At 55.0% G+C, this 67433-nt stretch overlaps 3 protein-coding genes across 8 annotated transcripts in view; 2 read left to right on the forward strand and 1 right to left on the reverse strand.

Moving 5' to 3' along the window:
• Positions 1-886: 886 nt before the first annotated feature.
• NHERF2 (NHERF family PDZ scaffold protein 2) lies at positions 887-37439 on the forward strand. 2 transcript variants are annotated; one of them, XM_086622009.1, is made up of 8 exons: positions 887-1096; positions 5349-5606; positions 8380-8382; positions 26936-27112; positions 29792-29945; positions 32188-32231; positions 32715-32777; positions 34941-37439. In XM_086622009.1, the coding sequence occupies exons 1-8, from the start codon at positions 887-889 to the stop codon at positions 35097-35099; spliced, it is 1068 nt and encodes a 355-aa protein (XP_086478135.1). In that variant the 3' UTR covers positions 35100-37439. The 2 variants fall into 2 exon arrangements, with proteins under 2 accessions (XP_086478135.1, XP_086478134.1); XM_086622008.1 differs by lacking the exon at positions 8380-8382.
• Positions 37440-38409: 970 nt separating this feature from the next.
• NTHL1 (nth like DNA glycosylase 1) lies at positions 38410-45085 on the reverse strand. Its single transcript, XM_086622331.1, has 6 exons — positions 45010-45085; positions 44214-44446; positions 41981-42151; positions 41275-41434; positions 39486-39591; positions 38410-38811 (listed from the first exon to the last, which is right to left on the reverse strand). Exons 1-6 carry the CDS (start codon positions 45083-45085, stop codon positions 38688-38690), a joined length of 870 nt encoding a protein of 289 aa, XP_086478457.1. The 3' UTR covers positions 38410-38687.
• Positions 45086-46410: 1325 nt separating this feature from the next.
• Positions 46411-67433, forward strand: part of TSC2 (TSC complex subunit 2) — a 33883-nt gene continuing 12860 nt past the window's right edge. Inside the window, exons 1-29 of one of the 5 annotated variants that reach the window (XM_086622556.1) lie at positions 46411-46462; positions 47166-47330; positions 48198-48284; positions 48927-49037; positions 49874-50018; positions 50153-50270; positions 50787-50835; positions 51254-51379; positions 51706-51779; positions 52118-52244; positions 52908-53051; positions 53278-53415; positions 53635-53738; positions 54521-54602; positions 55518-55673; positions 56004-56117; positions 56667-56789; positions 57080-57186; positions 57807-57960; positions 58701-58823; positions 59139-59273; positions 59847-60036; positions 60479-60572; positions 61390-61492; positions 61698-61792; positions 64286-64417; positions 66193-66357; positions 66975-67127; positions 67307-67419. In XM_086622556.1, coding sequence (XP_086478682.1) covers positions 47193-47330; positions 48198-48284; positions 48927-49037; positions 49874-50018; positions 50153-50270; positions 50787-50835; positions 51254-51379; positions 51706-51779; positions 52118-52244; positions 52908-53051; positions 53278-53415; positions 53635-53738; positions 54521-54602; positions 55518-55673; positions 56004-56117; positions 56667-56789; positions 57080-57186; positions 57807-57960; positions 58701-58823; positions 59139-59273; positions 59847-60036; positions 60479-60572; positions 61390-61492; positions 61698-61792; positions 64286-64417; positions 66193-66357; positions 66975-67127; positions 67307-67419 — 3400 coding nt within the window. In that variant the 5' untranslated portion in view covers positions 46411-46462; positions 47166-47192. Of the gene's footprint in view, positions 46463-47165; positions 47331-48197; positions 48285-48926; positions 49038-49873; positions 50019-50152; positions 50271-50786; positions 50836-51253; positions 51380-51705; positions 51780-52117; positions 52245-52907; positions 53052-53277; positions 53416-53634; positions 53739-54520; positions 54603-55517; positions 55674-56003; positions 56118-56666; positions 56790-57079; positions 57187-57806; positions 57961-58700; positions 58824-59138; positions 59274-59846; positions 60037-60478; positions 60573-61371; positions 61493-61697; positions 61793-64285; positions 64418-66192; positions 66358-66974; positions 67128-67306; positions 67420-67433 lie in introns of all 5 variants that reach the window. The other 4 variants (XM_086622552.1, XM_086622553.1, XM_086622554.1 and 1 more) reach the window with 4 other exon arrangements.

The following is a 67433-nucleotide window of genomic DNA, read 5'->3' on the forward strand; positions in this document are numbered from 1 at the left end:
TGCTGGGCTGCATCCTCCTCCTCACTCCGGACCAGGGGGTCCCAGCACACCCCACCACTCCAGGATGAACTCTGGATGAGCAGCATCTGCTCTAGGCCCCGCACCCCATTGCCTCTCCTTCTCGGGGTGGTCCTCGCCGGTGTCCCTGAGAGCTGCTGCGCTGCCCCATGGATGGGCCTTGGCCCGGGCACCCCTTCCCGGAGGGGAGTGGGGCTGGGGGGGGTCTGGCCCGCAGATGCAGGGGGGAACCCAGCTCGGCGGCTTTGTGTCCGCAGCGGTACCCAGGCTGGCCTGGAGGCTGGCGGGCTCCGGGGCTGCCCGCTGCCCTGGCCCGGGGGGCTCCGGGGCTGCCTCCAGCCCGGGGGCTCTATGCTGCACCGGGGGCCCGCGGCAGCCAGCGCCGAGCCCGCAGAGCTCCGGGCGGCTCCGATCCGTGAGCTCGGGAGGCCGCGATCAGCCCCCGGGCATCCCCGCTCCATCGGCCCCGGGGCTCCATCGGCTCCGTCCGCCCGGTGCCAGTCCCGGTACCGGCGTCAGTGCCCGTCCCGGTGCCCACCCCGGTGCCGGTGCCGGTGCCAGTCCCGGTCACGGCTCCGCCCGCCCCGTCCCTCGGCCGTCCCCGTCCCGCGCTGCGGCTCCGCCCCGGCTCCTCCCGGCCCGTCCCCATCGCCGCCCCCGGCGCCGCGGGGCAGCGCGCAGAATGGCCGCGCTGCGCCGCGCTCCGGCTCCGGCCCCGGCCCCAGCGCCGGCCCCGGCGGCGGCCCCGGCCCGCCCCTCCGCGCCCGCCCCGGGCCGCGCATAAAAGGGGCCCCGCGGCCGCCCGCCCCCGCCCGCCGCTCCGCTCCGCGCCGCTCCGCTCCGTTCCGCGCCGCCGGGCGCCCCGGCCATGGCCAAGGACCAGCTGAAGCCGCGGCTGTGCCGCATGCTGAAGGGGGAGAGCGGCTACGGCTTCCACCTGCACGGCGAGAAGGGCAAGAGCGGGCAGTTCATCCGGAAAGTGGAGCCCGGCTCGCCGGCCGAGGCGGCGGGGCTGCGCGCCGGGGACCGCGTCGTCGAGGTGAACGGGCTCAACGTGGAGCAGGAGACGCACCATCAGGTGTGGGCAGGGGGCGGGCAGCTGGCGGGGGCACCCCCCGGCCGAGCACCCCGGCTCTGAGCCTCCCTACCGGCTTCTCTCTGCCCGGCTGCAGCCTCCCCGGGGTGCGCTGGAGGGGTGGTTTTCTCCTGAAATATCTGTGCCGGAGCATCCTTGGCCTGGCCGGTGCTGCTGGTCGCTAGGGTGGGATGGGTGTCCCCTGAAATCTTAGGCCTGGGCTGCAGGGGGGCTTTGTCTGGCTGGGACAGCGAGTTCCCACGAGAGCAGCTGCGTGGTGTGGTCTGCCTCACTGCTGGGGAAAGGGTGTTGTAACCGTGTGAAGGTGGGAGAGCCGAAGGTGTTTCGGCATGGGCAGGGCACCGCCGCGTTATGCAATCTGTGGTGGAAAGGAATTGGGGAGACCCGGGCTCTATTTCTGGCTCTGCTGGGTGTTTTCTTGGCCGCTTTGGGCGAGCTGCTCCTGCTTATGAAGCCCAGAGTGTATAAAGATGCCTTAAAATCTACTGATAAAGCCCTGCAGATGTTCAGCAGTTTGGCTGGCTTCAGTGAGATAGGGCTTGTAGGGGAATAATGGCTGTTGTGAGCCCCTGGCTCGGGGGGGGGGATCCAAGGGTGCTATTTCTGAGCTCTGGAACAGAAGCCCCACGCTTCAGGCCGTGTCATTTTCTGCTTATAAAACTGAAATTCGTGTTTGTTAAACAGTTTAGTACAAAAAAAAACAAACAACCAAGCAATGAGATTCGAGCTGCTCCTGTCCCACTGGAGACATGGAGCCTGGCAGGGGCACGGTGCCAAACGTGCCCGTTTGCCTAATGGCTCGCGGGGCTCTGCAGGGTTTAGTGCTTTAGTAACTTAAAACATATGGCTGGCCCCTCTGCCAGCGCTTTACCGGGGCAGAGCAGGGTCGTGCCTTGTGTAGCTTGCAGACCCAGAGGTGTTTTGGGGGATGTGGGTTCCCAGGCTTCGTGGGCAAGTGTGGGTGTTGCTGTGCTTGAGGTGAGGCTGAGCCTTCCAGGGCATCATGGCAAGCCCAGGTGGCTCCACTGAAGCCTCCTGGACTCCCCTCCATGGGCTTGGTGGTTTTCCATGGCTAACTGAGCCTGTTTGGATGATCCGAGCCAGCTGTGTAGAAGTTAATGTTTGTCTTGAATGTGATTTCAAAACCCTAGAAGGAGGATCCACATCTGTGATCTGGCTGGGCAGAACGGAGGGCTGCCTTCCTGTAAGGAGCTGCGCGGAGTTGGAAGCCATCAGAACTCCCTGCTGAAACTGGGATGCTGGGGATGGGTGATTGCAGAGCTGAGGCAGCCAGCTGCGTCTCTGAAACGCGCGGGGGGTTTTCCAGTAGGTCAAGCGAAATGGGAGAAATTTTCCTGTCTTCCATTTTCTGCTGGTGGAGGCAGGATTCAGCCCTGCTGCAGAGCAGTGAATGGGACAGAGTGTCCCACCCGGGGTGTCGTGGAGCTCGCAGCCGTGCGTGACATCGGTGTGTGTGAGTGGGGTGGGCAGGAGCAGCCCTGCCCCAGGACACCCTCTGGCATCACCCTCTTACCTCAAAACAACAAGAACCCCTTTCCCCCCCAACAAAATACCCGGCACTGCTGGACTGTGGGGAGGACGATGCCGTGGTGGGTCGGATGCTGGGTGCTGCCGATGGTTAGAGGAGCTGGTTCACCGTGGCCTCTCCTCCTTGTGCTGTTGAGGTCCCAACCTTGAATAAGTAACTCTTCTCCGTGTGCCTCTGGAGCTGCGGTGGGACGGAGCACGCAGCGAACAAGGCCTTGCTGTTTGGGTGTAACTGTGTTTCGAGCTGAGGCTGGCGGCATTTGGGTCTTTGTTCTCTGTTTTTTCCTGGCCTTACCCAAGGAGCGAAGGCAGAACGTGTTCTCAGGGCGTTGCATGTCTTGGATGCAAAATTGCATCCTGGCTCCTCGGTTTCTCGCCCAGGCTGGTGGAATGGTGGGCTCCTGCCCTCCCACTGCGCCTGAAGAGCGGAAAGCTAGGTCCTTGCTGAGGCTGGCAGCGTGGTGCATGGACAGTGGCATCTCTTTCGGAGTGGAAGGGATGAACTGAGCTGTTCCCAGTGGCACCGTGAGTCTCCTTCCTGGGCAGCTGTTGTTTGGCAAGGGTGGAAGGATCTGGGCCGGCTCTGCTGGGCTGGTGCTGGTGTAGCCACAGTTGAAAGTCTGTTTGGGTGGAGTCACGGAAATCATGCGACTGGGACCGGTGCTGAGAAGGTCCCAAGGTGCCGGATGCGCAGGAGAGGCTTTGTCGGCTCCAGAAGAGCTGCAGACTCGAGGCTGTGGCCATGGCTCGGAAGCGGGTATGGTGCCAGGCTCTGCCTGCGTCGGGCAGGACCTCGCCATGTGCCTGGCTGCTGCTTTGCCTTCCTCCTCGCCGCGCTGTCCCCAGAGCGATATGCTGCCTGGGGAGTTGGTCGCAGAAAGCCCCTTCTGCTCATCCCTGCTGATGGGGAGGGGGCGAGGGGCTGCTGTGTGCCCGCTTGCCATCCCTGCCTGGCTCAGCCCCTGGCACGCGGGGCTCGGGAACGCTTGCTCCATCACTGCTTTCGCTGCGGTTGCTGAGCTGAGCCCCAGCACCATTCCCCGCTGGCCAGGGGGCAGCTCACCCACCCCACCCTGCCCTGCCAGCCCCGTGGCAGGTCGGGGCGCTTCTGTGGTCCCTCTGCGTTTCGTTGTGGTCTGTGTGTTGGCCGCTGCTCCCAGGTGCCCTCTGGGAGAAGTGGCCTCTCACAGGCACTGCCTCGCCGGTACCGGCAGCGCCGTCTGATGTCGCATGTAAATAGAGCTGAAAGGCAGCAGATGGATTTTTCTGGGGCTTGATGGAACAGCACCCTTCAGGGTGGTTACGGATGGGAGCCCTGGGCACGCTGCCGCCCGCCGCGGCGCGGGGAGACGGAGGCTGCAGCAGATGAGTTGGTTCAGGACAAGCAGCCTTGTCTGCAGCCTATAAATTTCTTGCTGCTTGTTGTTTGCAGATACCAGCTCTGTGGACCTTGAATGTTGCTTGCAGGGAGTAAATAAATGCTGGCTAATTGCGCGTTGGGCTCGTTTGTCGCCTATAACCTTGGTGGTTGCAGTGTGGCTGGCTGGTGTGACCTAGATGAGTGCAGGAGCCCTGTAAGAAAGCCCAGCACGCCTAGGGGGGGTCACAGCTCTGTGGTCCTCAGGGCCACCCCATGGCTGGGGCTGGCTGCTAGGCAGCATTGCCAGTGGTACCACCTCTTCTCCTCCTTGGGATGAAGGCCTGTGTGGGCAGGCGGTGGCCCAGCAGAGCCAGCCCTCTGCAGCTGTTGGCAGGGAGTCCAGAGGTGCTTTGCCTGTACCCCACTCCTGTGCGTGTCAGCCCACCCTCGTGTGATTTACCCCCGTGCCCGGCTGGGATCGGCTCCTCCTGGCTCTCCCCACCGCGCTGACACTGCAGAGTCCTTTCAGAGTCTCTGCCAGTCACCGATCCCCGCGAAGGAGCCGGGCAGCGGCAGGACAATGGTCCCCATTCAGTGCTGCCTGGAGCTGGATCCCAGCAGGGACGGGCCCATCTCCCGCTCCCGGCACTGGGTTCCCTTATCTCTGCTGGCCCCTGGCACGGAGTGGGGCTGGACGCGCAGATTGGGTTGTTTCCTGCATAAATCCACCTGGGGTGGGGGCTAGCTGGGGCACCGGGGCGGTGGGGACAGCACCCAGCAAAGGCAGCCCAGCCACTGAATGTGTGCATGGGTGCTCAGTGCCACCCTGCACACCCCAGCTCCCACCCTGCCCTGGTTATGGGGGGGAAGAAGCCCTAGATGAGGGTGTGCAGGACTGCTAGCTTGGTGGGATGGATTGTGCTGTCCCTCTAAGGGACAAAACCAAGCAGCAGAGTTTCTGATGCTTGGGGGGATGATGAAGCAGCCTCTGTGAAAGGTCCTGTTGGAGCAGCGGGTGGTCCTGGGAGTGGTCTGTGAGCTGCCCTGGGCAGAGCTGCCAAGTGGGTTGTGGGGCATGGAGTGGAAAGAGCCATCACCATCGTCACCTGGGGCTGCAGGCAACTGGCACTCCATCCTGGGGGTCCCCCAAAGCTGTGCTCTGCCCTTCTTCCCCCTCACCGATGGCTGGAAGTGACAGCAAACGTGCACCCTGCAGCAGGACTGAAGCTGCAGGAGACTGGGAGGGAGGTGATGATCCTCGGATCCAGCTCCTGCTGCAACTGGGAGGTCCTCGGGCTTCTGCTCAGTTGTTCTTCTCCTTTCCAGGTCGTGCAGCGCATCAAAGCCGTGGAGTCAGAGACGCGCTTGCTCGTGGTGGACAAGGAGACGGACGAGTATCTGTGCAGCCTGCGCCTGACGTGCACGGAGGAGATGGTGCACAGCGGGATCCTGCTCAACTCCAGCATCTCGCCCACCAAGTCGGTGGGCAGCGACAACGGGGAGGTGTGGAAGCCGCAGCTGGACCTGAGCGGGGGCAGCCTCCAGCGGCACTCGCACAGCTTCTCCTCGCACGGCAGCAGGAAGGTGAGGGCAGAGCCGGGCAACGCGCGGGGCTCCTGGGCACGGAGCTGGGGAGTGGGTGCAGCCACCCTGCTGGTGGGAGCACCTCCATCTGCAAGCACGGCTTGCTTCCCATCGGGAAAAAACCTGTACGTGGCTGTTGGCTTTGGGGACCCCGCTGTGTCCCAGAGCAGCGGGTGAGCTGCTCCTTGGCCGTGTTTGCTTTTGCTTGAAGCAGCATCTGCTGGTGGGGGCTGTGCTGCCTCTGCCCTCCTGAGCCCCGGGGGCTGCTGAGGGGCTGGGACAGAGGGGGCTGGTGGGGGGACGTCAGCGTCGTGACCCCGCGGTGCCTTGGCTGGGCTCGGTGTCCCAGCCTGGGTCTGGCCAGGCTGCAGGGACCGGGGACGCGGTGAAGCTGGAGCTCATGAATGAGCTTCTCTCTCCTCCATTATTTGCAGGAGGGAGGGAACATCTGGGGCGAATGTGTTCTCAGCTTTTTGCTTAAATAGGAAGGAAATTAGCTCTTTTTCAAGTGGCCTGAGTCTGGACTGTGATTCTGCAGTAAGTGCCTTTTATTGGTAAACTCCTTTCCAAAAAGGAAAGAATTTGGGGTGGAAAACGTCCAATTTCCATGGCTGCCGTGCTGCTGGGGCCAGGCTGGCGGAGACGGCGCAGCCTTGCGCGTGGCAGATAGCGGGGTTCGGTCCTGGCACTGCCCTCGCTCGGGGCATGAACGCGGTGTGGGCATCGCGTGGCTGAGCCAGTGATTCCTGTCACCTCTCTGCAGCCATCTGTCCCCTTCCCTTCCATGTCCCCACCCTGCAGCCCCCCCGTGTGTGCTGGTCTGTGCCACTGGGCAGGGAGTGCTGGTGCTCAGCCGCCTCCTCCACTGCGGAGCTGCCACGGGCACCCTCCTCCTTCATCTCTTCCTCCTCCTCCCTGGGGATCTCGCAGGGGCTGCAGTGCCTGCTCAGCCTCTACCCCCTTGGAGGTGGGATGGTGGCCAGATACCAGCCCAGAGGTGACTGGGGGGAAGTGGGTGGGAAAGTGGGGGAAGCTCCGTGTCCTCAGGAGCCCCCACGGAGAAACAGCTGAAGGAATTCCCCCGCGCAGATAAGAGCTGGTGCTGGTACGAGGCAGGAGGCACGAGCATCTCCGGCGATAAGGAGGGGGTCTCGCCTCCGCTCCTCCCCTCCCGAGGTGTTTGGCATCTTGCTGAGAAGGAACCCCATCCCCAGGGTGGCAGGGGCAGGGTTGGAGGCAGTGTTTTGATATTTATTTTTTTTTTTTACTTATTGCATGATTCGAAGCTGTTTGAAGGTCTGTGTGATGATGATGGGTGCATTTCTCCTGGAGGCCAGTGCCATGGGGGGGCTGGTCGTCCCTGGCTTGGCCGGTGGGAGCGGAGCCGTTCCCTGGGGAGGGGCGTCTGGGCATGGCTGGGGGCGGCTTTCCAAGCTGGGGATTTCCTATCCTGTCTCTGATTCGTTTTCTGGGTGCGATCCAACAGCGTGAGCTGACGGGAAGTCAGCCGAGGGGAACAGGACGGTCCTTTCCGGCCTTTGGGTTTTGGCTTCTCCAAGGAGAGGGTGGGACGGGCAGAGCCGGGCAGGGCTGGGGTGCGACGGGGAGAAGTGCCCACGTTGCCCCTCGGAGGGGCTGGAGGGGCTTGGCTGGGGGCTTCACCTGGGGCAGCGTGGCTGTGACATTTGGAGCTTGCTGTGCCAGAGCTGGTGTTTGGCACAAAGGGAACAGTCTGGGGGCGATGCCCACTGCATGGGGTTGGGGCAGGGGGTGCTGAGTGGGCAGCGCTGAGCGTGTTGGGTGTTTGCAGAAGCTCAGGTCAGCGGCTGGTTTGCTCCGTGGGCGGCAGTTCTTTGAAGGGCTGGGTGCTGCAGGCTCTCCTGGCCAAGGTCGCTTCTCCGTCCCGGTGCCGTTGGTGACCCTGGAGCGGCAGGACTCACATCCTGCTCCCGTGCCTTGTAGTCCTGCTTGCTTCAAGGGGGCAAGACCTGCTCCAGGCTCTTGGTCTGGGTGATGTGGCCCTCCTGCTATGTCCCAAACCAGCTGGAGGTCAGGGGAGCAATGGGGAGCCCCAGTTCCTGCAGTGCTCAGCCTCCAGCGCCGTGTCCCTGCATGGGACAGCTCTGGCCTGGCCCTCATCCTGCAGATCACAGGCACTGGGACCGTGGGGGTGTGTGGCTCCTGAGCACTGGGGGTGCTGTTTGGGATGTTTCTGTCCCTGCAGTGGGGCTGTGGCAGCTGGGGTCCAGTCGGAGGTTTGTCTCCAGCCAGATTTGGGTTTTTTGCGTAGCTTCCCTGGAGGCGTTTAGTGAAGGAGGAAAGGCAGCTCCCTTCCCCCTGCGGACCTGTGGCCCCATCCTGCCCTGGTGGGAACTGGTGCCGATGCTCTGGGCTGCTCCCAGGGAGCGGCATTTTTTTTCAGCAGCATTTGTTTACGGAAAGGCTGCAGTTCTCCTTGATTTGGGGCCGGTTGTTCAGTGCAGCCTGAAGCAACGAGCAACTGAAACAAAGAGGAGAGAAATCTGGCACCAGGGTGGGCAGCAGCACGGGGAGAGTGCAGCAGGCAGGAGGGGCACGTCTCTGCCAGCCTCCCCCACGCTGCTCCAGTCTTATTTAGCAAGAGGAGTGACCCCTGCGAAGAGCTGCCCTGGGTATGGGGGACAACGTGACCCCCTGGCACAGACCTGGTGTCCAGGACCTTGTGCTCCAGGAACCGAGGTAATGCCATGAATAATTCAGCACGTATTTAAAATCAGGCTGCCAGCTCCCAGAGCAGGTCGGCAGGGCTAGCTGCCAGCAGCTGTGCCCGTCCCCGCGCTGCCATCCCTGCCACCCTGGGGACCCATGTCCTGTGTGGCTGCGGTGGCACACGGGCAGCAGGGTCTGCCTTGCCCCATCCCGCAGCGCTGTGCCAGAGGGGTGGGTTTGTGTGCTGCCTGCCCGCTGGGAGGGGACGCAGCAGGGCACGTGTGCCCATGCCATGCTATCCCAAAACACGCTGTTGTGGCTGGCTGCTATTTTCTGCTTTTCCCTGGGGCTCTGGCTCTGCCCTGCCCGGCACCCAGCATCAGTTCCCAGGGCTTTGGGTGGTAGCAGGCAGGGGGGGTCCTGGCATGGCAGGGGCTGTGCTGGGTGCTTGGTGTGGAGCTGCTTTTATTGCAAAGGTGCCTTTGGGACAGCGGCGTGAGCCGGCGGTGGCTGTTAATTAAACGCCTGGGCTAACGGCGTGTAACAGGCAGGCGTGCTGCGGGGCTGAGCTGGCGCTGAGCGGTGCTGCTGGGCACTCGCCTGGATGCTGCCAGCGCTTGCGGTGTGCCGGCAGCGTGGCCTGGGGCTGGCAGTGGCTGCAGCTCGGCTGCCCTCGCTCCTGCGCAGTGGGAGGGATGTGCTGTCACCGGGACCCTCGGTCCGGCCACGAAGGGTTCCAGAGCCACGTCAGCACTGTCCTCGCTGCCCTCTCCAGGTGTGTTTGTAGCAGAAACAGTAAAGCCACCGAGGCACGTTGGGGGTGATGCGGTTCCTCTGCATCGCTGCTCCGGTCACACCAAAGCACAGCTGAGGGGGGTGGGTGTGCAAAGGGACCTTTGCCACCAGTGTTTATCTTTTGGAGAACAAACCCACGTCTTGTAGCTGCTGGATCCAAGCAGCCTGTTGGGTCCGGGAGTTCTAATGTTGGGGAATTAGTGGTGGGTTGTTAATTGGCCCCTGCTTGGGGAGGGATGGCATCACCTTAGTGTTGCTGCTGGCAAGAGCTGCCAACAGCAGAAGGGCTGTCCTTCCGCGACATGGGGGGATAGCGGCTGGCTCTGTCGCGACAGCGAGCGGCCGTCGAGCCTCCTGCGTGCCGCCGGCCCGCGCTCCAGCGCAGCTCGTGCCTGGGCACAGACGTGCTGTTTGCTGGAGGAGGGTGGACGAGCGCCCGGGTGCCTGTCGGGACCCGCAGGTGTGGGGCCAGCGCTGACATCGGGGCAGTAAATGTTTACACTTCTGTTTGGGTCAGGAATAAGAATTTCTTCTATTGCGAATAAAACTCTGTGTTGCAACATCTTCAGCCGTCGGCTTTCTGCCGGAGCGCTGGGAGGGGAGGAACTCGGGACAGATGTTTTTGGTCAACTTTGCCAAGTTGTTTGAGGCCCAAAATTTAGGGCTTGTAGAATAACCACAAAGATGTAATAAAACCTAACATGAGCAGAAATGTCTGCAGTAATTATGCGATTAAAAAAAAAAAAACAACCTGAAAAATAAGTGCATGGTTTAAATTAAAGCACTTCCCTACAGCATCCTGCGCTCCCGGGCCCCGTGGCAGGCTCAGACCTGCAGGGAGAGGATGATGGGGGGAGGACAGCAGAGCTCATCCCCAGTGCCATCTGGGTGAGGTTCCTGCTCTGCAGGCAGAGGCTTGGGGAAACCTTCCAGAGCGGAGCCGAGGAGCTGTGGCCGTGTCCCTGCAGCGCTCCCTGCCCTTCCCACAGCAGCTGTTTTTGTGGATGCTGCCAGCTCGTGCCAGGACTGGAAGGGCGAAGCCGACGGGAAGCCCTGTGTGCCCCGTCGGGGCAGGCGTGCATCGCCGTGCGTGCTCTGGTTTTTTCTCTGCTTAAAAAACACTTTGCAAAGCCATTGCTGCACCCGCAGCGTGGAGCCGCACCAGGGCTGCCAGGAGCTCCCGGTGCCACTCTGCCGTGCCCGGCTGAGGACTTGGGGTGGGAGCGCAGCTTCCCACGTCCCTGCTGGGAAGGGTGAGGGAGGATGCCTGCAGGAAGCAGGACAGTGGGGCTGGAGACCCCTTGCCAAGGGCAGCCTTGCGGCGGGCGCTGGGCTACACGGGGGTCTGGTTACTGCGGGAGCTCAGCTGAGGAGCAGCAGCAAAGTCGGGCTTGTTCTTGGGATTGGTGCATCAATCCCGTCCCGGAGGCAGCAGTTGGGCTGGCATGTGGTGGAGCTGCGGGGAAGCCGGCGGCCCCGTGCCGGCGCTGACCCCGCTGCATTATTGATGGCGTCGGGCTCACCGGCATCGTGTGTCGCGGGGCCGGGCAGAGTCGGTGCCGGTGGTGCGGGTGGGCTCTGGAGCAGCTCCAGCTCGCAGCATCTTGGGGATGGGGATTAGGGCACGTGGCAGCCGGAGCTGCCCTCTCCTCTCCAGGGACTGGCAGGATGCTTTCCTCGAGCCTGGTGGCGTGGTGGCCCACACTGATGCACCACGAGCTTTGCCCGGAGCAGCGTGGAGTGTTTTGCTTTTTCCTGGGAGCCTGCCCTTTTCCCGTGCAGGCAGCAATAGGCCAGATGGATAAAAATAACTGATTTTTCAGCCCGTCAGTCCCTCTGACAGCTCAGCAACTTGCAGTTTTTGTTTGTTGGCTTTCGGTGTGGGTTCAGGGTGGGAGTCGCAGTGCCACGGCTGCAGCAGGGTTTGCTGGAGCCCCGGCTCGGCTTGTGATGAGCCCGCGGCGTGCGCTGAGTATTGCTGCAGGGCTTGGAGAAGGTGCTGGCAGGGATCTGAGCCTCATCCTGCAGGATGCAATCCAGAGACGAGATGGGATGCTTATCCACGGTGTTGTAAGGTGGAGAAAAGAGCGTGCTGCTGGTTGTGCTGGAGCGTGGCAGGGTCAGCCCTGGCTCCCCACCTCCCAGGTCCCGCACACACGTTTCCTCCGAGTGCTGTGGGAAGGGGGTTTGGGTGCAAAACGGTTCCTTTTGTGGGGACTGTGGCTGTGTCCTGTCACCCAAAACACCTGGGAGCTGCGGGTGAGCTGTGGGGACAGAGGGAGGAGGCTGAGTGGGTATCCCCTGGCACTGCTTGCCTGCCCCGGCTCGGTGTGGGCAGAGAGTCCTGTGGAGGAGCTTGGCTGGGGGGTTATTTTTGTGCCGGGGCAGCGCAGGAAGCCCCTCCCGGGGAGGAGAGCATCCACCCGCGGCAGAAACTTCCTTTGCTGTGATATTTTTAGTGAAACACAAAGCGAGTGGAAGGGAGCGGGAGGCAGGAGGCAGATTAGCATCGGGAGGAGCTGCCCTGCCAGGAGCCTTTGTTCCCGGGGCCATGCGCTCCCAAGGGACGCCCGGTCCTGCCAGGGGACAGTGGGGTCACCCCTGGGACCTGCCACCTCACTGGGAGGGGAGCAAGACTCTGGGAGGGTGTTTGCATCCCAGCCCATCGCCTGGCTGCGGAGCGGTGATGCTGCTGACACCAAGAGGTGCTGTGTGTGGTCCAGCCGGTGATGCTCCCTTCTGCGTCCTCAATCAAAAAAAGGAATCAAAAGCTTTTCCCTCCAAATGATTTGAAAACTGATATTAAATGGGAGCTGTTCGAAATGCAGCTTGCTCTGGCACAGCCGGCCCCAGCCCCGTCGGCTCGCAGGGATGCGCTCGAGCAGCTTGCTTTAATAACAGCCCTGCTCATGGACGGGCTCCTCGCCAGCTGTTTAATGGTTCTGTTCAATAGTAAAAATATTAAATGGTTTCAAATAAATTAAAAATCTTCTGGCAGAATCAGGGCCTTCTGCGTGTGCCCTGGCAGCCGCACAGAGCTTTTGCCGTGACTGCTCCATCCCTTGGAGTTTCTCTGGGATGGCCTCGTGGTCAAGGAAACCTTAAAACTGTGTTGGACGGTTGGGTTTTTTTTCATTCTCTGTTTATTCCCAAGACTCAAATTAGTTGTGGAGGAGGGGGCACACCCCATGTTTCCAGCTCTCTCTGTCCAGGACTGTCCCTGGTGCCACTGTGCAGCGTGGCCGGATAAAACACCTCCGGGCATTGGACCCTGGCCGTGGCGATGCTGCGGGTCTGGGTGAACCCACCTTGTCCTGCGCAGCCCCCCAGCACGGGGCTGCTCCCCTGGGGAGTTCGGGTGCTGGTGTTATGGCATTGCTGGTGAGGAGTGGAAACACATGGAGCAAAGGTGCTGTGTGTGTGCTGCCTTACAGCGTGTGTTCCCAGGCACGCCGGAATCCCCAGCGAGGTTTTAAAGAGCTCCTTTTAATCCATAAGGCAACATCCCTTCGGTGCTCGCCGCCCTGACGGCACGCGATGGCCGTGGCATCCCCTCCGTGCGCTTCGTCCCTGCCCTTCGGTCTGGGAGACTGGGGCTGCGAGGTGGAGTGAGGTACCCAGCGCCGTAGGAGAACTCCGTGTGTAAATTAGGGTGTGAATGGAGCTGGTTTTGGCTCCCGGTCCTTGGCTCTCTCTCTAGGTACGGAGATTTTACAGGCAGTGGTCTTGGGAGACTCCAGGTTGGGTTATGAGAGACAAAGAAAATTAAACTCCTGATCAGAACAGGGTTTCTGCAGATCTCCAGGTCTCTATAAATAAGGAATTAAACCCCAAGTTGTTGACATAATTATTTCTGGCAAGATCTGTATCGTAATTTAATTTAATTTCGTTTTGCCTGGGCTCCTGAGTGTTTTGCTTCCAGTGCTGCGGACGTTTAAACCGTAACCGGACTTGGACCTGGGTTTTGTTGGTGACATGTCTCTCTTCTCCCACTAAAGCCTTGGCAAGAGTTTGTCACCGGGTAAAATAAACCAGTGGTAGATGCCTGTTAGTGGTGACTCCCTGAAAACCAAACTGAAAAGTAGTTTTAGGAGCAAGGGGAAGGTAAAAGGACAATTCCCTGTAGATACTGGTGCCACACTGGTGCGCAGGGCAGCTCTGTGGGCATCTCTGGCTCCGACTGCTCGGCCAGCGGGTCTTTCCTTTGGTGGGGTCTCCAGCCCTGGCACTGAGCCGTCCCACGTGCTGCCTCGCGGCCGGGGATGCTCGAGGAGGGGACGGGACAGGGAGCAGCCATGAGCGGGTGTCCGGGTGCGATCCTGGGCCCCTCCATCACCATCGGCTGCGCGCCGGGTTAAGTGAGGCTCACCGCCGGCACGGCCCCGGGGGCAGCCCCGCTGCTCGCCCTGCGGCGCCCTGCGATCAGACCCTCTTAGGGACTTTTGGGGCTAATCCCGTTAAAGAAATGAGCAGCGCAAAAGGCGGCAGGAGGGCTAATCCCTCCGCTCCTGCCTGGGCGGGCTGAGCTCCCACCCGGGGTGTGCTGCGGCGGCTCTTCCCGCAGCCCTCGGGGCCGTGTTCCCACCTGGACCCGCATCCCCTGGGCCACGATGCTCTGCCGTGGGCTCCGGTGGCTCCTGCCTTGCCGTGTCTGTGGCCACCGTGGCCGGCGCAGGGCTGGCTCGCTTACAGCGGGCTGGCCGTGCCTCGTGAGTGGCCAAAGGCCATCCCAGGTAAATCAGTTAATTCTGGCCCTGCGGTTCATCATGGGTAGCAGGATTTAATTAAGACGAGCCTTAATTAGTTGTAAGCGGGATGAATAGCCTGCGTTTCCTGGAAGAGTTCCCTGCTCGTGTCGGCAGCTGTTAACGAGCGCTGGGCTCCCGCTGACCTCGGGGGGCTGAGACTGCCCCGGGGATGGGGTACATGGGAGACCCCGCATCGTGCTGGGGGGTGCTCGGGGCAGCCCGACCGTGGGGATAAAAACTGCCTCGTGCCACTCCTTGGAGCGGCTGCTGGGCTTTGCTGGGCACCTGGAGCCATCTTTTGGTTTTGCTGGGGCCGTTCCTGGGGCAGCTGCTTTCCCTGTGGCTTTGTGGTCCTCTCCAGCCCTTTGCCACAGGCACGGCTCGCACCGGAGCGTGCCCGACACCGCGCACCCGCCTGTGCCTGGGCTTTATCAGCCGGAGCAGTTGGAGCCTGGCGCTGGGGGTTATCGTGGGAGGTCCTCCCGCTCTGCGTCGGGAGCACGCTTTGTCCTGGAGCACCCGCCGCTGCGCAGGGTTTTGGCAGAGCCACCTCCGAACCTCCTTATCTGCCCCAGCACAGAGGTGCCGTTTGGCCACCGTGGCTGGAGAGGGTGCCCAGCTCCCCACAGCCTTTGGCAAGCAAGGGGCATCCTCTGTGGTCTCCTCCTTTTTGAGGAGCTGGGTTTAAAATGTCATTTTTGAGCTGAGCATCGCAGTGGTACGGGCTGAGCGAGCGAGTCCTGATGTTCCCCGATTGCATCAGGTCTTGCTCCGACCCCGTGTTTTCCAGGAATGTTGTGGGATGGAGCTGGCGCCGGTGTTTTGCAATGGTTGCTGTGGAAGGGGGGGGTTGAGCGGTGGGGAGGAGGTTAAGGAGAGCCCAGGGCAGAGCTGGGGGCTTTGGGTGCTGTATCCGGATCAGTTCCAGGGGCAGATCTTGTGCAAAAGCTTTTGAGTTGTGGGTTGTTGGGAGGAGGAGGCTGGGAGCGAAGCCCCTCACTCCTCCTGCTTTTTGGAAAATCGCACCCCTGGCTATTTTGTTGTAGGATTTTTAGGCACAAAAGGCCTTACATGAGGTTAGCCCCGAGCGCGGGTGCCGCAGCGTTGGCTTTACTTTCGCTACAAGGAGCACGGAGGATGCTTGGAGCCCTCCCCCTGCCCCGTTTCCTCCAGCGAGCTGTGCCGCCCGGCCAAGACAAATATTGGGAGTAAACTATTGAACTTCCCTGCTCCTGGTGCTCACAGAGCAGCCCCTGTTCTCCCCCCTTCCCAGGCAGGGGCCGGGCTGGGATGGCGCAGATGTGTCCCCGTGCTGGGCACAGCTGGGGCAGGGGATGCTGCTGTGCGGCGGTGGGAGCAGGAAGGCGTGCGGCGAGCGTGCAGCACGCTCCACGGAGCTGAAGCACTTGTGGGGCTGCACCCAGCTCGTCCTGCCCCGTGTCCGTTGCACCCTTCGTCCCAGCCTGGGCACCGGGTGGGCTTGGTGGCAGAGCAGGGGGAGAAGATCAGCCCCGGCGAGCCGGTACGAGGGCCTGCGTGGTCTCTCTCCCACCCTGCATGTGCTTTGTTGGGCTCTGCGAGTGTAAATAGCACCCATGACCCCTTCCTCCAGGTCTGGGGGAGGACCCAGAGCTGCATCTTTGCTGGCCCATGGTGCAGAACACGGGCTTCCCTGTCCCCTGTTGGACACTTTGGCAAACAGCTGGTGTCCTGCAGGGCTGCAGGTTAGTTATTGACGTGCTGGGGACTGCACCCCATCCCCAAAAGCGGGGTTTTGGGGGCACCTTTCGGATTTGAGCAGGTTGGTGCTGGCCTCCCGCAGGGTGTGGATCGCAGGGGGCAGGAAACAGCTGTGGGACATTGGGGTTTGGTCTGGGACCCTAGGACGGTGTCCCCCGGGTGCCAGAGCCCTGGCATGGGTGCTGCGGTGTGTCTGTGCAGCTGCAGGGTGGGAGGCAGGAGTTGAGAGCCTGAGCAACCTCAACCCTTGAGAAGAATCCCCCCCTTCCCCTGGGTGTGCACGTCGCGCGAGAGCCCCACGGCGGGGTTTCCCCCAGCATCGGTGGTGCCAAACTGGCCGCCGCGGGAGCGCGGAGCTGGTACGACTGGATTCCTGCTAATGACCCGGAGTTCTTAAAGGCAACGAACGGGGCCGGCGTTAACGAGTGGTTTGGTGATTGCTCAAGGCCTTGGCCTCGGCGAGAAGCCGAGGAGTCCAAAGGGCGGCTGGTACGGCGTGGTCAGCCCTTCTGTGGAGCGCGGCTCCGGCCGCGAGCTCGCGTGCGGGGTGCGCTTTGGGTCCTGGTTTGGGATCCATCGCCTGTCCGTGGAGCGGTGCTGGGAGCGTTGAGACGTGCTGCCCTGGGTGGTAGTTGTGTCTCTGATTTCGGGGTCCTGCGGAGGGGGCACGTCTCGTCCTCGGGGGTGGTGAGGTCCTTCTGCAGCATGGCCCCTGTGGAGGGAGTGAGCACGGAGCACCGTGGGATCTGGGAAGCTCATTCCCAGCATCTCCTGCTGCCTTCAATCCCTCCCCTCGCCCCGAGGGGTTCGTGGTGAGCGTGGGAAGGACTTTTCCCCCTGTTCCAGTGGCTGGAGCTGTGGTTTGAGCCCCGCACAGAGCAAGTGATGCTCCTTGTCTCCTTCCCCTCCTACCCACTGGAAAACAGATCCCTTTAGATCTGGTGAGATCCCTTTGCATCCAGAATGGAGATCCCACGTTTCTCCTCTTGGATAAATCCCAGCCTGCCAGGACCCACGCTGCTGCCCCACATTGTCCTGGAGCCCATCCTCCCGGAGCAGGGGAGCTCACCGGCATCCCGGCTGCGTGTTTCCTTGGCAGATTGTGCTGGAAAAGTTGTCTCTCAGAGCAGACACATGCACGTGGCGGTTTTGGGCTCCTCCATCCTCCCTCCCTCCGTGTCTCTCCGTGGGCTGGGCCAGCTGCTCCCTGCTCCCAGCCAAACCACTGCTGCTGGTGCTGGCTCCAGCCCTGCCCGGGGGGAGCGTGGGTGCCTTCGCGCTCGGACTCTGCCAGCAAACGGGGGGTGGAAAAACTGCTGCTGCTTGTGGCTGAGAAATTCCCCAGCTGTGGGATTGCTGAGGAACGGCCGGCATCGCTGCTGGGTGGGATCACACGGACCCCCCGGAGCCAGGCTGGGCTGGGGTCCCTGCACCAGCCAGCCCCCTCGCTGCTGGGGACCCTCGCCTGGGGTTGGCCCCACTGGGGACGTGTGGTCCTCGCTGGGACACAGCCCCGGCTGCAGCCCCGTTCCCGAGAGGCCCCTTTGTGCTCAGGGATTTCCGTAATGCCGCAGCCGGAGCTGTGGCAGTGCCAGGGATTTTGGAGAGGGGCAAATCCAGGCTTACCCCCTCGCCTTAGGGCGTCCGCAGCCAAGGTCCAGCTTTTACTTCTTTGGCAGCAAATTGCTTAAAGGTGGAACGCTGATGGGAGGCTGCGAGTGAAGGGCTTTTCCCGTCACCCCACCGTGGTGTGGGGTGCCCAGGGGTGCGAGCTGCGCTGTGGGGCTGTCCCATGGGGCAGCCCAGCCTGGCAGGCACTGTCACCACGGGCTGGCGATCGGGCATCCTCCTCCCCACCCATCACATCCTTCCTGCTCTTGTTTGCTCCTGCCCAGTGGTTTCTTGGGATAAAAACCTTTTGTCGTGTCTGGGGCCGTGGCTGAGGTCCGGCTCTGCGGCAGGGTGCTGGCATGGCCGTCCCGCTCTCTCACGGGGTTTGCATCCCATAGCACTGGAATGGACCAGGCTGGGGTGCACGGGCTTGGGGGAGACCTGGGTGCTTTGGTGCACAGCTCAGGGAGGGTGCGTACCTCTTCTTCGTGCCGCTCCCGCAGTGCCAGGGGATGCTGAAGGACCTCATTATTTTTTTTTTTCTGATTGCTTTTGTGTTGCCCTGCAAAGCGCTGCTGGGGGCTGAGGGTCACCAGTGACAAATCACACCGTCCCCTCCGCTGTGTCTGAAACGGCTGCAGGGCTCAGAGTGAGTGTGCCAGGGACGGTGGGTCCCTGCCGTGGTGTGGTACCCGCTGTGGCCGTCTGCGGGCATCGTCCTTCCCCTCCACTGCTGGAGGGACCCGTTCTGCGGGCACTGGGTTTCCATCGCACGGCTAATCCCTGTCCTCGCAGGGGCCACCGTTGGGCTGTGACCGAGGGCATCGCCCCGGCTGGCACAGCCAGCCCTGACTCGGTGCTCCCATCTGCTGCAGCAAACCTGGCAGGGGCTGGAGATGCACCCACTGAAAACACCCGAATCACCACATCAGCTGCGGTTTGGCTGCGGGTCCTGCTGAGTACCCGTGGCTGGATGCTTTCCACTGCTAATTGGGATCACTGGGCTGTCTCCTGGCTCGCCTGCCGTCCTCACTCGCTCCCTTTGTGCCGCGCGTTGGCAGAGAAAGCGGCAGGATGCATCCAAAGGGCGCTGGGCACGCATGCCAGTGCAGCCCCTGCTCCTCCAGGGGCTGGCATGAGGGTGCTGGGGCAGCAGTGCTGCGGCTGTTAGGGAAAACAGAACAAATCTTAATGTCTTTTGTCTGAAAAAAAAATAATATATGTTTTTTTAATGCTTCTATCATTCAAACCCGGCTGGAGCAATTTAAATAATTGGAGCAATTTGAATAATGGAAGCAATTTAAATAAGCTACAGAAAAGTCCAGCCCGCGTGTGCGGGTCTGGCAGCGCGCGAGGCCCTGGCAGTTGGGGTCGGTGGTGACGTGCCGCTGTGGCACCGAGGTGGGCAACGGGGTTTTCTCTGGTGGCTGAGCCGAAACCCCTCCTGGGCTGACGGGGCGGGCGGTAATTAGAGTTGTGGCTGTATCAAAATGGAAGCAGGTTGTTGACGGAGCCGGTCCTGCCCGAGGATTTATTCCTGGATCATCTGGTGGAAAAATCTCCCAGTTACCCCCTTCCGCAGGTGCTGGGGGGGTCTCACCAGCCAGGGCACCTCTGGGTGCTGAAACTGCCACTTTCCTCCCCAAACCCAGGTGCCTCGCGGGGGAGCTGGTGCCAGCTCCGCTCCCCGTGCTGGGGTGTTGGTGGGACCACGCCGCAGCTCTGCGAGGAAGAGGAACATCTGCTTGTGTTTCCGTGGGCCTGGCGTCCCACCAGCCCCCGCTCCCCTTCCCCCTCCTTTATTTATAGCGTTTCACCAACATCTGGAATTTGAGCGGATTCGGCGCGGGCTGACTGCGAGCCGGGGGACGGAGCTGGGTGAAACGTGTGCGGCCGGGGAGGGGGGGAGCCCCCGAGCCCTTCCTAGCAGCGTGTGGGGGCTGCAGCCTCCCAGCGTGGACCTGAGGACCATCCGGGGCTTGGGAAGCCCCAGGAGCATCCTCACTCCGCTTTTCCCAGCGATGGGTGGTGGGAATGGTGGGAGAGCTGCCGTGTCCTTGCTCCGTGGTGCAGACCCAGGGGTGCTCTGCCCCCCCCCCTCGCAGCGCTGCTGGCCGGTGGTCCCACTGGGTTTGGAGGCTCCTTTGACATTTGCCATCGGAAGTCGGCCGTGTCCCCCCGCACTGAAGTGTCACCGAGGTCCCCCCAGCCCTGAGGGATGCAGGGCTACAATAGCCCCTTTCTGGTGCTGTTTTAATGGGAAAATTTGAGTCATTCCTGGGGGAAGGGGAACGAGAACCAGCCCTGCGGATCCCTGGCACGGCGGTGAATGGAGGCAGTAATCCCGCTCCCGCCGCGGCACCAGCCCAAAGCCTGCCCGGTTCTCGTGGCAAGCAGGGCTGTGGGCACTGCCAGCAGCCACGGTGACGGCTCCCGCTTCTCCCAGCTTCCCTCAGCTTCGTGGCATGAAAGACAGCAGGATTTTCACGGCAGGGACGCAAGGACCCCCCTCCCCCTCCCAGATCAGGGTGATCAGCATCTGCTTAAAGTTAAGTGCATCCATAAATCTGAGCGAAGGCAGCAGCCTTTGAGCTTCCAACAAAATCGTAGGAATAATAGTGGCAATTAAAGCTTGCCCGCGGCTCAGCTCGGTTCCCAGTATAACCCGTGCTGCCAAGGAGGGGGTACCCATGTCAGGGTGGGTGTAAATGGGCCCCTTGTTCTGGCAGTGCCGCATCCCGGACCCCCTTTCTGGACTGGTTTCTTTCCCTGCTTGGCTCCTTCCCGGCTCCTGGCATCGCCCGTCGCTGCCCTGCCTGCAGTGTTCAGGTTTTGGGGAGGATGCGGAGCGGCCCTTCTCCTCTGCCACCCCCAAAGCTCCCGGGCAGCCCTCTGTGCCCGTTGCCTGCAGCAGAGAGGCCGAAGTGCAGGGATGGAGAGGTCCTGGCTGGATGCAGGGATGGGCGCAGAGGCCCTGAGCAGTGTCCCTTGTTCCCGTGGGGACATCTCGGTGTGCCAGGGCGGGCACAGGGCAGCACGGCAGCCCAGTATCCCCTGGCTGTGCCAGCGATGGGTTTTATTTTGGGGAGTAGGCGAGGAAAGAAGCTGTTTTCTGACCGAAACCACGTGCGAAAGGAGAGGAAGCGCCGCGGGAGCCGACTTGAAAGCAAATATGTTCCCAGTGTAAACAAGGCAGGACCGCTCCTGCCCGCGTCCGCTCCCGCGCCGCCGAGCAGAGGCGGAAAGGCTGGATGTGTCGCAGGGCGATCCAGAGCCTGGAGCGCGGGGCCGTTCCCCACGGTGGCCATTAGAGCCTTTTTGGCTGCCCGCAGGAAATGGCAAAGCCCACCGGGCTGTGGGAGGGATGGGGCTGGTGCTGGGGGCAGCCCCCAAAGCACTGGTGGGTGCTGAGTGCTGTGGGTGGGGTGGTCCCGGGCAGGACTGAGCCGATTAGGTGGCGAGCCGGGATCTCCGGTGATTATGGGCCGAGGTGGCTGGCATGCCGTGGCGGATGAGCTCAGCCTGGTTTGAGCAAATCCCCGTTCCCAGGGCGGCACGAGCGGGACTGGAGCTCCCGCTCCCCTCATGGTGCCACCGGGGACACTGCGCGCTTCCCGGCTGTGCCAAGAGCATCACTTCGGCCTTGGAGGGGGCTTGGGGGGTGAACCCCCTGCTGAGGGGCACAGCAGCACCGTGGCTTCGGCACGCTCGTCTGCGGGAGCCGCTCTGCCCCGCGCTGTGCCGTGACCCGCTGGGCTCCCACGGCAGATGGTACCGACCCGGCCTCGGCCGCTAGACTAGCTCTGTGTGTGCATGTGTGCTCTGCCTTCCTCCTCTTCCTCCTCTTCCTCCTCTTCCTCCTCTTCCTCCTCTTCCTCCTCTTCCTCCTCTTCCTCCTCTTCCTCCTCTTCCTCCTCTTCCTCCTCTTCCTCCTCTTCCTCCTCTTCCTCCTCTTCCTCCTCTTCCTCCTCTTCCTCCTCGAGCTGTGGGACGGGGGCGCTGGAGATGGTCCTGGCACCCACCGCAGCTGCGCTCAGCCACCGTCGGCTGTGGGCTCCGGCGCAGGGACAGACCCGCGGCTGTTGTGGCTGGGCGAGAGCTGCCAGGCTGGGCTGGCAGCGAGTTTCTGTCCTGCTCGAAGTTTTGTGCTGCTGCCTGTGCGAGGGGGGGACTTGAAAAACCCTTTTCATCCCCAGTCCTGCTCGAAGTCCGGATGCGGGTGATGAAGGCAGGGGGCAGCGGCGATGGCAAGCGGGTCTGTGCCGCCGGCGGCCTCGCGGCGTTGAGCTGGGGCTGGCATGCGGGCACTGGAGCCAGGGACGGGCTTTCCTGGGGGCAGGTGGGTTTTGCTGGGACAGGGGAGTGCGGGGCGCTGCTCTGCTGCCCCTTGAAATCTGGGAGGTGAGTTTGTTTCAGGAAACAGAAGAGACCAAGGTGGCAGCGGTTTGGTGGATTCTGCTTTCATAGAGGCTGGCACCTGCTGATTAACTGCGTGGAAACCCCTTGGCAGTCAGAGTTGGTGACATTTATGGTAGCGGCTGCGTGGTGGAGGGTGCCCAGAACATCCAGGGGTACAGAATGGGAACGGTCCTGGTCACTGCAGGGAGCTGCATGGCAATGGCATGAAGCCTGAGCTGTGGCATCCCAGTATGCTGAGGGGTGTCCCCAGGGGGACCCCAATGAGCCGAGGGGTGTCCCCAGGGGACCCCAGTGAGCCGAGGAGTGTCCCCGGGGGGACCCCAGTGAGCTGAGGGGTGTCCCTGGGGGACCCCGGCTCCCAGCAGCAGCACTGGAAACTCTAAGGGGTAAAAAAAAATAATCAGATGGTGCAAGAGTTGCAATGAGATTGTGAGAGCTGGCAACACCCATCAGCTGTGGGTTTTTTTATTTTAATTGCAAAGCGTTTCATTGTTATTTAATGTCTTGTTTGTGCATTTTGAAATGGACCAGCTTGAACAGCGTTTCCGAAACCTTTTTCCTTCTAAAATGACGACGATTTGCCTCAAGTGGCAGCTCCAGGGACGGTGCAGCAACGCAGCTTCTCGTCCAAGCAGCACGTACCTGCAGGCGGGTATAGACAGTGACGTTGTAGATGGACTGTAACGTCCTATTGCTGATTAATCTAATTGGTGAAATTAGTGGCCACCGGTAGCATTTGAATTCCTAAAAAAAAAAATAATAATTTTGCATCATTTTGCGACTTTTTTTGCATGCAATGTTTTTTACCGTGCAAATAGACAAGGAATACAGTTGATTTTTGTTGCTTCCTAGCATGTGTGTGAATCTAACTTCCCCAAACTGGCTTTTAGGGTTTTGGCATGTGAAAGGGCAGCGAAGCCTCCTCCGGAGCAATCCCGGAGCGTTTCTGCAGGGTGAGCGTCGGTGGGGTTCCGGGGAGCCCGGCTAACGTGCCGCTGTCACAGGGAGCTCTTCGTCGCAGGACTTGGGTTTCACAAAGGGAAAATGCCCCTGGGAGCTTAGGAAATATCTTCCCAGAACACAACCAGGGAAACGCTGGCACCGGCCAAAAAGAAAATAAATAGCAGAGCTGGCGGGAGGCGCAGGAGCTCGGTGTGGACCGAGCACGTCAGCGCAGAGTGTGGGAGCGAGGGGGGGGCGAGGGGAGTGATGGTGTTTGCTTCATCCCAGAGAGCGGCTTTGGAGGGGCTTTGCTGAGTTCTGGGCTAAGACTTGTGTTTTTTTTTTTCTCCAGTGGCCGAGGATTGCGTTAGTCGGGAGGTTTAAGAGCCCAGCAAAAGCCCCGGATCATCTCTGCGGGAGGATAAGCAGTTTTGCCCCAGGATTTCTGCTCAACGCAGATGCTGAGTTGGGATTTATTTATTTATTTTTAAAAAACCCCAACAAAACACACAAAGATCTTGAATTCATTCCGGTTAAGGGCCTTGGATTCATGGTTTTGTGGTGGAAGCAGAGCAAGCCCCTGTAGGACACGGCGCTGGTTCCCCCCCTCGCAGCCAAAGGGATCCTGCGGACGAAGCTTTCCCCTGCGTGGTTTATTTCTTGAGTAATTTGGTTTCGCTGGCGATCCTGGGGGATTTCCCGACGGCAGAGGGACCAGCCCTGCTGGCATGTCCCCCCCCAGCCGCCTGCCGAGCCCCGGCACTGGGACGGCAGTCGCAGCGTGGCGTTTTCGGGTGATGTTCTTGGTGCTTTCATGCTGCCAACTCCATCAAAATAGAGCAAGAGAAAAATGGTTTAAAAAGGTCCTTTCTAAACCCAAACAGGTGATGCCAGGCGCGTTCCCCTCTGCTTGCGAGACGTGTCCCGTTTCCGACCTGCGCGCAGCCCCGTGCACCCTTTGAGGTCGCGCGGATCCGACCCTCTTTGGCCGGGTGAATCATTTCCTGTTTTCCTCAGTTTTTGCAGAACTCCAAGGCAGGCTGGAAGTGTTTGCAGATAGGGTGAACCGACTGCGCCGGGGCCATGGGAAACCCACGGGCGTGTGGAGTCTGGGGAGGGAGAGGATGGGGGCACAGGGGGGCTGCGCTGAGCAGGTGGCTGAAGCACTACGGGAGCCCTGCCCGGCACTGGCAGGAGCTGGGTTTTATCCATCGGTTCACTGCTGATTTGGGAGTTGCAGTGCTGATGGTCCAGATCCTGGGCTGCACCCAGAGCAGCGTGGGCAGCAGGGCGAGGGAGGGGATTCTGCCCCTCTGCTCTGCTCTGTGAGACCCCCCTGCAGTGCTGCCTTCAGCTCTGGGGCCCCAACACAAGGACATGGAGCTGTTGGAGCGGGTCCAGAGGAGGCCACAGAGATGATCTGAGGGCTGGAGCACCTCTGCTCTGGAGACAGGCTGAGAGAGTTGGGGCTGTTCAGCCTGGAGAAGAGAAGGCTCTGGGGAGACCTTCCAGCACCTTCCAGTACCTAAAAGGGCTACAGGAAAGCTGGAGAGGGGCTTTGGACAAGAGCGTGTAGTGACAGGACATGGGGCAATGGCTTTAAACTGAAAGAGGGCAGATTTTGACTGGATCTAAGGCAGAAATTCTTCCCTCTGAGGGTGGTGAGGCACTGGAACAGGTTGCCCAGAGAAGCTGTGGCTGCCCCATCCCTGGAAGTGTTCAAGGCCAGGTTGGATGGGGCTTTGAGCAACCTGGTGTAGTGGAGGGTGTCCCTGCCCATGGCAGGGGGTTTGGGACTGGATGATCTTTGAGGTCCCTTCCAACCCAAACCAGTCTGTGATTCTTTGCATTTTCTCTTGTAAGAACTGATCTGTGTGTTTAGGGTATCTGATACCAAGGGCATTTCCCAGCAAGACTGGGGCTGCAAGGTGGCATCGCCAGTGGCCCTGACCTGGCATCCAGCGAGGGCTGGTCATCTCGCATCCCCATTTCTTCTTGGATGCTGGGATTGAGCTGGTCAAGCTGGTCCTGAGTCCTGATCCTGTCCTGTCCCCTCAGGGCATTGCAGCCACAGCCAAAATTGCCCTGCTTTTTGCCCCAGGACTCCGGCCCAATCTCACTGCTCACTGTCAGAGCACGCAGTCCCCGTGCAGGCGGGGGGAGATGGGTGCAGCTCGACTATTCAAACACTCCCATCCCTGGCAGTGTTCAAGGCCAGGTTGGATGAGGCTTTGAGCAACCTGGTGCAGTGGAGGGTGTCCCTGCCCATGGCAGGGGGGTTGGAACTAGATGATCTTTGAGGTCCCTTCCCACCCAAACCCTTCTGTGATTCTATTCCATAAGCAGCTTGAGGAGGGCAGTGCCGGGATATTTATTGACATCCCAGCGGGTGCGTGCGGGGTGGGAGTGAGCGCCGGATGGGGCGAGGGGGGAGTTTCCCCCCACAATGACGCAGTTGCGGTGGGTTTCTGCCTCCCCGTGCCCTGTCCCCAGGTCCCACCCCATCCCCAGGTCCCATCCCATTGCATTCAAGCCTGCAACAGGCAGTCGGTGCTGGGGGGTGTCCGGAGCCCCCACTTGCCAGGTAGCCACGGTTGTGGGGACACATGCTCTCTGTGGCATGAAGTGGGTATTTCTTGTTGGGATTATTTGGGTTTATCTCTCGTCATCTGTGGTCTCTGTCCCCTGCCAAGGGCAGCAGCGTTGCCCCGGCGGGGTGGGTGGGGGTGACTGCTGGCACCTGGGCTCGGTGTGGGCGATGGGTGATGCCCTGAGCTCTGCAAAGTGGGGAACCCAGCTGGGGACAGGGACATGCACCAAGTAATACTGGTCGTGTTTTGCCGTTTGCATTAGCGCGGTGCCCGTAGGAAGGGCACAGGGAGCGGTGCCCGGGGACGGAAGGGCACTGCAGGGCTGTCCTCTCCATCCCCGGTGGCTCCATGGCTGTGCCGAAGGGGAAAGGCGGCAGAGCTGTTCCCCAGCACAGCGGGTCCCTGGGGTGACCGCTCTGTGTGTCCCTGCCTGGAGCTCCTCTGGAAATCCCTTCTTTGAGGGGATGAAGGTGACGGGATCAGTCCCCGAAGTGATTTAGCCGTGGTGGCCCCGGCAGCGGGAGCCGGCAGTGCCCGGCCACCAGTAATCGGCTTGCTTGCACGCTCTGCTCCTGCAGGAATCAGGTGTTGACCCCGGTTGGGGCTGCCATCAGTGGGTCACTGCTGTCCCCATGGGGAGCTGGGAGATCGGCGAGTGCCGGTGAATCGGTTTGGCTCTTCGCTGCCCTCTGTATTTGCCCCACCGGGACTCACAGTGGCCAAAGATCACCACGCATCGCTGCAAACGGAGTTATTCCCCATCATCATCGCGGCACGCGAGGTCCCTGCGGATGGTCCAGCTCCTGTGGCTTGTTTGGCTCGTGCCGCGCAGGGTCCGTGTGCAGCCGGAGCCCCTCGGCGTGGGGTTTGAGTTTGAAGGGAAAGGCTGGGAGAGGTTTCACCGTAAACGTGATCCGGAAAAAATCGAGGCTGTTAGCAGGGGGGCGAGTGGTGTTTCTTGTAATGAAAAATTAAAACTGAGCCACGGGAGTGTTTTCCTTAAAGCACTGGTGGAAATTAAAACTGGTATCTCCGAGGTGGCTCTCGCTGGCACCGGGGTGCTGTGCCGTGAGCGGAGCTGCCCAGCGTTGGGGCTGGATGGGGCCGTGCTGGGACTGGTGGGGAGAGCGGCATCCTGAGGGAATGTCGTGGGTCCAGCAGACCTGGAGAAAAACTGGGATTTGGTGTGACCCCGGCTGCCCTGACGAGCCATAAAGCATTTTCCGTGGGATAGGGGGAAGGCGTTAAACCCCTCGGTGCTCCTGGGCCGTTCATCCCATGACATCAGGCTCAGCCTTTCCGTGCTGCGGGGAGCCGTCGGGCACGGGGCTCGTCCCCTTGGCTGGCACCGCAGGCGATGCTGGTGCCACTGGGAGCAAGGGCACAGCACTGCCTTAAATAAATAACTGAGGTTAATCCTTGCTCTTGGTGAGCGTCGCTGGGCTCTCAGGTTTGGTTCCTCTGTACCCGGGGCTGCGGCCGTGGGGCTTGGCCACTGCCGGGGGGGTCTTGGTGTTGGGGCAGACTTTATCTGAGCTGCTTCTGATGAAGGAAATGGATTTTTTGTTTTATTTTTTTTCTGGAATGGTTTTGGACAATTGGTTTTCTAAAATAGACTCAATGAGAGGAAATTCATTTGTTAACCTGTCCCCGCTCGGGGCAGCGGGAGGACGGGGTGCAGGTCCGGGGCTTCCTTGGCAGCTTTATTTACCGTTGCTTCTGCTTTAGAGCGAACCCAAACCTGTAAATGAACCGCTGTGTCTTGTCCCCCCCCACCCCCTTCTCTGTTAACCAGGATCTAAACGGGCAGAAGGAGCTGTGCCCACGTCTCTGCCACCTGAAGAAAGGCCCCAATGGCTACGGCTTCAACCTGCACAGCGAGAAGTCCCGGCCGGGGCAGTTCATCCGCTCGGTCGACCCCGACTCACCGGCCTCCCGAGCGGGGCTGCGGCCTCAGGACCGGCTGGTGGAGGTAACAGCACGGGGGCTCAGCACCACCCTCCCCGGGAAGTCTTTTAGGGTTTCCTTGGCACGTGCAGCGCAGGGACGTTCACTCCTACCCAGCCTGGCCAGGAGCAGCTGGGTCCTGTCCCCATCTCGCAGGTGGGAAGAGAGACAGCAGAAGGGATGGGACCCTCAGGAAGCCTGAAGATGGAACAAACCCCCGTCCCGTGACCTTTTCCATCAGATCCCCCCATATTCCTCCGTAATACGGAGCCATGAGACCCACGTGGGTGCTTAGCCCGTGGCTTTGTGGACCTTCAGCAGCTTGTTCAAAGTGGGCGCTTGCGAGGGCTGAAATCGAGATGCTGCTCCTGGCCCTGGTTGGCACAGAAGAGGGTCGGAGCTGGCGAACGGCTGCCCCTGCGCCCGTCGGGGTGGCAGCGGGATCCCCCCGTGTAGCACGGGGAGCCCCGTACTCGGTGGCATTGCCTGATGCCACTCGGTGCCGGAGCTGGCTCTGCCTGCTGCAGCAAAAAGGGTATGGGGACATGTGAGACCCGTCCCACCGCCAGCGCTGGGGAGGGGGTGGCTCCCACCCAGCCACCCTCCGGTCTGGCATCCCACCATGGGCATAGGGATGGGTCAGTGCTGCCCAGCTAAGCTGATGCACTGCCAGGCAGGCATTTGGAAAAAGAAGGGAAAAACCGTTGCAGAGATTTTTAGGGCACAAAAAATCACTCGTGGGTGCCCCGTGCTCGGGGCGATGCGTGAACCCTCAAACCCTCCCATGGACACCAAGCTGCGGCCCTCGCTGCCAGCTCCGGAGGGGAAAGGGGTTGGCATTCCTGGAAGAAAACACTTTTAGGGAATCATTAAGACAAGGCACTCGCCCGCTTTCTAGCCCCGTGGGAGCTGCTGCCTCTTCCCCGGCACCTGAAAGTTTAATGCCGGGAGCAGCGCGGTGCCGGGAGCGGGATGCCGGCGGCAGCGGTGTCACGGCGAGGGGTTGTGTTATTTATTGATGCGCCCCTGGCAGAGAGCCTGGCACGCACAAAGCGGCGAGGGGTGAGCTGGCGAGCTCGGAAACACGATCCCCTCCGGTACCCGAAGAGCTTTGATAAATATTTGATGCCCTGGGCGGGTTTAGGGGGGAGAGCTCAACTAGGGGTGAGCACCGGGCATGGATTGGGGTGACCTGGGATGGCAGGAGGATGCTGCTGGGGACAGAGCGGGGCTACGAGCCCGTAGTTGAGGTTGCCAGTGAGATGCAAAGCCTGGGGAAGGGGGTTCCTTTTCCATCTCAGTCCTTATCAGCCATAAGCAACTGATTCCTCTGGGTCGTGCCGAGGGTGTCGGGGGGGGCTGGAGACTCCCCCCCGAGTCTCCAGCCCCCCCCGACACCCTCGGCACGACTGCGTTGCAAAGCTGTAGTAAAGAGTTTTATCACACAAAAGTGGGTCGAGCAGCGAGGGGCTGGGTGGTGCAGAGCCCTTCCCCTGCGGGACAAAGGGTGATTCATTCCCCACCATGAACAATGGCTCGAAATCACAATCGTCCCTTCGCCGCGGGGAACAATCGGGAGCAGAGGATCACGTTCCCTGGAAGGTCCCGGCTCGCACGCAGGGAAGGGAGAAATGAATCTGTGCAGTAGGTGTGGGGACTCGCCCACTGGGGACATGGGAAATCCATGATTTTCCGTCACGGAGGGATCATAGAATCACAGACTGGTTTGGGTGGGAAGGGACCTCAAAGATCATCTAGTTCCAGCCCCCCTGCCATGGGCAGGGACACCCTCCACTACACCAGGTTGCCCAAAGCCTCATCCAACCTGGCCTTGAACACTTCCAGGGATGGGGCAGCCACAGCTTCTCTGGGCAACCTGTGCCAGTGCCTCACCACCCTCAGAGGGAAGAATTTCTTCCTTAGATCTCATCGAAATCTCCCCTCTTTCAGTTTAAAGCCATTGACCCTTGTCCTGTCACTACACGCTCTTGTCCAAAGCCCCTCTCCAGCTTTCCTGCAGCCCCTTTAGGCACTAGGAGGTGCTGGAAAGTCTCCCCGGAACCTTCTCTTCTCCAGGCTGAACAGCCCCAACTCTCTCAGCCTGTCTCCATAGCAGAGGTGCTCCAGCCCTTGGATCATCTTGGTGGCCTCCTCTGGACCCACTCCAACAGCTCCATGTTCTTGTGATGTTGGGGGGCTGAATGATGGCGTGATGACACCACAGTCACCTGGGCAGGGCAGGGGAGCAGGACACACTGGTGGCACCCAGCCTGCTGCCTGTGCACACGACTGCACCCCGTAGTCAGCCCGAGATCCTTGGGGCACATTCGAGGTGATGGGTGGGTTTGAAATCACGACAGAGGGCAGCCGGAGCGTTTCGGCAGGACGTGGGCGGAGGAGGGGATGGCAGAGCCTGGGGGCTGTGTTTCCCGATGGACGTGTTTGGGATGTGGGCGGAGGCGTGGGTGTGTGGTGGCACGAAGGGTGCTCTGGCAGAGGTGCCGGGGGGGCGGTAGGATGCTGTGGCTGGCTTGAGAGGGGCAAGGAAAAAGCCTGTAGCTTTCTGATCATCCCAACAGAGGTGAAAAAAGGGAAATCCCATCCCTCAGGGGGTGAGGAGGCTGCTCTGGGGGTCTGTGCGCCAGGATCAGCATCTCCGCTGTGGGGGGGCACAGACCTGGGTTCTGATGCCGTCGCTTTGCAGGTGAACGGCGTCAACGTGGAGGGCCTGCGGCACTCGGAGGTGGTGTCCCACATCAAGTCCAGGGAGAACGAAGCCCGGCTGCTGGTGGTGGACCCCGAAACAGACGACTACTTCAAGAAGCTGGGGGTGACCCCCACAGAGGAGCACACCAAAGGTGAGACCTCGCACCATTCCCATGACTCACTGTGTCATGGGTGGGATTCTAGAAGTGAGGGAGAGTCCTGTCTCCCTTCTGTCTCATCCCTCGGTAGTTTCCTGAGCACCACCCAGCTACTTATAAATAGTGAGAATTCTTCTTCCTCTAGCCAAAGCCCGATTTGTTATTTTCACACGGTGAGTAATTAACTCAGGAACTGGCTGCTATGAAGCGGCTGAGACAGAGCGTGGTGGGATTTGGGTGGAGCTGGTGCTCGGGGAGCCGTGAGCTCATGGAGGGATGCTTGGATGGGTCCGTGGTGGGATTTGGATGGAGCTGGTGCCCGGGGAGCCGTGAGCTCGTGGAGGGATGCTCGGATGGGTCCGTGGTGGGATTTGGATGGAGCTGGTGCCCGGGGAGCCGTGAGCTCGTGGAGGGATGCTCGGATGGGTCCAATCTGTCTTGGTGGGGCTGGGAAGCCTCTCTGATGGCCCCTTCTCCAACCCCTCTGCTTTTGGCTGCAGCACCCTCTCTGGCGACGGGTGCCTGGTGTCGGAGCGGGTGGACCCGCAGAGGCTGGGGGAGTGGAGCAGTCTGCCCGGGGTGCTGGGCAGGGGTCTGGGGTGGGAGAGCACAGTGGCTCCCCCATCGCTCTTTGCTCCAACCAAGGAGCCTGAGGGTGCGTCGAGAAACACCGGAGCAAACGGCGCGGGGGGAAGGGTGTCACGCCGCGGCGATCACAGGGGTGGCTGTTGCAGGAATTGTTTTCCTTGCTGTTGAAACCTGGCAGAGAAAGCTGCCCGTCCGCTCCCCGACCCGTTGTGCCACGGCTGCTGGGTGGGGAGGGAGTGGGGCGCTGCCTGACCGGCCCCCCGCTCAACGGGGAGCTCTGTTTCCCAGTACAGCTGTTCCTCCTCCGATCCGTGCTCTGGCTCCCTCGGATGCTCAATGGGGAGGTTTGTCCAAAGAAATGGGTCAAACAATGCTGAGAAGCGCACGGGGCGAGAGCGGTGTCAGATGCTCGGTGGCGGTTCGAGGAGGAGCTGGGGCGAGCGTGTCTGCTGGCACGAGCCATAAAAGAGCCCTTGTTCCCCGGGTGGGCCATCACTGGGGCCATGGGCACCTTGCAGGGGGGTGCAGGTGGGTGCTCCAGCCCCTGCCTGGGCTCTGCAGCTCTCGCCACCGTCTCGCCGTGCTCGGCAGAGATCAAGAATTGGGTCTGCCCGGCCGCTGACTGCAGACAGACTCCGCTCAAGAGTCCCAGCACCGTAACTGAGTTTTTTTTACACCAGCATGCTCTCAAAATTACAATTTGGAGTTATTTTTTTAAAGGCAGAGGTGCCCTGGTTGGCACTAGGGATCCCTGCGGCTCGCGCTGATGCAGCCCCCAAATGGGTGCTTGGGAACGCCCAGCCGTGCCCATCCACGGTGCCTTTTGGGACGATGGCTTTGGGGCCGTGCAGTTGGCAGCCCTGCGGTTCGGCGGTCGCAGACTGCGCTTGGCACCATGCCCTGCTCTGGCATCACTGGATTTGGGGTGACACAGTGACACGTGCGATGTCATCATCTTCCGCTGGAGATGCACAGAGTGAGGGCTTTGCCCCCAGAAGTATTCATGCTCGACATAATTCAGTTATTAATCCTGTCACAATTAACACATCTGTTAGCCTGGGGCGGATGGGACATGGTAATGCCTTTAGCAATGACGTGGTCACGGTCACTGGCAGCTCATCTGCGTAAAATTTGCCATCGTGTGGAATGTTATCAGTGCAAAGCGTTGGAAGTGAGCAAAAAAAAAATAAAATCCAGGTACAAGAGAAGCAGGTTCCTTGCCACACGCTCTTGTGACACCAACAAGATGCTGATTTCGGGAAAAAAACGTTGGGTTGGTCTTTAAGATTCCTGATTTAGCAGCTTTCAAAGAAAAACTACTTAACGGGTAAAAAACCAGGAGTGCGCTGAAGTCAGTGCGTGTAGGAGAGGGCTCCTGGTCTCCTTCCTGGGAGGTGGTCTCCTTCCTGGGAGGTGCTTTCTTCTGATGAAACAGGGGAGTTGGGAAGCAGTGGGGGGAGAAGGACAGGCTTGGCTTGGGCTTGGGAGCAGGACAGGGCGAAGTCAAGAGATGAGACACTGTGTGCTGGTGGAGCGGGGAGGGGAAAAGGCCAGGGGGCGATGCCAGCAGGGGGGTGATGCCAGGGGGCAGAGGCCAGCAACCCCATCCGAGTGTATTTACGGCGTGTTTTCTCGGTGTGCTCCGTAGGTGTGGTACCGCAGCCCATGACAAACGGATCCGCACAGCCCCAGGTGAGGACTCGCCCGCCCCGGGATGCCAGGGTGGCCGGGGATGCTGGGCAGCACCCAGCTTTGCTCGGTTTAGGGGAAGGCGTTGGAGCGATTGGGGGCGTTGGGGGGTGAGGCCAGCTCCTGGTGTGTGGCTGTCCTGGGGTCCCACCGGCGTGGCTTGCCAGCCCGCGCAGCGGGGAGGGATGCCCCTCATGTCCCCGAGGCTCGTTTAGCTCAACTGCTGCTGGCTGAGTTAATTGCTTCCTGCCGCAGCTTTAATTTAGGGGACGAACACAGCTGGTACCAGCCCCATTTCCTCCCGTTCCCAGTGATGGAGGGGAGGCAAGCAGCTGCCCGGTGCTGGCAGGATGGGGCCCATGCTTGGCAGGTGCGGTGGCTGAGGTGTCTGTCCCCACCGGGCTGGAGCTTTTTTTCTGCCAAACTTGACATTTTTTTCTAATTCTGTCTTTGTGCGAACTGGACTAACGTTTTGCTTTCCACTAGCTGAATGGAGGATCCACATCTTCATCTCACAGTGACCTTCAAAGTCCTGGGAAGGAGTCGGAGGTAAAACCCCCAAACATTCCCCCTCCCCTTTACATACCCCTGGAGGTACATATGTGCCTTATGGTCCCGTGTAACGACGCCTTGCAATGCATTTCAGTAAGATGAAAGGACATCTACGAGGGTTTTGGATTTAAAGTGTACTTCTGCTGAGGAGCCACAGGGCAGGAGGTGATGCTGGGGAGCCAGGAGGGCAGGAGGAGTGGAGCTGTGAGGTCTGGGTGCTGCCAGCGGGAGCAAGGCAGGCTCAAATTTTAAAAAGCCGAATTGCTTTCAGCTTGGAGCACAGGGAATTTCTCAGGAGCTGCTCAAGGTGGGAGAGCGTGGGTTTGGTGAGCCCAGGGCTGGGGCTGCCTCTCTGGGGGAGCCTGGCTGAACGCCCCGGGGAAGGGACAGACCTCGCCGTGCGAGGTCATCGAGCCACCAAAAGGAAATGCAAGGCATAGGTGGGTATTCTCTGTGTTATTAGCAGTTTTTTTTTCTTAAAATACTAAGTAGGGCATTTCTAAAGTGCTCAAAAACTTGTCTTTAGGATGAGGCTCTGCTAAAGACAGAGGAATGCCCCCGTGCAGGTGCTTTGGGGGGGTCTCTGCTGGTTCTCGGTGCTTGTGCCATCCCCTGCCCCGCGACGGCTGCGAGTGGGAGCAGGAGTCTGACAGCACCAGTGCTCCCACAGCCGCCTCTGAGCACCCAGAGCCTCTAAACCATCTCAAACGCCGGCTGTGGCCAGACACCTGCAGCCTGGCCTCTCTGTTTCTCTCCAAACATTAAATTATCCATGTCCTGATCCTATGGCTGCTGCCTTTGGAAAACCGGGCTGCGTCCCAGTGCGGTTCCTCCCGTGGAGTCGCCTTTGGGCTGTTTCAGAGGTGGATGTCCCACCTCCTCGTGAGAAACCAGAGTGGCTGGGGGTGGCGGGGGTTTGCCTGCAGCTCTGCCCCCCACCCCGTAGCCCATTCGAACCAGCACCAGTTTGGTTTGCACTGGTAAGGCAGAGCGAAGCTGGAGCCGTTCCCTCGCAGCGCTGGGGGAAGACCAGACCTGCCGGTGGCTGTCAGCAGGGTTTGGGAAATGGTTGTTTCGGAGTCTCACGTGCGTGGTAGGGCAGCAACGCCGGCAGGCAGGACTTAAAATGTTTCCTTAAAACTGAGCATCTGGATTCTGTACGTTTGCCCACTATTGACACGAGCGCAGCCACGCAGCTCCGGGGAGCAGCCGCTTCTCCCCGAGCCGGGATCCTCGGGCATCTCCGCCCTGCCTGGCACCGGGACCAGATGTGATTGATGAAGCCAAAGCTTTAGATTGTGCCCACTGTGGAAAGTGCTGCTGATGAACCAAGTCCCTGCAGGGACGAGGCTTCCCAGACCGCTGGGGGTTTGAGGGGCTCGGAGAGCCGGTGCTGGGTCTGTCCCCAGCAGGGATGCAATGGAATGGAAGAATTTTGGCCAGGGCATTAATTGTACCCTACAGGAAGGAGCAGGTGAGGGGCAGTGGATGGGAACCTGCGGCTTCTGCCTTGAGGGCACGTTGCCACAGTGGCTGTGACTTCAGAAAGTGAATTTTCTTATTATAAAAGTACTTTTATTAAACAGATGGAAAGATGCTGTTTTCAATATGGTTCCCAAAGCAAACACCACCTTGACTGGTGTCGCTGGGCACAGCCACCTGGGCGGGCAGGTGCCCCCCACCTCCGTTAGCCACAGGGCTCTGGGAGCAAACGAGTGCCCAGCTGGGTACAGATGGGACCCCTTGCCACATCCCCTCCCTGCGAGCCCCGAGGCTCACCCAGCTTGTTCCCTCGTCCCTGCTACCAGCAGCTTCTTTCCCATTCTCCCAGCAGACCAGTAGAGCAGCTCGTTTTCCCTCTGGCAGCAGCTTCTTTCTGCTTTTCCACTTCCAGCCGTAGCGGCGGGATGTTCTTCAGGTGGGGAGCGGGAGGGAAACAAAACCCCACAAAACCCCAGGCTAGTAATGAGCTCCGTGGCCACGCGGATGCTGCCGCCGGCACCGGTGAAACCACCGACACGGCCCAGGGGAAGGGACTTTTTCCAAAAAACCCTCAGCCCTGCGCCTTGGCTTATCGTGGATGCTGCAGGAAAAGCCTCTGGGTGGGACGGGGCGGGGGGGACACCGGCGGCTGACGTCTCCTCTCCCTTCTCCACGCAGGATGGAGACGCGGAGAAGAAGGACCCGTTCGAGGAGAGCGGGCTGAGCCTGAGCCCCACGGCTGCCGAGGCCAAGGAGAAGGTGCGGGCCAAGCGGGTGAAGAAGAGAGCTCCGCAGATGGACTGGAACAAGAAGCGAGAGATTTTCAGCAATTTCTGAGCCTGGCTGGCGGCTGCCGCCCGCCGCGCTCCCGCTCCCACTCCTGCCCCCGGCTCGGACGTTTCGGAGGTGCCTACGCCGTGTCCTTCAGTGTCCACGTGAGATGCTTTGTGCTCTGCTCTTCACTGGTTGCTTTCACAAGGCGTATTTTAAAGTCCTTTTTTTTTTTTTAATTTTTTATTATTATTATTATTATTGTTGTTACTCACCAGCGATTCTCGTAAGACAAATGTGACCAAAGCTCCTTTTCTTGCTTGCCCTTCAGCCCGGCTCTGGCCGCCCGCCGTCCCCCGCTCCTATGAGAAAGGACTGGAAGAGTTTGACTCTTGTTTCTTACCTGCAGCATTTAGGCTTCTATATTACTATTTTTTTTTTTTTATTTGAGGTGTTTGTTTTGGTTTTGTGGGTGTCCCAGACTGAGCCCCATGGGATGCTCTGTGCCTCTGTGCAAACGTCTTATGGCCTCGTGCCCCCGCCGTGGTGGGTGCCTGCAGGGTGGGGGGTACCCAGCACCCCCTCCCCAGCACCCCGGCTGCAGCGGTGACTACTCGCATGATGGGAAAATGGACAGTGGCTGTAAATTGCTCTTGTTGGCTTTGCTATTGAAACAAAAAAGTTAGTTTTGTTGTTTTGGGTTTTTTTTTTTTTAGTGAAGTCCCACGTGTTTCTGGTGAGTTTAGGACCCCCCCCTCCCCACCAGTGATTTCTGCCCCAGCAGTAAAAGCCCCTTTTTCACCCCTGGCAGCTCTGCAGAGGGGAGAGGGCAGGATTTTAAAAACCAAACCCAAACCCAGCAGCCCAGGTGGCACAGCCTTTGCCGTTTGCAGCCGTCCATGCGGCGCCGAGCGGCGGGGGAAGGCAGGAGCGGGGCCGGTCCTGCGCCGCGGTGCCAGGAGCGGTGCTGCCAGCCCGGCTCGGGCAGCATTGCCAGAGGACGAGAGCCACGAGATGCTACAAAACGCTTCGGAGAGACGTGGAAGCGAGCGCGAGGAAGGTGGGCATGCAGCCGGAGGTGCACGCTTGGCGCTGGGCAAGCGGGCTCAGCCCTGGCTGTGCCTGGGTGCTGTGTCCCGGAGCAGGGTGCGGGTCCCACCTGGTTTGTTACTTCTGGGCTTCTATTTGATGCCCCCAGCCCCTGAGTGGAACTGAGCCCATCTCGCTCTGGGGAGGGTGCCTTCGGAGCTGGGGGGCCTCCGTGGGGCTGGCTGCGGAGCAGGGAGTGGCACAACGGAGCGGGCGGTTGCTTTGGCTTTCCGTGGCCTCCTGTGAAAACACCTCCGTTTTGGGATTAAGAGTCTCAAAAACGCCTCTTTGAACATTCCAAATTAAGCCCCTTTAAGCTCTTTTTTACTTGTGAATGAGGGAAGATGACTAAGCTGAGCCACCCCCTCTCTGCGGTTCCGAGGGGTTTTACCAGGGCAGGGTGCCCCCCTGCCCACGCTCCCGCAGCTCCCCAGCCACGGCGCCGGCCCCCTATTCCAGCTCAAACACCCGGGCAGCAGTGGGCAGGGACTGGGCGCAGCAGGACAGTCCAGTACAAAACCACTTTCCCCAGCTCAGAGTGAACGGTACCAGTCACTTGGCCGTCCGTGAGCGTTTCAAAGTGCCCCGCCGGGGTTTTGCCCTGCGTTACGAGCCCGTGGCCCCTGGGTCGGGCGGCATGCTGCGGGCATCGGCCGGCTCTGGGCGTGCTTCCCAAGTATTGAGAGAAAAGATGCCTTACACCATTTACTGCTCTCCTCGGCAGTGGGTGGGTGCCATGGCAGGGGCACAGGGGCAGCAGGGATGGGACGTTTGGCATCACTGCTGGGAGCGGCTGATGCCCACAGCTGTTGGCTGGCTGGCAGGAGAGCACGGAGAGCCTCAGGGGTGAAGGAGACAAGTTCTCTTTTTTGCAAGTTATCTTTTAGGAACGTTGATGGGCTGAAGAGGTGGCAAATAATGACTCTGGAGAGGAACTGGTGCAGGTGTTTGGCTATCGGTGGCGAGACCGGCTGCGGGATGATGGCTTGGGATGATGGAGAGGTTTGCCTCCCCTCCAGGACTCTGCCATTAACAAGACACCCTTTCCCTACCCCACTCCAAAGACAACTACCTGCTCTTTTTTTGGCCCCCCCAAATGATTTGCTTCTATAAAGCAGTAAACTCGTGAAGGAGCCCTTCTTTTTTATGGTATGTGCGTCGCTTCCTGCACCTGCACAGCCAAACCCCAGGCAGTGCCCTGGTCTGCGCAGGGCAGAGCGTTCCCAGTTACACCAGCCTAAACGTCACACTCCGATGCGTGTCAGAGAGCAAAGACCTGTTGGTAAATACATTTCTCATACAAGACTGGACCGCTGTAGTCGAAAGGATGGGGTGGGCAAAAAAAGAACACGTAGCTTCAAATGCAGATCAAAAGGAATCAGGAGTGCAAATCTGTACCGGTAAGATTTTAAAATCTTAATCTCTGCTTAGTCCATGGAAACTGCTCCTGGTTAAAGCACTTATCGTATTTCTGGCATCTTGTAGCTCAGTAGTAATTATTCAGTTCCTGTACATTTAACTTGGAAAAAAAAAAAAAGTAAAGTGTAAGGCTGTCAGCTGCATTGTAAAAACATAATGTACACTGTAATGTCAGTAATAAACTTCGTTTTCCCATGTACCGAGTGGTTATTTGCTTGTTCCTCATCTGTTTGGTAGGGAACTTCAGAGCAGAATTACAGCCTTCTTTAGCACATTATAAACTTTGCTTCCTCCCTTGCCTGTTTGAAGAGTAGCTGAAATTGTTCCTTTGAAGCTCTACAATGAAGTCAGCACTGCCCTTTCTTTGAAGAACAAAACAGAGCCGGTGGTGGTGTCCCTTCTGTGAGCTCCGCTGGCTGCTGTAACCCTTGGTGGCACACACAGAACCAAAAGCAGCACTGCCTTGTCTCCTGTCCCCCCCCAACTCTGCATAACCTCCTGCTCTTCTGCCACCAGGACCCCCGGGTCGCTTGGCCAAGTAGTTGTCTCCTGTGATCCTGGCTCCTGAGGTCTTTGGCCATGCCTTATCCCTTGCAGTGCCCTCGCTGCCCGGGCTGGGCAGGAGCCTTGGCAGGTTGCATGCTGCCTGCTCTCCGCTGGCAGGGCTGGCTGCTATGGCCTCACGCTTTGCTGAGGTCACCCGTGCTCTCCTTCCCCCTGCCCTGTGATGCACAAATGCCAGCAAACCTCATGGGTGGAGAAAAAAAATGCAAACCCCACCACCTTTATTAGCTGTGTATTTACAAGCAGCAGGTCCCATAGGACAAAGCACTTCTCTGGCTGCTCCTGCAGCAGCACAGCCCGCTGCCCCGCCAGGGCACGCTCAGGCATTCGCACGGGGGCCGGAGCCTTCGGCACCGACGCAGCAGGACCGCTGCGCTTTGAAAGACCCTTTTTCCTCTGGAGAGAGCTCAGCCACTGCCAGCGGCTGCTCCCTCCCGAGATGCTGAGCTGGCTGCAGCAGCCTCCCGTTTCCCTGCAGTCACACTGCCAGCCCCGTGCAAAGCAGAGCTTTCCTAGGGCTCAGCTCTGGGCTGCCGCTGAGCCGAAGCAGATTTGTTGCTCTGTGGAGACCGGATGATTCCCTCAGCGTCTCTTAGCAGCTGGGCAAATGTCTTGATTGAGGCACTCCTTGCAGCGAGGGTTCACAGGCAGGCAGGTCTGCTGGCCAAAGCCCACCAAAAGCCAGTTTATCTCCCTCCAGAGGTCCCTGCAGTGAGAAGAAAACAAGCTTTCTGATACAGCTGCTCAGAGGGGTTAAAGCACAGTCTGTGCTTTTAAATAGCTCCCTTTCCCCTACTGCCTGTTCCTCTTGGCTTCCCAAGGAGCCTGGAGGCAGGTCCCAGCCTCCTGCTAAGAGCAGCCCTCCTAACCTTTCCTGATCCCGCTGAAGTGGGGTGGGGAGCAGGGGACAGACTCACAAAGTGCCTGCGCTCATGCTCTTGTGCCAGATGTGGAGGTGCAACAGAGTACCTGTCAGCTGGCATTTGAGACTGAAGATTAAGCATCAATGAAAGCCAGAATCCAACCATGGTCTCATACTGCTGTGGCCATTAGGCTCAGCAGGTCCTGTGTAGAAAAGCACCTGGCTTGGGCCATAGTAAACTTGTGAAGGCAAGAATCAGCCATCAAGACCTCCAGGTACCTGGCTGCACTAGTGGTGATCGATAGATCTGATAGCCAGGAAACAACCAAGTAGCAGAGATGCTGCTGCTGCAGCTCTCTGGAAAGGAGAAACAGCTGCAGACTAGTCCTCCATAGAGAAGAGGGACCCAAAGTGCCCTCACTGAAAATGCTCTAAGCAGGACTGTGTGCAGACACGGCTCCTGCAGCTGGCTCGAGGGGCTTGGTGTGGTGGAACGAGGCTGGGGTCTCCGGCCTTACCTGGGCAGCCAGTCCTCCAGCGCTACCCGAGTTTCCTCGGGGTGTCTGGTCTCCTTCTTCACCCACTTCAGCCTGTTTGTGATCCTGTGCACGTGGGTGTCCACAGCTAAGGAGGGAGAGCCCAGAGTTTAGGTGGGGGCAGACACACCTGAACGGAGAGAGCACAGCCAAAAGCTGCCTGTCACAGCTGCCTCGGCGGGCAGGTGAAGCAGGAGGGGAGAGAGAACAAACGTGCTGCTTTCTTCCTGGGCCCAGAGCCAAAAGCAAGAGCGGATGGATATCTCACACCCGACCCAGCCTTCCTTCAAAGATCCCTGTGCTCTGATCTAGCAGGCACGGGGCAGCCTGTCCCGGGTTCTCCTCCTCCCTGTGCTGCAGCTGATGTTACGCAAGTTGCAATCTCTGCCCCTTAGTTTACCCAGATGGAAAACACATTTCATAATACCTACCAGCACAAGAAGGTTTGTGAGGCTTAAACCAATGTTTATAAAGTGCTTTGAGCTGAAAAGCTCTGAATGCAAAGTGTATTATTGTTAGATCCGCAGCGATAAACCTGTCTCTATGGCTAATTGGGCAAAACCCAGGAAATTGCTGTAAACAGGAAGACTAAGTCTTGCCTCCTAAATCAAAACTGAGCACACAATTATTTGGAAAACAGTTGGGTAGTTTGGCTCCCTCTCACTTCCCTCCCCCACAGCAGGGAGAGCACAGCAGACCCCAAATGCTGCCAGATCTGGCACGAGAGCCACATCCCGTCCAGCTGACGGTCAGCGGTGGGGCTGCAGGAGCCAGCGGCCGCCCGCGCTGACCGGTGGCACTCGGTCATCAGGTGGCACCGTTCCGAGCTTTCCCAGAGATCCCCCATTAAGCAGCAAATACACTCGGAATATTAATCTGTCCCCGGGGGCCACCAGGCTGGGCAGCCCGCAGGGGCCCTGCAGCTGATGGTCCAGCCCCATCTGCCGGCTCTTGCGAGCAGATCTGCTGCCAGCCACGCTCCCCAAGCGAGCATCGTGCAGGAGCCACCCTGCCCTGGGCCCATCTCCATCTCAGACTTCCTCCCAGCTAACGCCACAGCTCCACAGGGGTACAGCTAGGCACCCTCCTACACTCTCTGCTCAATAAAGACAGCAAATAAACAAATGGACCTGTGGTCACCTATTACCCAGCCACAGGAACTCAAACAGATCAGAAATTCTGTAGCTATAGATTGCCTGAGACCATTTCTGTCTACAACCCATCATGAATTACGGATTCCAAACGTAATTTTGCCTAAGCTCTGCTTCTGCCCTCTTACAGCTTGCCAAAGAAAAGCAACATCCCAAATGAGACCTGTTTAAATAGAAGCAACCCTGGAAAAAAATAACCTCGGACTATCCTACAATTATCCCAAATCATGAAATTATCCCACCTCTCTTCCACTCAACACCAAAGAGATTTCAGAGCGTTATTCTGCTAGCACATCTTTTTGGATGCCTATCCAATTTGGCAATACTCACTGCCTACCAGCATCTGAGGGGAGGGAGTGACTGCCCTTAGGATTTCTGCTGTCAATTTGGGGAAAAACAGGAGCTGGATTCATGCTTAAATCCTATAGCAGCTCATCCGCTGTGAGTGGTTGAGGGTCCCATCCTTCACCCACCCAAACAGTCTGCAGATGACTCAACTGAAGGGATGCTACCAAGCTCCTGGGGCAGGCAGTTTACCCAGCTGCAACATCCCTTCTCTGCCCAGGGAATGGATCAGGCAAAATTTAGGAAAGGAATAGGGAAAACATGGTCCAACCTACCTATCCCAGACACACTGTCCCAGGCAATGTTCATGGCCAAGTGGGCCATTTTGGGCCCGACTCCTGGCAGCTGCACCAGCTCCTCCACAGTTCTTGGGATGTCACCCCCATATTTCTGCTTCAGGATGGCTGTCGTCTGCTTTATGTATTTCACCTTGTTCTGGAAAACCAAGGGCAAAGGCAGAAAATCCAACTTGACCTCCACTACAGGGAAAAGAGACAAACAGCTCAGGAAACAAACCCTTCCTGAACGTATGTGACATGTGAGGCCACACACTGGAGCTTGTGGAGGGGAGACAGATCTTTGATTTCTCCGTGAAAGCAAAACTCTGAAACCTGATTAGCTCTGGCCTCCCCTGCACACTCCAGGCACTGCAGCAAACGACCTTGCTGTGGATACAAACTGCTAAAACTGGCAGAAAACGCAGCCTTCAGCTTGACTCTGGGAGAAGGATCACCAGAGGGCACGGCACGCAGGCTGAACCCCGGCCGGGGGTGCATCCTGCAGGAGCAGGGCTGCTTCGCACCCACCTCCTGCTGGGAGCTCCACGACTCCCAACGAGCCCAGTGTGCAAAGGACAAGCCTGCACCCGCTCCGTGCTCCTCTCCTGGCCTCCGAGCTGTCTCAGATGGCTGCACAGGGTGGAGGTTGGTGGGGTGGGTTCCTCTACGGGCACGGCGGGTGCTGCCGTGGTGCTGCACTCACCCTCCAGAATCCCACGGGGTAAATGATCTGCCCAAGCGTCGCATCATCCATCTGCAGGACACTGTCGACCGTGAGGCCGCGCTGCCTCAGGCGCAGCATGGCAGCTGACGTCACCTGGTCCTTGGTCTGGCTGGAGAGCATCAGCGACAGCAGGACTTGGTAGCGCATAACCTGGGGAGAAGGAGGCAGTGAGACACACCAAGACCTCTGAGAGGATCCGGCTGCCTCTGGGACTCGGTCCTCCCACCCAGCACCATCTTCAGTCCAGCGCACAACGTGGACCCACCCTGGTTCAACCTTGTCCACCTACAAGAGACTGGAAAGCTGCAACAGAAACCATCTGCAACCATTCACATCTACCACACAGCAAAGGGAGAAAAGAAACACCTTCAACCTAAGCAGTCAGCACGCGTCCAAGCGCAGATCCCAGCGACTGCCTACTGGGATCTCACATCCAAGGATGCCAGTGCTTAGTCACAAAGGGCCAGACGAAGCTTTTCCTGATGACAGGATTCTCAGGAGACCCCACAGGACGCAGAAGTACAAACGCCCCATGATTTTTCATGCAACTTCTGCTCTCAAGCAGCTTTTGAAAACCCCGTTCCTTTCCCATTAGGCTTCAGTAGGAACTGGGTATATGGCTCCAGTGAGCTCCTTACGAAACCAGATCTAAAGAACTGGGATGACAGAGACTGGGAGATGAAGCACAACACCCAGGAGTTTCTCTGATGCAGTCAGGCAGGGTTTAGCCCAGACCATTCACCTAATTCTCAATCGATTTTTCCCCAGATGTGATTCTGTCCCCATCAGAATGAGGAGGATGATGCAACTAACCTGGACTGACCCAGGATAACGTGGGATACAATCCTTCCTCCGCCTCTCTTACAAAACAAGTTCACAAAACCACAGCTGCACCAGGAAAAATCTCCGAGTGCATGGAAGCAGGGTAACCTCTGAGCGCATGCACGTTGTGTGGGGAGCCCTGGTGCATGCTTGGGGTTACAACATCCACTTTTCCTTGGAAGCAACGACCCTGCATCTCTGGGGAAGAAAAGTTATTTCCATATCATGCACCGTGGTCTCCCTGGCCCCACAGCTGCACTTGGTGCCAACCCACACGGCTGCGGAGCCTGAAGTCGGAGCCAAAGCTAACCATTTTCCGCAGGGATCCCAGCCCAGGGCACAATGCCAGCAGCAAGGACAGCATTAGGAGCTCCCAGCTGTGTCTGGGAGACCCCTCCCTCAGCACCCAGCAGGTCGCCCTGGAGCACGTGGCTCCTGCTGCTCCGCTGAGCCCGCCGGCGGGTTGTCTCCGCGTTCCCACACCGGCGCCGCGCACGGGGAGCACGGCCCTGCAGCCCCCGGTCCCAGCGCCGTGCCACAGCCTCGCTCTGCTTTGTTGTTTTGTACCGATGCAAGCGGTCCCCTCGGAGGGAGGTGTCGTTTGGGGCCTTTGATGGTGTTCCCAGGCTTGGGGAGCACAGTGCCATCCCAGCATGACCCTTCCTTTCAACCACGATCCCCTTAAACGTAGGCTGCAAGAGGGAGGAAGCCAACCTACGCTTCTGCGCTGCTCTGAAGAGCATGAAAGCAGCTTGGAAAGATTTTTCTCGGCTCCCCTCACCTTTTCTCCACACTGTTTTCCCTCTGCATTACAGAGCCATCTTGCTGGATGCTTTCCTTGGACTCCTACAGAGATTTTTAAGAAAAAAGGGATACGCATTCACACCCTGCCAGGCTGCCCCAGAAGACAGCACTGCCACAACACACTCTTGGAATTTTCAGTGCCAAGTGCAATACCATCCTGTTCTGGTCTCAGATCCTACTCTTGGTTCAGGCTGCCAACTCTGCTGGCAGCTGTTTAAGCCAAGGACAAGGGCTGTTTGCTAGTTGGTCTCTAACGCCCAGCACGGGCTGAAGGCGAGCAGAGAACATCTCGGAAAACACCCACTGCCACTTCCCAAGGGCGCAGTGCTGGAGAGGCAGTGAAGGACTCTCCTCCTCTAGCAGCAGGAACAGTTTCTCTCATGCGCACACTTCTGCAGCAACCTCCTGTGGGACCAATGCCAGCCTAGCGTCCTGGCACGCCCTGCGTTTACTTTTCTCTTCTGGAGACATCCAAAGTGGGACATGTCCAGGGGCAACATGAGGATGAGGGAGGCCGGAGGGTGGTGGAAGCGGGCTGTATTTCCATGTGCCCAGCTGGCAGCGCCGGGCAGCGGGGTGTCCTTACCTGCGGAGGTGCGCTGCTGTCGTAACACTTCTCCACTCCCATCTCATCGACGGGAGCATCTCTCTTCTTCCTCATTTCCCGGATGCGCTCCAGCTGCTGTTGCCAGTTCCTGGGCTCCCAGTGTGGTCTCTGGGGCTCGGCACCATCCCCCTGCCCAGATTCGTAGGCAATGGCGACGCTCTTCCTCCTCCTGCTGCGCCTCGGGATGCCGGCTGCACTGTGGACCTGGCTCGCTGCAAGGGACAGGGCAGAGATTTCCAGGGCTGATCCCAGAGGAAAGAAGCCTTCGTCTCCCACCAGCACCCAGCATCGGTCCCACGTGCCAGCAACCACCCGGGAGCTCTGACGAGGCTGAACTTGTCTTCCCCATAGTCCCAAACCAGTAGCAACACCCCACATCCGCCCAGCCCTGACTGGAGCCAGCCGTGGGGTGGGGAATGGCTGGGAAGGGTCTGGGAAATAGGTAACAACAGTCGGGGACCCGTGTGCCACCCACAGGGGACGCGCGTCCCACCGAGGGGATGCGTGTGCCACCCAGGGGACCCGTGTGCCACCCAGGGGACCCGTGTCCCGTGTCCCCAGCACACAGGAGGCTGCTGAAGGACAAGACGCACCCCCAGGCCCTGGCCCGGGGTGCTGCCGCATCCCGGGCTCCGAGGCGGAGGTGACACGGGCACCGTGCCCCTGTGCCCCGGCCGGGTCCTTACTGCCGCTTCTCGCGGGCTCCCTGCCCGGGCCGGGCCCGCACAGAGCCCCGCCAGCCCCGGCCATCGCGGATCTCCACCCGCCTCCGTACCTCCGGCCGCCCCCCCGCGCCTGCCGAGCCGCCGGGCCGCCGCCCGCCCCCCGCCGGCGGGCACGGCCGCGCACATGGCGGCGGCCCCGGGGACTACCGCTCCCGGCGTGCCCCGCGGCGGGCGGGCGCGCGCGCGCCGGAAGCGGCGGGACTTCCGCCGGGGGCGGGGCGCGGCGCGGGGGGGGCGGGCGCGGAGCGGGGAGCGGGCCGGGGGCGGCGGGGCCGGGCCGGGCCGGGCCGGGGGGTGAGTGAGGGTCGGGTCGGGGGGTGGCGGCCTCGCTGGGCGGGCGGGGGGCGCTGCCCGGGCCGGGGACGCGGGGCCTGGCGGGGGCGGGGGGTGCGGGGCTGCCCTCGGCCGGGCCGGGGGGGGTCCCCGGGTGGCCTCTCCCGGGGAACCGCGGTGTGCTGGGGGGGGAACTGTGGCGTATCCTCCGTTGGGTGCCCGTAGGGCGTTGTGGCGTGTCCCGGGGTGGCGGCGGGGCCGCTGGGGGGGGCGGGGGGGGACACAGGTGAACATTGCCGTGTCCCCGGGTGTACCGGGGGCTGCGGTGTGTCCCCCGGGGCGGTGGGCTGGGGGCTGTGGTGTGTCCATTGGGGCGGTGGGCTGGGGGCTGCGGTGTGTCCATTGGGGCGGTGGGCTGGGGGCTGCGGTGTGTCCAATTGGGCTGGTGGGCTGGGGGCTGTGGTGTGTCCATTGGGCTGGTGGGCTGGGGGCTGTGGTGTGTCCATTGGGGCGGTGGGCTGGGGGCTGCGGTGTGTCCCTTGGGGCGGTGGGCTGGGGGCTGCGGTGTGTCCAATTGGGCTGGTGGGCTGGGGGCTGTGGTGTGTCCATTGGGACGGTGGGCTGGGGGGTGTGGTGTGTCCATTGGGGCGGTGGGCTGGGGGCTGCGGTGTGTCCATTGGGGCGGTGGGCTGGGGGCTGCGGTGTGTCCATTGGGGCGGTGGGCTGGGGGCTGCGGTGTGTCCATTGGGGCGGTGGGCTGGGGGCTGTGGTGTGTCCAATTGGGACGGTGGGCTGGGGGCTGCGGTGTGTCCATTGGGACGGTGGGCTGGGGGCTGTGGTGTGTCCCCCAGGCTGGGGACAGCAGCATGTCCCCCTGGATGCCGGGACAGGGTCTGTGGCGTGCCCCCGGGCTGGACAGGGATTGCTGTGATGTGTGCCCGCGGTGTGGGGGAGGCCGTGGCGTGTCCGTGGGGGCACAGCCCGTAGCCAGAGGCTGCTGGGATGGTGCGGGAGCGGGCGCTGAGGGCGGGCACTGGGGCTGCCCAGCACGCAGGCAGCGGGTGTCGTGCTGGGTGCTGGGGTCCCCAAGGGGCGGCGGGTCGGGGCCGGCTGGGGAGGCAGTTCTGAAGGACGGTGCTGTCGCAGTGCCCGTGCTGTAACGGGTGTGCTTGTTCTTGCTTCCCCGCCTTCTCCGTGCCACGGCAGCGTTTGGATGTTCAAGTCAGATCCGTAAGTCCTTCCTCACCTCTGGCTGCTTTCAGCCTCTGCGTCACGGTGCCGTGTGCCCGTCCGTTGGGTTCGGACTGGGACCAAATGCTTCAGCTCACACCCACCAAAAAGTGCTGTGCGTTTACACTTCCAAAGTCAGCTAGGTGGTTTTAAAAAGGGGGTTTAAACTGGGAGAGGGGGGATTTAGATGAGATCTAAGGCAGAAATTCTTCACTTTGAGGGTGCTGAGGCACTGGCACAGGTTGCCCAGAGAAGCTGTGGCTGCCTCATCCCTGGAAGTGTTCAAGGCCAGGTTGGATGGGGCTTTGGGCAACCTGGTGTAGTGGAAGGTGTCCCTGCCCATGGCAGGGGGGTTGGGACTGGATGGTCTTTGAGGTCCCTTCCAACCCAAACCAGTCTGTGATTCTATTCTGTGTGCAGGCTGTGGTGGTGCTGGGCATTCAGGGCTCCTGGAAAATGGGAACCCCGCGCTCCCCGTTTCCCAGGCAGCTGCAGGATGCGGGTGCTGAAGGCAGCATCTCCTTGTGTGTGTGGGCTCCTCGCTATTTTGTCCTCAGCGTTGGGCTTCTCCCGTGTTTGAAACGGCTTGAAACAGCAGAGCCGTTTGTGAAAGCCGCGTTGTGACGGCTGGTGCTGCTGGTTTCCTGCTTCAGGATTCCCCCCCTGGGTGCCCCTGGACAGGAACCCTGTTCTGTGTTTGCAGGGGCTCGGCGCTGCTGGCTCGTCAGCAATGGCAAAGCCTCAGAGCAAGGATTCGGGACTGAAGGAGAAGTTCAGGAATCTCCTGGGGCTGGGAACATCTCGGGGAAGTTCAAAGTCATCGGAGGGCAAGCAAACAGAGTTTATCATCACTGCAGAAATACTCAAGGTGTGCGAACTAGCCGTAGTGAAGGTGGGGATAGCGCCCGGATCACCTGAGCTGGGAGGGTCAGGAGGAAGCTGTGTTCCTCCTCCTGTCCATTTTGCCATTCATTCCCTCTTCCATCGTGCCTTTTTACCTTCTCTCTCCATTAATTCTCCAGTGAAATGGATGTAGAACTCAGCTACTTTGAAGTTAAAGCATTTTATTTATTCAATGTTGGAATGGTTTTGAGATATCTGACAGGATGGTGGTGTCTTCGGTCGGGCCCCAAGGTGTTTCCTCAAAACGTGTCGCTCTGTGTTTAGAGTCTGAGCTTGGTGAAGTTTATGGGGTGGCAGTTAGCGCAAGCTGGAAACTGTTTCTGTTTTATTAAAGCCTTACGGTTTTGTGAAAATTAAAAAAAAAAAAAAAATTGATTCCAGTATTCCTGCAAACAGAATAGTTGGTTCACAGAGAGGAAAACACAGAAAAGGGAGAAGGAGACCAGAATCCCTTCCTGGCTGTGCTGGAGCCAGGCTCTTACCTGCTGAAAGGCTGGTGAGCCAGACTGAACATCCCTCCCTTCTCTCCCCTTCTCCCATGAGCTGGGCGAGCACCACAGCCAGCAAGTTATTAATTTTTATGAAGAAAAGGAGATATTCTGTCCTGGAGGTGCTTGGCTCCAGTTCTGTGAAAGTTCTAGTTTTGACAGATCATTTTCTAATGGAAAAAAGTTTTTGGAGGAATTCCTGAAAATCTCCAGTGATGACTAATGGTTAGATCGTTTTGGACAAATGTGTAATTAATTTTTCAGTGGTTCATGATCCCCTTTGAGAAATGGATAAATGTTTCTAGTAAGATAAACTGTTAGCTTATTTCTACATTTCTTTCCAGGAACTGAGCATAGAATGTGGATTAAGTAATAGGATACGAGCAATCAGTCAGATTTGTGAAGTGGCAAAAACCAAAAAAATCGAAGAGGTAAGTTTCAAAGTGGTCAGTGAATATTTGAGGGATGAAAATTTGAGCAACAGGTCTTAACCTGTAGTTTAGACTAACTTTTAAGATTGGTAATCCCAAAGCTATGATTTGTGCCATCCAAACCCACAAAAGGATGGCCAAGGAAGTTACTCTTGTCCAACCTTCCAACTGTGGAGCAGAGAAGACGTGGCTGACGGGCTTCCTGAACTGAAGGGAAGGAGAATGCTGTGAAGGTTTGGCCTGTTCAGGACAGTTCACGGGAGATGATGTTAATCCTATAGGAGAGGTGTTTGCCAGTTCCTTCTGTCTTGTTAATGAGCAACCTCAAATTGGATTTAAACTCATCTTGTATTTGGGGGAAGGTTTCTGCACAAACGTTCACACTGAAGTAAGCATGTGAATGAGGAACTCCAGTTCCTGGGGTGCAGTTTGTCACTTAGGACGGGATTTGGTGGCTCATGTGGTTCATCTGAGCTTATGACCGGGCAGGTGAGAGTGTCCTTCAGAAAAGAGAACTCCAGGCATGAAATCCTTGGAGATCCTGTTTATTAACTTGTCATAATTAATGACTGACCTACTGGGTAAAGATCCATAGGAAGCTTAACTTTCCTCCTGCTGCCTGTCTCCTACGCTTGTTTTCAGCACGCGGTGGAAGCGATATGGAAAGTGGTTGCTGATATGCTCCAGCCAGAGCGCCCCGTCGAAGCCAGACATGCTGTTCTTCATCTGCTAAAATCAATCGTTCAAGGACAGGTGAAACAAACAAACTGTAGAAGAAACACTACACTTAAACTAGGGTTTGTGTAGAGTATGAACATAAAAAATATTGGGTGGCTCTTCTCTACAACTCTCCGCGTTTCTTATTTTGGTCGTGCCTAGTAAACAGAAAGACGAGGCATTTTAAAGTCTTGGTTTGACCTCATAGCAAAACTTTTCATACAACTTGTAGAAAACTTCTCTGTTTTGGGGCAATTTTCTTGAAAAAGATGAAATACTTTGGGTTAAGTTCAGCATAGTGCATCAGATTTTACATGGTCTTTGTCTAGACCCATTAGTCCTGGTCTGCAGCTGTTTTTGATGTTTCAGCACATCAAATATGCAAAAAGTTTTGTATAAGAGACTTTTCTAGCCTGGCCAAGTTAAGCATGCTACGAATTCTTCAGATTCCACAATGTGCTTCACAAATGTAAGACTGTATCAGACCAAAGTTCTAGTTTTGAGTATTCTGAAAAAGTAGGGGTAGATGCTTACGAGAAGAGTAGGCATTGATTCTGGTTTGTCGGCTTGGTTTTTTTAAATGCTCTACTGGCAGTGCTCTCAGTTGCAGTTTCCATGGGTTACTTTGTGTGTTGGATGCTGTCTCTGTGTTGTTGGACAAATATAAGGGATGGAGAAGACCTGACCCATTGTCAGTAGCCAGTAGAGGTTGGAGGCTTTCATAGCCTGTAGGAAAAGAAAATTATTTCGAGCATGAAGATTACTGTTACAGACCTTGGTCAGATCCAGGCCTTGACTGTCTTTTTTCATTAGTGACACTATTATTTCACTCCCCTCCTCTTTGTTTTTTTTTTTTAATTTTATTTTTTAAGGGCGAGAGATTAGGGATCCTCAGAGCACATTTTTTCAAGGTTATTAAGGACTATCCCTCCAATGAAGACTTGCATGAACGGCTTGAAGTGTTCAAGGCTCTAACGGAGAATGGACGATACATCACCTACTTAGAAGAAGAGTTAGGTGAGCTTTGTCTCTACTCTTCTGCAATTTGGTGGGAACAAGTCAAGGGGCAGGTATTCAGTGATACGAGAAAAAGGTAGTGACAGCACTTCTGGGTAGAAAGCATATCGTAACAATTTGTTTTCCTTCTTTAGCTGACTTTGTACTCCAGTGGATGGATGTTGGTTTGTCTTCTGAGTTCCTTCTGGTTTTAGTGAACCTGGTGAAATTCAATAGCTGCTATCTGGAAGACTATGTAGCTGACATGGTCCAGTAAGTTGTTGTTTGTTTTTTTTTTTTTTTTCACCTCCTACTTGCTTATTCTTGGTAAATTACAGGAGAAAGTTGCAGGTCAGTATACAGATAAGTGGAATCTTTTTCATCCGATCTGGATCTGTTTCATTCCAGGTCATACCTGACATTTTTGACAAATATGTGATTTTCTTACAGTGTTCAGATCTGTTTTAGTTGAACTGCATGTGCTTTCCCCAGTTGACGTGATGGACCTGATGGCGTTGCGCAGCCTCACAAAGGGGCTCTGCTGTTGTGTTAGTGTAGGCATATGGAGTTGTATTTAAGTGCAACTTTAAGCTGACTTCATAGAAGAGGTGGTAGTGTTCAGTGTCTGTAGGAGTGTTATCAACAATGCCACGGTAAGGGCAGTGATTAGTAAAATTGTTAAGCTATTAGTAAAATGATATGGCCATCTACTTGTCTGTTTTGGCTCTTTGTAATTTGCCTAAAATCATATTAAGCAAACAGTTATAATTAAATGTTCTTTCCTAACAGCAAGATATGCCTCTTGTGCATTCAGACTTCATCATCTGTGGACATAGAGGTCAGTAATTTGAGTCTTTCTTTGCACTTTAGAGTTCTTTGAAATTCTTTGAAACTGTAACTCTTACAAACAAAATCGGATCATCAGACTCTCTGTCGTTCTCATCCTTCAAGAGAGCTGATACAGCGTTAGGAAGTATTCGTGAGCCGTTGGGTCTCGTACACCAATAATAATTTTATTCTACCACAAACAGAGCATTGATAAATTTGATAAGTGAATCAGTTTTTCAACAGTGCTTTTTATGGTTTACTTTCCGTCTTGAAGTGATTTAAAAAAAAGACATATCTATATCCCTTTTGAGTTCAGAAGGAACCTGGTTTGCCAGGTTAGGATTTGACCTGCTTTATTCCCAGAGAAGTGTATGGTTACCATGTGTCTTTTGTGTATGGTTACCATTTTGTCTTTGTCTTTCCCAAAGATTTCCTTGCAAGTCCTAGATGCAGTTGTTTGCTATAACTGTCTGCCCTCGGAGAACCTGCCGGTGTTTATCATCACTTTGTGCCGTACCATCAACGTGAAGGAGCTCTGCGAGCCCTGCTGGAAGGTCAGAACTTCCTTGTAGTTTTGTTTTTCAGTGAGTTCACTGTTTTGGCCTCATAGGCAAAGTGTGAGATGTGCCTGTGCGCATCTGCCATAAATTTCAGTTTGGTTTTAAGAGTAGATTAAAAATTGTTTCAAGTGTTAAGGGATCAGCACATTGTTAGTGTAAGTCCTGTCCTCTCAGCTGGTGTGACAGGCTTCTCTTGGGGCATGGAAATGGCTGGGCACGTTTACTTACCATGAGTGGTCATGATTGGCCAGCTAACTGTGTATTTAGGCTAATGAGTGTTTCAACAGTTGGATATTTAAGTGTTCTCTTTCAATTTGCAGCTTATGCGCAACCTTTTGGGAACTCATTTGGGACACAGTGCCATCTACAACATGTGCAGGATCATGGAAGACAGGTAAAGAAGGTGTATCTAACGAATTCGGTACAGAGGTCTTGTTGAGATAGAGAGGGAGTCACTGACCTCAGTAGAACAAGCTGAAGGTTCTGGTGCTTAAAAATGAATTCCCTTCCTAGTTATGCTGCTGAAGTGCTTGTTTTTTGGCTTTTCTGAATTTAGTTTTTCTTTGTTTGAAGTTGCACTAAATGATTCTCTTTAATGTTTGTAAATTGCTGTGCAAGGCTGTGATGTATAACAACTGGGAATTCCTGTTGTGACAGTGTATATTCCTATTGACTCTTGTGTGCTGAAATAGTTGTAGCATGGTCTAAGACTTTCCTTCCATCTGTCCTCAGAGCTTACATGGCGGATGCAGCGCTGCTGAGAGGAGCTGTGTTCTTTGTTGGGATGGCTCTGTGGGGTGCTCATCGCCTCAATTCACTCAAGAATTCCCCAACTTCAGTGCTGCCTTCATTCCTCAAGGTAGGAAGGGATGCTGGAGGAACTTTTTTATCAGGTATACATCTAGGCCTGCACAGTTTCAGAAGAAAAACGTGGTCCCCTGCACCAAAGAGGTCTCTGTATGCCTGAAAGATGAGAGACAGCAGTTAGGTGTGGGGTGAAGCATGGGGAAGCAGTAAAACAACAGAGGATTTAAGTTTGAAACCGAGGCCTCCTTCTGGAATATCTCTGTTGGCCACAAAAGCGAAGTCTGAACTCTTTTTATCAAATATCTACATTGTGGGTAGTTTAGCTTTAAAAATAAAAACAAAGCAAAAACTTTTACTCTTTCCAGTGTATGTTACAAAAAGTGAGGTACAGTGTCTTCAGGGACAGCCTCAGAGCTCTCTCAAAATTTTCTCACCCAAGTGCATCTAGCAGGAATTACAAGCTTTTAACCTCCTGTGTCTGCTCTGTAAGATGGGACTGTCTTTGCCATCTGGTCGGCAGCTGCTTGCAAGAGAGCGTACCTGTGCTTTAGAAAATGATTCTTTGCTTTGCCCTTTGTCTGCATAGGCTTGAATGTATTTATCTCAGACCATCAGGCTAAGTTCCTAATCAGTAAGGTGTGTTTCATTTGAATTTAAGAGGGTTTCTGAGCACTGCTTTCCAACTGTTAACTGTCTGAAATGCTTTGTATTCCAGGCCATGACATGTCCCAATGCAGTTGTGTCGTATGAAATAGTTCTGTCTATAACACGTCTAATAAAGAAGTATGGGAAGGAGCTGCAAGCTGTAACCTGGGATATCCTTTTGGACATCATGGAGCGGTTACTGCAACAGCTGCAGGTAAATATTGAGCCTGTCTTGATGTGCTTTCAATCAAAAGACCTTGCCATAAATATTTTTGCAAATTGATCTCCTGTTTGTACACTCTGGTGAACTTTGAAGCTGAATGAAGTTTTACCCCAGTTCTCAATACTGTGCTTCTCACCCGAGTTTTCTGTTTGTGTTTAAAGTTAGCACCTTCTGGTGAGGTAAAAGTCTTCCAGGAATGCTGTTGTCCTTGTTTCAGAGTCTGGAGAGCCAAGAACTGAAGTCCATTGTACATGATCTTTTGACTACTGTAGAAGAACTTTGTGACCAGAATGAATTCCATGGCTCTGAAGAGAGATTTTTTGAGCTGGTGGAAAGATGTGCTGATCAGAGACCAGTAAGACTTTTCCCTGTTATTGTCCTCCTTTGTTGCTGATTGAATCTGTTTTGTTACTCAGTACAGCTGAAAGTTGAGACTCCTAAAATAGCAAGTGGAGTCAAAAAAATCACAGCAAGCACTTACATGAGCCTTATTCTCGAGGTGGAGGGATGGGGGAATGGATATTTTGTATTTGCTTATACACTAAAGAAAATATTCTTGATCTTCCCGTGAAAGGAATCTTCTGTATTAAACTTGATAACATACAGAGCTCAATCCATTCATCCTGCCAAAGATGGCTGGATTCACAACCTGCAAATGTTGATGGAGAGATTCTTCAGGTATGAAATCATAACTCTGTGAATACAAGGCACTTTCAAATGTTTCTTACCACCTTTTCATGTTGGGTAATTCTGTTTTCTGAAGTTCTAGTGTTAGTAAATGTTAAGATGTATGGTAGTCCCAGGATACAGTACGTGAAAGGATTTTGTTTAACAGAAGAAAAACTTTCCACTGAGTTCTTTGTGCTTTGTTTTTTCTTTATTTCCCTTGGATGGTGCTGTTCCAGTTAGCTTAGGCAGTTTTGTGTTCCACTCCACAGCACTTTGTAGTTCTGACACCAAACAAGACTTTCCTGTTAAACATCAGGATTGTATATGGTTATGCAGTATTAAAGTTATCTGGTTTTAATTGGTACTCTTAAAAGTATTCTTGTGCTCTAAAATATCAGCATACAGCAATAACAAACCTCTGTCTCATCTGTGAAATGCTGCCAAAGAACAACTCTTCCTTGGTGCCATATGTTTGGTTTTAAATTTGCTCACCAGAGCACTTGTTCTTCTGACATGTGCTTCCTAGTTTGACTTGGAAATGGGAAAACTGCAGTTACAGATCTCCAGAAGTAGTAAAAACCAACTGGACTTCCAGTTTCCAGTTATTCTTGAATCTGATTTCGTATGTAGAGACATTAACTGAAGGCTCAGCTGATCTCTAACAGTTACTGTTCTAACTCCTAAAGTTTCGTAGTTTACTTTAGTTTTACTTTTCTTTTCTCCTCTCCCCCCTTTCCCTACATATCAGTGACTTTATTTTATTCATCTTGAATTTGCTCTTCCCATTTTAGGAACGAAAGTCGTAGTGCTGTTCGTATTAAAGTTCTGGATGTCTTGTCCTTTGTCCTGAGTATTAACAGACAGTTCTATGAGGTGTGTGTTTATCTGTTTCTGATGATCACATGTGAGGTCTTAAGTGGGTGGGAAAAGCTTTGGTGAGGCATGTTTTATGGTTTTATGGCTTCAGGTCCTCTCTGCCACTGGGGAGTGCACAGAACTGTGCTTGAAATGTTGCACACAATAGACGTGTTTCTTTAGGATGCTTGTAGGAGGACTTGCCTTGTGGTTGTCCTTAGTTGGACACAGGCATGTGCAACTTGCAGTGGGAGAGGCTGTGTTTTGAGAGCATACCTGGTTGTGTACTTGCTTCCCTGTTTTAAGGTCGTTAATTCCATATACATTTTGTTTTGGAAGAAAGGAAAGTCAATGTGAGAGATGCAGAGTTTATTTAAAAGCTTTGTGAAAAGATGGGGTCTGGACATAGTCTGATGTGAGCAGATTGACACGTCTTGGTGCTTGCAGTTTAGTTGCAATCCAAGATGGGAACTGTCTGAGAGAGGCGTTACGGAAGAGCTCTGGGGATGTCTTCAGCTCCTTGGAATGTACCCATAGTGTCAGAGCACAGGAAGGGGCAGAGTTGCTTCTTGGATTCCTTCAAGATTCGTGAAAACATGATGCTGTTGCATGTTTCCTCTCACTCTCAAAAAACCAAGCCCTTGAAATCCCTTGTCAACAGTCTGTTTGAGCCTGGGCTATCAAGTTTGTAGGACAGACAAAAACCAAAGCGTTGAGTCCAAGTTCAACAAAAGTCTCAAATATTCGGAGGGATGGCATACAGAAATTCTTAATTGGATAGAAGACAAAAGATCAAGGAACCAGTTAGTTGAGGAACAAGCCTGAGATCAGAGTATCAGTGTTCTTTTGTTTGTAATTATTTGTCTCTTTAACATGCTGATCGAGCCACTGACAGCAAAATGTCAAGGCTTATTAAGGGCTGTCCTTTTGCAGGAAGAGCTGATAAACTTGGTTGTGATCTCTCAGCTGGCTCACATTCCAGAGGATAAAGACCATCAAGTCCGAAAACTGGCCACTCAGCTACTCGTAGACCTGGCCGAAGGCTGCAACACGCATCACTTTAACAGCTTGCTTGATATCATAGAAAAGGTGAGGCAAAGTTTGGTCGGCTGCCAGTAGCATCCCCACATCTTTTGCCAGAGCCTCATACTGTGACTGGGGAGACTAACCTGTGGCTGTTCCCAGTTGCATGGCTCAGCAGGAAACTGTAGAACTGCTGGGTTTTGGAGGGTGCAAGTCTGAAGTGCAGAGCAGAAGGGGTCTTTAGAAACTCTGTCAAAGCACATCCAAGCTACCTGACAGGGCTTGCAGAATTTCCAGCAAGGATGACTTGCTGTAGTCTTTCCTGACCTTCCAGGATGGAAATAAAGAAAAGGTGTGTTGTGGATTTAAACCATGAGTTGCTTTTCTTTTTAAAAGGTGGCAGCACATTCTCTCTCGTCTCCTGAACTGGAAGAGCGGGACTTGCTGTCGTATTCAGCTTCTTTGGAAGATGTCAAGACAGCAGTTCTTGGACTCCTGATAATTCTTCAGGTAAATGCTGCAGAGCATCACACATGTTTTTCTTCAGAATGGTCTTCTGCTGGACTTGGCTTTTTAGATAACCATTCTCCCACTATTAAATATTCTGACTTTTGTTTTATCCACTTAATATTTTAACTCTTGTTTTGGTCATTCCTTTTGCTTTTGGCTATTGTATAACTGTTTGCTGAGTTTTTTTATTTTCTTAATTTCCATTGTGCAATGAATATGAGCACATTTTTCTGTGTGGAGGGCAGATGTGTTCATAAAGTAGCAGAAAGGGAGTGGTTCATAACCTCGAATAGATCCATTGTGTTTGGGCAGCGTGTCCTGAGATGTGGTTGAACAGTTGTGACGAGCTGGTTACTCCAGCCAGTGCCCTTCTGGAGCCAGGCAGAGTTGCTCTGGAGTCTTTGCAGAGGTTCTGTCCAGAGCTGTCTGTTCATCTTGCTTTCAGGACCAAGTTTTTGCTGTGTTTTTTCTGAATTCTCAGTGCAGATGCACATTTCTGAATAACAAGTGTCAGCTGGCCTTCTGATTTGTGTTTCTGTTGCTCTGCAGACAAAGCTCTACAGCTTGCCCTCCAGCCATGCAACGCGGGTGTACGAGATGCTGATTCACCACGTCCAGCGCCACTATATATACGCCTACAGCCTTGCCGTTGCTAGCAGCATCAGACTGCAGGTACGAGCTGTCACCTGGGCTGTCAGGTCAAGAGCTGCATGCTCTCGTTGGAATTCTTGGCTGTCAGGTGGGGAATGTGTGCTCTGGAGCTTGCCAGATGTAGAATTCAATCTTTCTTGGCTAATAAGAGTGTGTACATGTACTATAATAGCAGAAGTGGTGCCTCCTACAGAACTAGCCACAGCATCTGTTAAAAACCTCTTTGTACTTGCAAAAGTATCACATGGAGAGGTGGGAGAGTATTCCACTGGTTTGGTTTTTGAGTGATTCCGGTGTCTTCTCTGTTACAGGTATTTGATTTCCTGCTGATGCTTCGAGCTGACTCCCTCCACCGTCTTGGCCTTTCCAACAAGGATGGAGCAGTGAGGTTCAGCCCTTACTGTCTATGTGATTTTGTGTAGGTTTCTCATTGCAGTAAGCAAAAACTGTTTTCCAAACTATTTGGTATTTTTGGATGAGCTTAGTGGTCCATCAGTAGCAATCTGCAGTTTTTCTAAATCTTCCAAATCCTGATGAATCAGCTGCTAGACAAGTCTATAGTTGCAGCCTAGGATTGTCTCAACTAGGAACTCATTGGTGAATTGTTCTTACAAATCAGAGAACTTACCTGCAGAGCTCTCGATCTCACATGTGTTCCTGCTCACAAAACTTTACGAAAATATTTGCAATTTCCTGCCTGAAACCACTTTTCACACTGAGGTTTGATTCAATGATTTGTACAAATCTGACTGTTTAAATTTTATAGCTTGGTCTGAAGTTCTTTGCGTCACATGCCCCAAAAGATACCTTTCTAAATTTGCTAAGGGCCCGGAGGAAAAAAGTCCTTAACCTAGCCAAACTGAATCATTGCTGTCCGTCTACTGGGCAATCCTGGGGTTTCTAATTGAAAATGCAACTTATATTGTTGTTTGGTTATTAAACTGGCTACCAAATAGGGTAGTGCTGTAGGTCACAGGAATAGGCTGTTCTGATCTCGATTTTAGCTTACATGTATTTTTCTCCCTTTCCATGTTGTAGAGAGGCAGAGAAGAGAAGTTCTGAGAAGAAGCCGACTGGTACGCTCTCTCCACCTTCGGGAAGTCCCAGTGTGCCTTCCCAGAATGCCACCATTCGTATCGGGCACCTGCCGTACTCCATGGTCTTCGGTGTCCTTCTGCAGTGTTTGAAGCAAGTATGTCCACTCTTTATGACAGTTGTCATCTTTGTGTGAAATACGTCTACTTCAACCAGCTGGCTAGAGAATTCCATCTCAGAATATCTAAATAATGTCTGAAGAGCAATACCTAAATCCTTCTTGGGCAGAATCTGTGTGTAATTGGGCAGCTTTACAACCACCAGCGGGAGCACTGGTTCAGCTCTTCAGAAATTAAGCAAAGCTTTCATTTCTCTCTGCTGCAGAGCAGACAAGGGCAAAAAAATGTGTTTGTTAAACAAAGATCAGTTAAGTCATCCTGTTTCTGAAAGGGCATTTGAAACTAAAAGAAACCCTCCTACTCCAAGTTTTCAGAGTATTTTGAGAATTGATAAATGTTTCGGTGGCTAATAAACTGTAAATATAAATTGTGCATGAGTGTTGTGTTGGACATAGTTACGTGCTGAAGGGTTGTCTTGCTCTGGAAGTTAATTTGTGCTGGTGGTTAGGAAAACTGAATTCTGGCTCTGTCCTTTTGAGCTCAGTCAGAAATCTGGATACGAGTTGTCTTCCAGTTTGCAGTGCCAATATTGCACCTGGAGCTGGATGACAGACAGAAGGTAACTTGTGACAGCTAAATGCCATTTCTTTTTATCTAGCTGTCTCAACAAGACATGGGTCTGCCTAGCAAGTGGCATGTTGTCTGAAATTTGATTGGTCTTACTTTCAAACTGAAATCGTACAGAAATTTTCTACCTTAACTTTTTCTTTCTTTCCAGGAGACAGACTGGAAGGTGTTGAAGTTGGTCCTCAACAAATTACCTGAATCCCTCCGCTATAAAGTGCTATTTTTAACCTCTCCCTGTAACATAGACCTCCTGGCCTCTGCACTGAGCTACATGGTAATGCCATGCACCGTACTGATATACAATCACCAGATCCTTAGTTTACTTGAGAGTTTGTTGGTTTTTTTTTGAGTTTTTGTTTTTTTTTTGTCTTCAGTCTGATATTTTGAAGATTAGCATGCTGGTTGTCAATCCTCACTCAACTTTCCTGTTTGTGAGGGTTGTTTTAGGTACACAACTAGGTAATAATGAGTGTTCTTTCTCTATGCATGTATGTATACATGTGAAAAGGGAGCTACAGGCAGTGCCTGTCTGCTGCCTTTTAGAGAATATTTTTAGTGTGAGATGTTCTAATTGACTGTGGTGTATCAGCTCACAGACAAGAAGACTACCGACAGGCTTCATGGTACCCCAGAAGGCTTTTCTCGCACTGATTTGCATCTGGCTGTAGTCCCAGTCCTGACGGCGTTAATATCTTATCATAATTATCTGGACAAAGCCAAACAGGTATGGGGAAAGTAAGAGGGTGCAGGGGGGACGGGGCCTGAGCCTGTACACGAGAGCATTTTCTCATACTAGCTGATGAGGAGGCTTAAGTGCAAGGTGACACTGCCTTTTTCTGTTCTAAAAAGCTGTATTTGCTGTATTTGGGTTGGGGTCAGGGGTGAAAAAATACTTTGCTATCTTTGTGCAGCAATAGCTGTCTGGTCAGTTGGATTCAGTGCTCTCCATCCACACCTGTCTCCCCCTTGCAGGTAGCTGAGTGACTTTAACCTCTGCTGGAAGACTGTGATAAACATAAAAATCAGGAATTTAAATAATAATTTCTTAAATGTCTACTTGATTAAATAATAATTTCTTAAATATCCCTTCTTAAGATTTTGACCTAGAATAGGTACAACGTTACTTAGGGTTCTGTGTTAGTGCATTTTGGTTAAGCATTCATGTGTGTCATGCAGACCTTGCAGTAGTGGTACCTCACAAGCTGCTCTGAAACCCTGACTGAAGGCAGGAGATGGTACATCAGAGGTTTTCTCTTTCCTTGAATTACGAAGTTTTTTTTCTTTTTCACTCTTCTAGCGTGAAATAGTGTATTGCCTGGAACATGGTCTTATTTATCGCTGCGCAAACCAGTGCGTTGTGGCACTCTCTGTCTGTAGTGTCGAGATGCCCGACATCATCATAAAGGCACTTCCTGTCTTAATAGTCAAATTAACCCACATTTCTGCTACAGCCAATATGGCAATCCCTCTCTTGGAATTTCTTTCGAGTAAGTTGTAATGTTCTGCTTTTGACCTCCTGTAGTTGTAAATGCATTGTTTGCACTGAACGCGTGTGTTTTGATTGTGTTAGTGAAATGGAACGCGCTGCAAGGGTTCCTTGGGTTTTGGTGATGCCCTTGCACCATCCTTGAGATGTAAATGTTTGATCATCTCTTGTTTGTTACTGTTTTTCTATGTAAAGCACTTGCACGTGGTGAAGAAAGAGACAGGCTTTGCATAGTGCAGCCGTGCAGGGGTGGGAAGTACGAAGCTGCTCTTCCACCTTCCTGTTTGTAACTCAAATAACATGAAATTACACCACGATGTTAACTTCCATGTCAACTGATGGTTAGAGAAGAAACAAAACAATTCAGATTACACCAAATTCTGGTATTGAATAGTTTATGCTCAGACCTCACCTGTGTTGGTTTTCTTCTTGAATTGTTTTAGCTCTAGCAAGGCTGCCTCATCTCTACAGGAACTTTGCAGCAGAGCAGTATGCCAGTGTGTTTGCCATCTCCCTACCATACACGAACCCTTCCAAGTAAGTGCATAGCAAGTGTGCTTCCTCTTCCTCATCTATAAAATGAAGAGAATGAGATAATGATTTTTTTGGAGATATTGGTTATTCATGGGATATTGCTCATTCTGAGGCTTTTTCTGAAGGAAGGACATAGAATTATAGAATCATAGAATGGTTTGGGTTGGAAGGGACCTCAAAGATCATCCAGTTCCAACCCCCCTGCCATGGGCAGGGACACTCTCCACTACACCAGGTTGCCCAAAGCCTCATCCAACCTGGCCTTGAACACCTCCAGGGATGGGGCAGCCACAACTTCTCTGGGCAACCTGTGCCAGTGCCTCACCACCCTCAATGTAAAGAATTTCTTTCTTATATCTAACCAAAATCTGCCCTCTTTCAGTTTAAATCCATTGCCCCTTGTCCTATCACTACACACCCTTGTAAAAAGTCCCTCTCCAGCTTTCCTGTAGCCCCTTTAGGTACTGGAAAGCTGCTGTGAGATCACCCCGGAGCCTTCTCTTCTCCAGGCTGAACAGCCCCAACTCTCTCAGCCTGTCTTCGTAGGAGAGGTGCTCCAGCCCTCGGATCATCTTTGTGGCCTTCCTCTGGACTCATTCCAGTAGTTCCATGTCCTTCTTGTGTTGGGGTATACCCAGGACATACTCACCTGGGACAAAACATCTGTTTTTCTTAAACAGAAGTCTGAGGTTTTTCTCCTTATACTTACAGTAGATATAGGAACAGTTCTGTTTCTCAGATTGAAAAGTCCTTCTGTTCAGTTCTGGGATGGCATCATAATGCATCATTAAACTCTGTGGAGATCTTTCTGCTGTTGTAGGTTTAACCAGTACATCGTCTGCCTGGCCCACCACGTGATCGCTATGTGGTTCATTCGGTGTCGCCTTCCCTTTCGAAAGGACTTTGTCCCCTATATCACAAAGGTAACACTACAGGATCAAACAGTCCATGGTAAAACTGGTGACTTAAAAACGGGTTTGAGAAGTTTAACGGTTCTGTTTGAACGTAGAAAAATTCTACTTGTCTTGTCGATATCTGTTTCAAAACTGACTGTGAGTTTTTGTGCATTGGCCCACAATCCCTGCACATCCTGGCTGTTCAGACTCAACCTCTTTGTCTCACCGGCAGGGCTTGCGCTCCAATGTCCTCCTTTCCTTTGATGACACTCCTGAGAAGGACAGTTTCAGAGCTCGCAGTACAAGCCTGAATGAGAGGCCGAAAAGGTAAATTATGTTTGACTCCAGCAGGGTCTTGTGTTCTCTGTTCTAGTGCTCACACCCTTCCCTGTGTTTTTCTGAAGGAGGCTGGGTCTAGTTATCCAAAAATCTGACAGTGCATTTAAGCAAGCAAAGTAAACCTCTTTAGGTCAGGGGATTGGTAAAAGACAAACTCAGGTTGGTAAGAAGCTGGAATCAAACCAAGCTGACAGTCTGATAGGACGTGCGAGGGCATCGTTGGCTGTTCTGGAAGCCTTTGCAGTAAGGTGTCGGGGCTTTTGTTCTTCATTTTTGACCATCAACAGTTCTTTCAGGTTGGTGTGCGTCAGTACAGTGCTACCAGAAGTAACAGAGAAGAGTAATACCAGAGTAGAACACCATGTTCCTATTGATAGTGTAACTCCTTTTGGTAATTGATCCATAATGACTATTTAAGTGATTGCCAGGGAAGTTGCTGTGATTAGCAACCTGTATAAACTGAGAGAGCTGATGCTGGGTTTTTCCATAGTGGTACCTGTCAGGTCAGTGTACTGGGTGGCAGACAGCTGCCTTCTGTGTACCTGAATGGCCAGATCCTTTTTTTGAATTTCGAAGCCATTATGTCAGTTTGAAGCAGAATCTGATGTCTTTACAAGTCAGTATGCATCTTGCCAACATATTTCCAAATAACGTTTGCTGGGATAGGAAAATATTCCTTGGAAGGCGTTCAGGGTTTCTCTAACGTCCTTTTACCTGCAGGGCTTACCTAAATTGGTTCACTTAACTTGCTTCAGTGTTAATGTGCAGTAAGCATACGGTGGCATTTAGACCCTGGGGAAAGTGCCTCTACTTTAACTGCAAGGCTCAAGGAGTATCTTGCAATGAAGAAACACCATCCCTGCCCTAATGCTGTAGCTGTAAACCCTGTTTTGTGTTTCATCTCTCCCATCTCCTCCTCTTTCATTCAGAAGCTTGGAAGAGAAGCCTTTTGACACTCGTCTCTCAAATTAGAATTTCAACTAATCTTTTTTTTTAAAAAAAACCTGTTAAATTCTACCAGGTTGGAATACTACTGTATCTAAAGGCTTTTGCTAATGCTGCTGGATCACTTTCTACAGAACTTGGTGCTAAGGAGTGTGGGCTGTACTCGGGCAGCAACCCAAAACACCAGAATGGCAGGATGCCACTGCCTCTGAGCGTGTCTGAGCTTGGATTCTGGCCAAGGGAGAGAGGAAATAGCTTCGAGCAGATATCTGTTTCCTTGCTTGAGAAGCTTCTGTGCTTGCTTTTCACGCCTTAAGCCCAAAGAATGAGCATTTCTGTGCCCTAGCTGAGGTGCTGGGTGTTCCAGGAGCTCGAGATCCCAACGGTTCCCAGGATTGCTGAATGGCATGATGTTGGTGTAGGTGATTATCTCAGAATAGGGGCCTGTGCTCTCTGCAATCACCATTTGGCCATTTTGTGGCCAAAAATGATCTGTCAGAGATCATTGGGAGGAGAAGGACAAAGACATTCCGATCCCCCCAGGTGGCTATCTGAAACGGAATAACTCCCTGAAAGGAAGATAGCAAATAAATTGTGTTTAGAAAGAGCCAGAAGGGTTAAATTGAGTATCTGCATTTTATATACGGGGCTGGGAACTGCTGGACTGGCTGTTATGTCCGAGTTGGTACTCAGCCTGGCCTACGTCTCAGCTGTCACTAATTAAAGGGCCTCTTAGATGTTAATTGTTGTCGTTTCCCACCCGGCAGTGTAAAGGCTTGTCTGTCTTTCTGTTCCAGTGGCAAGTCGAGTGGGTTGCCTTGAGCCACCTAAAATAAGAGAGCTTGTTTGGCAGCCAGGCACCGCGCAGCCAGCAGCGGCCAAGAGGACGTTTGTGCCGTGCCCTTCCGTCGGCGCAGGGAGAAGGATCAGCCTCGTTCAGAGGGGCTGAGCTAAGGGGCACCGCTGTGATTTGGGGTGGAAGCTCAGGTTTGGGCCAAGCCTGGCAGAGGTGGAGGTGGCTGACACGCTGCTGGGTCTCTTAGGAACACGTGCTGCTACCTGGTGTTGGTGAAGCGTTGTAGGATCTGGTCTTTCTGGAGGTAGTTGGGTGTTCAGCTGTGCCCAAGTGGTGAGTTGGTGCAACGCAACTGTGGTTGAACCACACGAAACTTCTCAGGCTTGAGAAACTTGTGCCAAACGAAGGATTCAGATGCTCTTGCCTTTGTTTAGCAGCGCAGTATTCCAACTATCATTTCAATCAGTTTTTTTTTGTTTTAGCTTGTACTAATTTCATTTGTTTTGTAGCACGTTTAAAATCTTGGTTTCAAAATGTGGTTTGTCTTTTTAATGCTTTCAGCTCTGCTTGTTTGTACGTTTTAATTTTTGTTTTCCTTTTTTGGCATTTGTTTTATTTTACATCACCCTCCGGAATCCCCCAATATTGACCCTGTGACCTGTGACCTTTCAACCTACATTCCTACAATGATTTCCTCCCTTCCTGTGACCTCTTTTGGGGCTTGGTGCTTCTCCACCTAGTAGTTTAAGACTAGCCAAAAATGCAAAGCAAGGCTTGAATAACTCTCCTCCTGTGAAAGAGCTGAAAGAATCCTCTGCAGTTGATGCCTTCCGATCCCGCAGCATCAGTGTGTCTGAACATGTGGTCCGCAGGTAGAGGCACTTTAAATGGGGAGAATTCCAAGAGCAACTCAGCACTTGGAAATTTTACTGCAAGGGTGGGCGGAAGCAGGGTGGATTTGCATGCGGGATGCTTGCATGACTTCGTTACGCAATAAAGAACTGGCCTCGGCCCCAGTTAAGGTTTTGGGAAGGTATCGTGGGTATCCCGTGGCCTCCCAACGCCGGCTGTTGGGTTGCCACATCACACCCTGTGTTGTGGATGGTTACTTTGCCCTGTTCTCTGATGCTTTAGCAACAAAAATTTGTATTTTCGAAGTAAAGATGGTGAAGGGGAGGCAAACAAACAGAGAAAAAACCCCAAAAAGAAAAAGGAAAAAGGTTGCATTCTGTGCAAGTGAGAGTGCTGGTTAAAGCTCACTGAAACTTCAGCGTTCTCAGCAGTGACGTGCTCCAGGAGAGGCTTTTGACACTCTGCAAACTTATGTACAGGCCCTCCTCCCAAAATATGAGGAATAGTTCTGGCCTCAGTTTAGGATTTGTTCTTTGAAGCAGAGGGAGCTGACAGAAGTGTTCTGGCTAAAGCATGGTGCTGTGAGAACCTTACATTTGTCTTTGCATAGGGCAGCAAAGGGTGAAATGTATGCTCAGCCCATGTGCAGCTATTGCTTTCACAACTAAAGAAAACAAGTTTTGATCGCAGACTTTGGTTTGCCGACGTGAAAGATGAAACAATTTACGCCAGTTCTTAAAACTTATTCCTGGATCACTTCCCTTGAGTGCGAAGCTGCTGTCTGTAACGTTGGTTTAAAATCTGAACCTGAAGATCTGTGCCTTAATCTGTAAGGATTGCTGTCAGTGGAACTTTATTTTCTGATTTTTTATTTTTGACTATAACTATACGGAATTTGGGGGGAAAGACACTGAAGTGACTGAATTGTGAATTCAGTCCTGGCACTTCATTATCTGATATCCCCATTAATCTATCAGATGATTTTCTTCTTTTGTGTTAAGGTGTAAATGGTAGCAACTAAAAGTTCAGATAATTACCCTTAATGATGCCAAAGAAGTTGCCACGTCCTAAAAAATTTGGCAGTACCTCAGCGCAGTTTGTATTGCGGTGGCATAAGGAGTCGTCTTTATAAAATATTGCAGTCCAGCCTCTTATTGCAGTTGTTTCAAATTGCATTGCTAACTTGGCTGATTTGAAGGCAGAGCTGCTCTCTATTCTTGTCTCAGTTTCCTGTCCAGAGTGCAATTTTTTTTCTATTTCCAGTTAAATTAGGTTTTACATAGCTATTGATTTTGGAGGAAAAATACCGATACATGAAAGGGATGCAACAGAGAAAAAAAGCAAACCGTGGGCTTGTGAAGTTAAGTCTAAAGAGCCCCGATTTGTGGCTCATGGGCAACATGTTGCCTGGGAAGCTGTGCAGGTCGTGGGACGCTGGTCCTCACTACAGATTAACGAACTCGAAGCATGGTGCTGCCACTCGCTCTTCGCTTGGTGCGCTTGCCCGTGGGCCACCCAACATCAGAGAGCACTGGCCTGACCTAGTCAATTGACGGACATTTAAATATTTCTCGGTCTCTCAAGATAAAATACACTTTCTGCAATGATAATCTGCAAAGCACGACATGAGGCTGATCCAAAAAATACTCTGGTCATGTCCTGGGTTTAATGTCTGGCCACCTCTCTGATTTGGCACATGCATGTATCGCCGGTTGTTGTGCATCACGCTGTCTTTCGGGTGACAGGATGAAGCATTTTGCAATGTGATCTGTCAGTTGGAAACATTCTTTTCTAGTCGGATACAGACATCCATCACTAGTTCAAGCCTGGGCTCTGCAGATGAAAATTCAATGGCTCAGGCTGATGACAACTTAAAAAATCTCCACCTGGAACTCACTGAGACCTGTCTGGATATGATGGCTCGATACGTCTTTTCAAACTTCACTGCAGTGCCTAAGAGGTAGGGGTCAGTCGGTGACCGTGGGAGAGATGTTTTTGTTGGAGGTTCATATTTCACTGTGTTAGTGGAAAATAACTATGACACATTTGAGATTCTGGCAGGCCCAGGCTCGGAAGCCATTCCTCGCAGATAAAATCTGGCTTGGTTAAATATGAGGTTAGAGGAGACAAGTCCATTGGAGCCAACCAGCCTTTGCTGGTCGAACTTTCAGAAGGAGATGCCTTGAAGGCGTGCTGTCTGTGAGCAGTGCTTTGCTCCAGGTCCTTGCTGGGTAATCACAGTCCTCGCTACAGAGCTGAGTGTCGTGCCAGCTGGCTTCAAAGGGAGGGCATTTACTTCTCCTGTTAGCCCTTCCCAGGAGGAGACACGTAGCTCAGACAAGGCTCATTCCCTTCTGCCCTGTGATATGTGTCCAGCAGTACTACTGTCAGTTGATACTAAATTCAGCTCATCCCTTATCCTGATGGATAATGTATGTGTTGACAACCAGGGGGTATGTTAAAAATGCTGTATAAAGAAGGAAAGTGGGGCAGCAGCTCCTATGTAGTCACATGAAATAAAGCACCTGTGTAGGCTCTGTGGTCTGAGAGCTGCATTCATCACCGGTGTGTTTCTAGGTCTCCCGTGGGTGAGTTTCTGTTGGCTGGAGGAAGGACAAAGACGTGGCTGGTTGGTAACAAGCTGGTGACCATCACTACAAGCGTTGGAACGGGGACAAGGTCCCTGCTTGGCCTAGACTCTGGAGAGCTCCAAAGCAGCACAGAATCAAGGTAAATTTTGCTGCTATTTCTAGAAATTCCCACCTAACAGAGTCACTTAAACCACTATTAAAGTGTATCTTTTTAGGTTTTGTACTTGCCAGAAGAGGAATGTCGTTCTTATCCAGTATGACTGACTCCTCTCTCAATATCATCAATACTTTTTTTTTTTTTTTTTTCCCCCCACACAGCTCAGACCCTGTTTTGCAAGTGAGACAAACTAAAGAAGCTCCAGCGAAACTGGAATCTCAAGCTGGGCAGCAGGTTTGCAGAAGCTCTCGCAACAGAGTCCGATCCATGTCTGGTAAGTTCCTGTCC

Source organism: Tauraco erythrolophus, chromosome 17 (genome assembly GCF_009769465.1).
Source record: "Tauraco erythrolophus isolate bTauEry1 chromosome 17, bTauEry1.pri, whole genome shotgun sequence".
NCBI classification, from domain to species: domain Eukaryota; kingdom Metazoa; phylum Chordata; class Aves; order Musophagiformes; family Musophagidae; genus Tauraco; species Tauraco erythrolophus.

Bases quoted from the DNA above. Each gene is read 5' to 3' on its own strand.
- NTHL1 (XM_086622331.1), bottom strand. From the start codon at position 45,085: ATGTGCGCGGCCGTGCCCGCCGGCGGGGGGCGGGCGGCGGCCCGGCGG. The intron at 39,592-41,274 runs GTAGGTTGGACC...CTCCCTCCTTAG, and splicing joins GGACAGTGTGTCTGGGATAG to CTGTGGACACCCACGTGCAC. The intron at 38,812-39,485 runs GTAAGGCCGGAG...TTCTCACTGCAG, and splicing joins CTGGAGGACTGGCTGCCCAG to GGACCTCTGGAGGGAGATAA.
- NHERF2 (XM_086622009.1), top strand. From the start codon at position 887: ATGGCCAAGGACCAGCTGAAGCCGCGGCTGTGCCGCATGCTGAAGGGG. The intron at 27,113-29,791 runs GTAACAGCACGG...GTCGCTTTGCAG, and splicing joins CTCAGGACCGGCTGGTGGAG to GTGAACGGCGTCAACGTGGA. The intron at 32,778-34,940 runs GTAAAACCCCCA...TTCTCCACGCAG, and splicing joins GTCCTGGGAAGGAGTCGGAG to GATGGAGACGCGGAGAAGAA.